The 70,565-nt window shown below is 47.6% G+C and overlaps 2 protein-coding genes across 2 annotated transcripts; both read right to left on the reverse strand.

Moving 5' to 3' along the window:
- Positions 1 to 840: 840 nt before the first annotated feature.
- On the reverse strand, positions 841 to 11,556 carry PTGER3 (prostaglandin E receptor 3). Its single transcript, XM_051625734.1, has 2 exons — positions 10,709 to 11,556; positions 841 to 3,907 (listed from the first exon to the last, which is right to left on the reverse strand). The coding sequence occupies exons 1-2, from the start codon at positions 11,534 to 11,536 to the stop codon at positions 3,623 to 3,625; spliced, it is 1,113 nt and encodes a 370-aa protein (XP_051481694.1). The 5' UTR covers positions 11,537 to 11,556; the 3' UTR covers positions 841 to 3,622.
- Positions 11,557 to 13,246: 1,690 nt separating this feature from the next.
- Positions 13,247 to 23,939, reverse strand: ZRANB2 (zinc finger RANBP2-type containing 2). Its single transcript, XM_051625740.1, has 10 exons — positions 23,850 to 23,939; positions 23,383 to 23,435; positions 23,143 to 23,251; positions 22,409 to 22,491; positions 21,341 to 21,417; positions 20,311 to 20,448; positions 19,323 to 19,495; positions 17,423 to 17,509; positions 15,584 to 15,748; positions 13,247 to 15,068 (listed from the first exon to the last, which is right to left on the reverse strand). Exons 1-10 carry the CDS (start codon positions 23,903 to 23,905, stop codon positions 15,005 to 15,007), a joined length of 1,005 nt encoding a protein of 334 aa, XP_051481700.1. The 5' UTR covers positions 23,906 to 23,939; the 3' UTR covers positions 13,247 to 15,004.
- Between the last annotated feature and the right edge of the window lie 46,626 nt (positions 23,940 to 70,565).

The raw sequence follows: 70,565 nt of genomic DNA on the forward strand, positions 1-70,565 counted from the left end.
CCAATGGCACCACAAAAAGTTGATCTTTTATCTTGAAGAGCAGCAGGAAGAACCAGCTGATAGGTCTGGTTGCCCAGAGACAGCAGCAGAGCCCCCCCAGCAGCTCTGCCAGGACCATCAGCTGCCTGGAGGTGCAGCAGCCTCTGCCCAAGCTGCAGGAGAGGGTGTTTCACAGCTCTAATCCTTCCTGGGCCCCCAAGACAAGGTTTTCACCCAGGGCAAGGGTTGAGCACAGACCTCCCTGCCCATCAGGGCCAAGTGAGCCCTGGGGAGGCCAGTGGAGGTTTCCCAGGTGCTTCCTCCATCCATGGGGTCAGACAGGAATTCTGTGCAGTCAGAGCTGAGTTGGGTTCTGTGAAGAGCATGTCCTGGCACTGCCTCCGTTTTCTTCAACAGATCACCCAATGTAAGTAAAAAAGCAAATGCAGAAGCTGTATTTTCATGATGTGTTTTGATAAATTATAACCACAGTGACAAAGGCAGAAAATAACTTTCAAATGAAGGTTACCAGAGGCATCACCAGAGGCATCACCAGAACACCCTTAGGGGTGAGCTGAGCAGCTCCTGCGGCAGCGAAGCCAAGCTCCCTCCTCAGGGTGCAGCAGGGCTCCCACGCCAAGGTCACCAGCTGGAAGTGTGTGCAGATAAGACGTGGTCTGCGTCAACCTGCCAAGACCTGCTGGGTTGTAGCAGCAGGTGGTGCCTCTGCAAAACTCACTTAACCCTTTGCTGGAAGGCCAGTCCCTGACCTCTCTATCCGCGTGCTGGTGCCAGCAGGGAGGAAGGTCCCCAGCGCTAGGGCACTGTTCCAGGCAAGAGCAGTCACAGCATGGAGACCAGTCATTCTGCCAAACTTTTATTCTGACTGATACAACACACACCGATTTGGGACACAAACAAGCGAGTTTTTCTGGCAAACAATGATCTCCAAATTGTTTTTCCACAACATCTCTGACTGAAGCACGACATACTGAAACCAGCATTAGAGATACTTCTGTAGTGGAATTTAAATACATCACATAGAAGGCATCTTTAAAGGACTGCAACAAAAACACACCTTCCCCCTCAAACAAGTAGATGGGAAAGAAAAGCTTTCATTTATGCTTCAGCTCTTTGAGTTCCCTGTTGGAAGCATGTTCCTCCAGCCACGTCCTGCCTCAGCACGGCCGGCAGGTAGTGCTGCCCTCCTGGCTGTAAACAAACGAGCAGCAGAGATTCTGCCCCATTTTCTGAGAGGTCATGTAGCTTCTTCACCTTACTGCACCCAAAGATGGGCACAGCCACCTCTCCTGAAGAGCAGAGTGCGTGTCCTGGCTCGCTAGAAAAGACATGGGGCAACAGAAGGGTTTTGAAGGAAGGGAAACCACCGTGGCACCAAAACAAGCAGCAGTTCCTCCAGAACTGAACCGGGTCCCTTCCCACAGACAACCCAGGGCAGTGTCACACCTGAGCTGTTCTGTCCTTGCGCATTGTTGGACTGGCTGTGCACAGAAGCCGGTGCTCTCCTCCTGGGCCCTGGAGGAGCTGATGGAAGGGGGACAGAGCCCCTCTCCCTCCCTGTCTCCCCCCAGCTTCCTGGGGAAGCTGGTGCTCTGCAAGTGCTCAGAAATGCCTCGACACAGAACGATCCAGCCCAGTTGTTAAGGTCATCTCGACATATTTTACAAGCAACTGGCTTTGTTTATTTGTTTTAAGAACCTGATGTACATAAACTGAACTGTACGAATCCTCTGGGCAGGCTTTTTATATCCCAATATATGTATCTTTTTGAAGTATGAATCCTGCAAGGCACTTTTTCAAGGAGAATGAGTAAAATTTTTATTTCACTGTGTTCCCCCAAGTGCTGATTAGTGGGTGATCCAAGCGCTGAGTCCTGCAGCCTGAAGGATTCCTGAAAATTCCTGGAAAAGGAATTAATTTCATTAAACTGAAGAAGATGCTGGGGACTGATAAGGGAAAGGCAGCACCTTACAAAATGTGCCTCTGTGGCTTTAGGCTGGTTCTTGAATTAAAGGCAGACATTAGCTTTTAGGTTGCCACCCAGATAAAATGAGCTTTATGCAGTGGCTTCTGCTGTCAGGTTAATTGATTTTGTTTGATCTGAAGATAAGCAATTAGACAAAGTGGTAGCAAAAGGAGAAAAGTGAGTAGCCAGTTTCTCTTTTGAAGAGTTACTTTTCTAAACAAAGGGAGAGCAGTAAAAATAAAGGTTCTGTGCAAGAAATGGCCAGCAGGATCACATTTGCCTTTACTGCCCCTGAATTCGATACTCCATGGCTCATAGTATGTGGTACACAGATTGTGCTTTACTGTATTTGCATCTAATGTCACTCAAGAGGCCATGACACAGGAGACATCAGAGGCTACCATCTGCAGAAGGGTGAAGAAAGTGAGGAAAAAAATGTAGCCCTTGTAAAAACAAACTTCAGATGTGACACAATGGATCAGAACTCAGTTTTTTGAGAAAATCTGAAAGTTACCTGGGGGAAAGATCTGACTGATGCACACACTGCTACCCACCTCTTCCAGTCTGCTTTAGTTCAGAAATTCCCAGAGCTGCCATATCTCTCAAATTAGCCTTTTTGGAGGAAAGAAGAAAGTAACACTTTTGGGGTACTATTTTGGCCACTCTGTAGGACATTTTGGTAAGGAAGAAACATCCCCATGGCTTAAAAACAATCTGATGTTCATTTTATCCCTGGACATGTGCATCTCCAAATAAAACAACTCCTATGAAAATAGTATGTTTGGCTTTGCAAACCTCTGCCATTAATCTACAGGAAGAAGAGCATTTACTATCTCTTACAACCTGTTTATCACTCTTTCCATCTGCTCAGAGTAGTTTTATAGTGTGCTTTGCAAACAGCAATTCTTGGTATGCCTGACTGTTTCACAGGCTGCTATTTAAAAAATAAATCATGGGTTTCTCACTTGTGCTCTTTGTCCCAACACTACATCTTCCCCAGCAGCTGAGCTCACTTCAGCATCCACGCAGAACAAGTTTTTATCAGGACAAATCCATGAGCCCTGAGACTTGTGCTGCCTTCAGTTTGAGAAGGAAAACGAGGTACCACCACTGGTACAGCACAACCACTTCACATTTGAACCCCTGAAATCCCAGTGAACTCCCCTAATTTTGTCTTCTTTTCATTCTTGTATTTTTGCCTCTTTCTCCCCTTGTCCCTCTGGAAAAAATAAAAGGAGGAGGAAGGACTCTGAAGCTGATGTCTCGGTATGAAAACAGATACAGGATTTGGTCTCTTCTGTAATTTAATCTGTTGAATCTGTTCCAAGTGTCCCCCGATAGGAAAACCATTTTTTCTACCTTAATGGAAGACAGTTCCCTCCAAGCCCTGTTCTGGGCACACAAAACGTCATGTTCTGCAGCTCAGTTATGAAAGGCAGTAACAACAGAGCGTAGAAACAAAACCAATTCCTTCTCCAGTGTTTGAGGATTCTGGGCATGCTGGATCAATAAAGCTTTGGTGCTGTAAGCCCACCTGGTAACAGAGTTTTCAGCTGGTCATGCAGACATGACATGTCTCAGACACCCCCAGTCACAGTGAGGGTTAGAGTGACGGGTTGGCACAAGCAGTTTCCATGGAGATGGATGGATGTTCCCTCACGCTGCCGTCCGTCGGGTCTCCTCCGACAAGGTGATGGACCTCTCTTTCCACTCGTTAGAGCACTTGGACACAGCGTTGGCTGCCTGGCAGAACTTCTGGAGGAGTATCTTCCTGAGGAGCAGGTAGACCCAGGGATCCAGGATCTGGTTGAGCGAGGCCAGGCGCACGGCGGTCAAGAAGAAGTTGCATTCCTTGTGCAGTTCTGAGCTCTGGGCTTCGCTGGAGAATCCCTTGCAGTGCTCGAACGACGTGTGGCTGAAGATCATCTTCAGCATTGTTATCTAAGGAAAGTCGGGAGGAAAAAGTCAGGTCTGTTAAGACACTGTTACCTCTCTATCTCTACAGGCAAATATCCCTGGAGACAAAATCTTCTCAAGAAATCTTTTTCCTCCTTCATCCAATTCAAATTGTGACCAGAGCAAACATGGCCCGAGAGAGCAGCTCAGTGTGTGTGTAAAATGAGTGATAAACATCAAAGTGAGTGATCCCTGCCAGCTGTCCCCCAGCTCCACATACACATCTCATGCTGACACAAGGCTGCTGCCCTGCTCGAGACACAGCAGCAAGCTGTGTGCTACGTGCTGGAGGCTCAGGGTGGCCTTGGAGAGAACGGGAAATTACTGACCTTGCAAACCTGGACTTAAAGGGACTCTTTTATCATTATCATATTATCACAATTACAGGGAAGAGCTGAATAACTCACAATGAGCAGAGCTCTTCAGAATTAGGTTAGGAACGGTAAATGTCAGGAAAAAAGAATTTAAAATTAAAAAATGTCTTCATTTCTTTAAAGATAAGATGTTGTATTTTATGACTTCTGAATTTTAGAATTTGATTTTAAGGTAGGCTATTCTGCTTATGAACTGAGCCAAATTAAAAGAAAAGGGTTAACAAAGGTGCTTTGGGCTAGGAGTCAAGAACACATACGTCAACAGAAAATACTTTTCCTTTGTCAAAAGCCACAGACTGCATTTGGTGTTAACCTGACCTGCCTTTCCTCCCTCCCCCCTCAGCTCAGCTCCTCCAGTGAACACAGAGGTATCCATAGGACTCTGCTTCCCACAGCATCCAAACTGGCATGGCCAGGAGACACTGTTAACGCTGTGAGATGTTCCCCTAACTGATGTCTCCCAAACCTCACAGCACAGATCAGCAAGCTCTGGCCTGGCAGCCAAAGCTACATGCAGGTTGATTTGGGGGGATTAAACGCCCTCAGTCCTGGCAGCACCTGGGGCTGTCGGGGTCCTGCCCTGGGTGGCACATGTCAGGACATTAAGCCCTGGTCAACGATAGTCATTGATCAGAAAAGTCAAAGAAGAGGAGCTTTGATTAATACTTTCACCCCACAATCTGTACTTTGAGGTAATTTTATCACTCATTTCAGTGTCAGTGGAGATACGTGCTGTTGGTCCAGTACAGGCAGCAGGGAGGATCCTTTTTTTTTTATGGGTTGCTACAAGGCTTACAACCTTTAAAAGCTTAGAAACCAAGGACTGAACGCCTAAGTCTTAGCCACAGGAGCACTGGTGCAGCCACAGGAACACTGGTTTTGTTACCAAGCTGCTACTTCTTCAGGTAAAACAGTGAGCAGCTTTCTTGGTTTGGTTTCTTCTGAAGCTGGCGAGAGCTCACGAATGGTGGGTTGTGATGCTCTCATGTACCACTATATAACTGGGGGAAACATGAATCACATTTTGAAAGATGTCAGATAGATACAATGTCCTGTGTTTTAGGCAGTATCTGTTATCTAAAGTTTTCTCCTGAGCTTTGTGCCCCAACTACAGCTGCTTAAAAATACAGACTTCAGAGGCTTTTCATCGCTTCTCTGCAGATAAGCTACATTAGATTTTGCACTGCAATGTTTTTTCTAGGAGCTGATAAACATGGGGAGCAAGAGTGACCAGGAGCAGAGGCTGGGGGGAGGATTTCTCCATTGAAAGGGATGTTCTGGGTGCCAGATCAATAACTATATGTTGACCTTGGAAAGACTTAGATGAGTCCCACAGGCAGGGCGGCTCGGATGGCAAAGTGCGATTGTTTTTGTTTCCTTAAATAGAAGCAGTTGAAGAGTCCATCTTCCACATTTAATTTAAATCAAAATGAAAGCCATTACCCGTCGGTAGAGCTTTTTAAAAACACAGACAGATACAACCCAGACCACATCCAACAGCCACTTGTGCATCAGACCCACACAACCACAACCCCACCACTTCCTCTGCCACCTCCGCCTGTTGAGGATACTGCCCCTGTCCCAGCTCAGCCCACACTGCCAGCACCACTGCCTGCTGTGCCCAGCACAGCCCACCCCAACCTGGAGGGCACCATTGCCTGGGGCTCTGAGCAACCTGGTCTGCTGGGAGGTGTCCCTGCCCATACAGGGGGGATGGATCTAGGTGATCTTATGCGTCCCTTCCAAACCGTTCTATGATTCTGTGAAACCTGCTGTGCCCGCGTCACAGCCCGTGGAAACCACCCCACACTTGTCCTTCCTAGTACTGGGATTGCTTTCTCCCAGATCAGCTCCTCCAGCTCTTCCTTTGGGAGCTCTGCAGTGATCCTTCTTTTGCAGACTTTGTTGTCTTGGTCTTCTGTTAATGAACCCATGGAGCTGCAAAAACATCAGGCTAATAACATGCCTTTCCCAAGCAGACAACTGCTGCTTATCTGGGGGTTTATTACATAATATTCCTTTACTGGAATATTAGTTGGCCCAGAAAATGCTTTACTGGAAACTCTTATTTGATATCCTTAGAGGTCGTTTATCATGGCCTGTGCTGCTCTTCTACATGAATTAAAAGAAATACTGCAAAGGGTAAAGGAACAGCATCAGGTGGAATAAAGCCAATGGAACTACACAGTCTATGCCAATTAAAAAATGAGGTTCAAAATGCACATAGCAACATAGTTGATAAATGTATGTATTCAATTTATCAAAAGAGATAAAACTTTACTGTTATCACTGAATGCAGCTTTAGCATTAAGCCTTCACTGCTCTGGTTTTCCAACATCGAACCCAAGACGGGGTTTGTCAGATATCCTTCCAGTGTTTGGAATACAGTTGGATTGCAGGACACAAGAACTTTTCAGGGTTGTTTCACAGGCTGCCCACCTGGCAGCCAGCACTGGGACACCCCGATACCACCTCAAGTGGACACAGGCAGCCTGTGTCACCTCAGGGGCTCCCCAGCAGCTTTCTGTTAGAATGCCAGGAGTCCAGAATGAACTCCCATTGTACATAGGGGAAGGGGGGTCAAAAAAGACAAAAACTTCATCCCGAAGATCTTTTTCCAGTTTAACAAACTATTTTGGTAACTGCTGCTATCTGCAGTAAAAGATGGAGAGTAAAACAGCTGATGTGCTTAAAGGTGCATATTTTTCAGCCAAGCAAGTGCTGAGTAGTTGGTCTGGAACGTGGGGTGGGAATCTGACGGGAAATTGCTGGTCCCAGACTGAAAAAATCTTTTCTTGAGAAGGTTTCCAAAAAAACCAAATGTGTTTTCTATGCATCGTGAAGATAAGAGGAGTCATCCTCTCACACTGCCATCTCCTCTCACATTGCATCTCCTCTCCCATTAGCCCTAATCTGTTGCTTAAATAGTTCTCTCACACATAAAGCTGCATGCCATGGAAGGAGCAGAGGCTTCTCACTGGCAGAACAACCACAAGCAAATCACTTCTCTGTTTCTGAGAAATACAAGAGAGCAAAACCATTTGCAGTCCTTTTGAAGAATGACTGGAGAAGGCTGAGGATTTCCCTAAGAACCTGTTTACAGAAAGATAATGATGCAGGGAATCATGACAAGGTCTCATTCCAACAAACGTTGTCTCATTTTTACCACTTAGTTGTGACCTTATCTAGGCAAATCCAGCCCAGCAAAATCCAGCCTTGTGGCCAAGCTGCAGTGGTCAGTACAGTGGGGCAGTCTGAAGAGAAGTGGCTATTTCAGCCCTGGTAGAAACACAGCACTCCTGGGAAGAGTTACTGGTTCAGAGAAGAGGGGCCATCTGTTTTCCTTGCAGCTCAGTCACTTCACTGTCTTTTTCTCCCCAAAGTGAAGGTGCTTTCCATAACTATACTTTGCACATCTGAAATACCAGAAAATTATATCTTTTTAATAAAAATATCTGTAAGGAGAAGGTATTTCATTTCTGTCTGACAGGTTAAAAAGTATTTTAACAGGAAAAACAGCAGGACACATGAGCATTTTGGCTTTAGGTATCCTGGAAACAACTCTGTGAGTAATTTTGCAGCCTGAAGCTCTAAAAGAATTATGAGAACTGCAGTCTGTGCTGCCCCAGTGCTTCTGTGCAAGCAAGAACAGCTTCCTCTGTTCCACCTCAGACTTTTTTCAGTCTCCTGCCACTTCAGTTCTATGGTCATGCTCCACAGCTGAGCATCAAAATAAATAAAAGACCAGAGTGAACTAGAAAGCACTTATGATACAGCAATATTTTACTAAAGTGGAGCACTTTCCCAGGTTCTCCAGGCTGAATGCAAGGAAGAACCTGAGTCCACCCCAAGACAAACAATGCCTGCGTGGTGTGTGCACTGCCTCTCCTCCAGCATAAATCAAGAAAAGGCAGGACACTCCATTGAGCTGTCAGAGCTCAGCCACTAGCGTCAGAAGTTTCACTTGTCTGTTGAATCACATTTGGTTTTGTAATCTTCATCAACAGATCAAGTCTAAAAATACTGCCTGTGTAAAAGGGCATTGTTTACCTAACAGTAATTGTAATAGTGGTCAGGATCCATTCCTTCTCAGTTACAAAACTCATTATTTATTTATTTTAAACACAAACATCTCCTCTGAAAAATCCCCGCAGTCTGGTTTTGACTGAATTTCTTACACCTGCTAAATGGTGCAGCTATAGATAAATGGGCTCAGCACTCTGGCTTTCACTGAAACTGCCCTTGGGTCAACACCACGGTCACTCTGCCAAAGAACTGGCCTCTCACTCCTAATTGGTACTTTGCAGTTGTACAAGAAAAGCTGAAGTGTGTGTGTCCTTGTGCTGCTGGAGTCATGACTCGTGGTTCCAAGAACGCGAACGCTGGAGGATGTGCTGACAAGGCAGAGCAGCTCTGCAGACCCCACAGAACAAGTGCCCAGCTGTCCAAGCTCTGCTGCCGTGCAGGAAGGTGACCAGTTCCCGGCTCACTCTGGGTCATGTCCATGTCCCCCCGGGGGCAGCAGCCCCCCACGGCCACCCTCAGACACAGGCAGAGCGCTGCCACCCGAAGCAGCCCCTCTGGAAGCAGCCCCTCTGGAAGCAGCCCCTCTGGAAGCAGCCCTGCCTGCCCCGGAGCCAGCTCACCTCCCACGGCCGAACCTCGCAGCCCTGCTCGCTTCTCACCAGCTCCCCAGGCGTGCTCTGGAGGTGCCAGCCATGTTCACACGGGCTCTGTGCCCCGGGCTCTGCTCCATGAACTCGGCTCATTAACGCTTCCCACTCATCCGTTCAGGAGAGCGGGGGCAGCTGCATCCGTTTGACTGGTCACCTGCAGAAACGCCACGGGAAGCAACCCCCAGAGGAGTCCTTCCATCCTCACCGATTCTTCTGAGTACTCAGGTCCCGAAGGAAGGGAAGAAGTGTCCCTCACCTCAAGGATTTTCTCCCTACGCTCCCAGGCTGGTTGAATCCTCCAGTGTGACAGCTCCACGGCCCGGGGCTGGTGGAGGGAGCAGCACGGGTCCGGCTGCCCAGGCTGAGGAGGGCAGGGGAGAACCTGTGTCCCAGCAAAGGCTGGGGAGTCAAGGGCTGGGAGGAAACATTTAATAAATGCCTCCTCACTTTTCATCTGTCTGATGATGGACAAACATGCGACAGCTAACCTCTGTGAAATAAAGAAATCCTGGGGACTTCACCAGGCAGGCTGGCAGGACAGCAGGAGGTGCCACAGCAATGGTGACAGCCCAGGAGCCTGAGGCTGCAGGGATCTCTGCACAGACACAGGAACGGGGCAGGTCCTTCCTTGGGGTCTGAGGAGCAGAACGTTGCTCCCAGGTTCTCACCAAACGTGCCGTGTGGCTTCATGGCTTACTTTCGTCACAAGCTGTTAATGATCTCTAGAAAGCTACCGAGCGGCCTCTGACTTACTTTGGGGCAGGGCTAATTGGGAGATTTGATGGAATTTTAATTAATTTACAAGGATAACATCGCTCAACCACATTTGTTTTCTATTTCTGCCTCATCCCCATCAGCCCCTAGCTTTGCCAGCCGTCCCTCTCGTCACAGCCCCACTTCAGGAAGAGTTCAAGTTCTCTGTGCCCAAGAAGGAAGAAAAATCCTCTGGCCATAAAGCACCTTTCACATAACATGAAGATCACCACCGCGAGCTTCAGCCCTGCCCTGCTTTTGGATCCTGAGCATAGACTTCCCAAAAATCGTGCTTCCCTCTGACAGCAGAACAAACTGTCCTTTTTAGACGGGGTACCCGGCTCCCGGCTGTGCCCTTGTCCCACATGGCAGAAAGAGACACGGATTCAGCCTCCACATAAATCATGAGGATTTATGTTTACCACAGTTTGGTAGGAAAGGAAGGGCGTAAGTGAGGAGTGAGAAAACAGTGGCAAGAAATGCAACAGCCCTTCACAAAAAGCAGAAAGAAAAAGCCCAGAATGCTGCCACAGGTGAGACAGGGTGAGCAATCTGCTGAAGCCCAGAAGGCACTGGCAAAGTCACAAGCTGTACCTTTTCCCTTTAAAGCACTGAAGGAAGCGTTGGGACAAAGTAAAAAATTGTAAATGGCTGTTTTCCGTGAGCGCGGGGCTCCATCACGGCAAGGTCTTGATAAAACCTCCTCGCAGGTTCCCCCCAGATGAGGCATCCGCATGGTCTGGCTCCCCTTGTCCCGTCCCCCAGCGCGCTGGGGCAGGCAGCGCTGGCAGGAGCACCACCTGCCCTCCTCCCCTGCCCTCTCCCAGCTTCTCTCCTACCAGCCCTCCAGGCCCAGCGACCCCCAGGTTCTGTCCCCGTTCCCTCTCCTCAGATGCCACCCACCCCACCAGCGAGGAGCCTGAGCTCGGGCTGCTCCCCACCCTGCCCGGGCTCGGCCCCCGGCGGGGGGCAAGGCGACCTACCAGCAGCGGTGACCAGCAGGCTGAGAGGACACACATGATCCCCAAGAGCTGGATCAGGGTCTCCGTGGTGATCCGCCCCCACTGCTTGCTGGAGCGCGAGGCAGTCGCTTTGGTCCGGCAGCGAGACACCAAGGCCTCGATGGTGGCCAGGTTGCAGGCCACCGTCACCACGAGGGACAGGAGCCCCAGGGCGGCGAAGCTGGAGGCGAAGAAGAGGCTGTGGCCGGTGCTGATGAAGCACCAGGTGCCGGGCCACTGCAGCGTGTAGCGGCCCAGGCCGGCCACGGGCAGGAGGGCGAAGGCCAGCACGGCCAGCCAGATGCCCAGCAGCACCGTCTTGGTGACCCGCGTCTTCATGTGGCTGGCGTACCAGTGCGGGGCGCGGATGGCCAGCGTCCTCTCCACGGCCATGGCGCTGGCGATCAGCAGCGGGCAGAGGCCGAAGACCGTCATGCTGAAGCCGAAGAAGACACAGAGGTGGCCCGAGGGGTCGACGGCGTCCCAGGAGCGGTCCGACAGGTAGACGGAGATGACGATGGGGCTGGTGAGCAGCTGCCCCAGCAGGTCGGTGAGCGCCAGGGAGCCGATGCACAGCAGGAAGGATCGCTTCCGACGGCTGCCCTTGGCGCGGTAGCTGCGGGCGACCAGCAGCATGGCCAGGGCATTGCCCACGATGCCGGTGATCATCATGCTCAGCGGGAAGGCCACCGAGACGGCCCCGCAGCCCTCGGCCCCGCAGCCCTCGGCCCCCCGCGCCGTGCCGTTGCCCCGCATGGCGCCGGGCTGGCTGCCGTTCTGCGGGCCGGGGCACTGCGGCCGCCGGCTCATCCCGGCGGGGCCGGCGGGGCTGGCGGGGCCGGCGCTGCGGGCAGCGCCGGGCGGGCGGCTTTATGGGCGGGGGCGGGCGGAGGGGCCGGGCCCTCCCGCCCCTCGGAGGGAGCGGCGGTTCGGCACGGCCCGCCCGGCAGCGCCCGCAGCGCGGAGCGGGACGGGCCCGGGGCCGGCCCTGCCCCTCGGGGCGGCCCGCGCAGGGACGGGACCCGGCGCCAGGGCCGCGGGCGCCGCTCGGACGGGTCGGGCAGCGCTGCTGCCTCCGTCCCTCCCGGGCACGGGGCTGGCTCGTCCCGCCGGCCCTCGGCTGCCTGTCGCCGCCCCTGCCTGTGGCTCTGGGGCTGAAGGGGCACCGAACGCCAGCTCTCCTTTCTATCCCTTTGTTGCGTCAGCCAGGAGCAGGGCAGGGATCGTAGAATCATAGAATCATAGAATCCTGGGGTTGGAAGGGACCTCGAAAGATCATCTAGTCCAACCCCCCTGCCAGAACAGGGTCACCTAGAGTACATCACATAGGAACGCATCCAGGTGGGTTTTGAATGTCTCCAGCGAAGGAGACTCCACAACCTCCCTGGGCAGCCTGTTCCAGGGCTCTGTCACTCTTACAGTAAAAAAATGTTTTCGGATATTCACCTTGAACCTCCTATTATCGTGCCCCCGTGCTGGGCACTGCTGAGGCTGCACCTCGAGTCCTGGGGGCAGGGCAGGGCCCCTCAGGACAAGCGGGACATGGAGGGGCTGGAGCGTGTCCAGAGAAGGGCAAGGGAGCTGGGGAAGGGGCTGGAGCACAAGTCCTAGAGGAGCAGCTGAGGGAGCTGGGGGTGTCCAGCCTGGAGACCAGGAGGTGAGGGGAGACCTGCTGGCTCTGCAGCTGCCTGAGAGGAGGTTGGAGCCAGGGGGGTCAGGCTCTGCTCCCCAGGAACAAGGGATGGGACAAGAGGAAATGGCCTCAAGTTGTGCCAGGGGAGGTTGAGATTGGATCTTGGGAACAATTTATTCCCCCCGAGGCTGCCCAGGGCAGTGGTGGATTCCACATTCCTGCAGGGATCTCAAAGCCCTGTAGATGTGGTGCTGAGGGACACGGGGCAGTGGTGGCCTTGGCAGGGCTGGGGGAACAGTTGGACTGGATGGTCTTAAAGGTCCTTTCCAACCAAAATGAGTCTATGATTCTATTTAACTCTCAAGACTGTTTTAGCACAGTTCAAGCTCAACCAAGTAGTTTCTCTGTTCTCAGGCTGTAAGTGGCTTGATTAACCACAAATAAATAAAAGATCAGCCCCAGCTCTGAGGCAAGAGAGTGCCTGACCAGCCTCAGCAGGCCTGCTCTGAACCACCTGTAGCTTTATGCCCTTTCTGTGTCCTCATGATCTCAGGAGCTTGGTGGGACCTGGTTTGGCTCCTGACACAGCTAACAACCGGTCAGACAACCAACACAAAACTTCCTGAAAAGAAGATATGGGACTCACAGAGAACAAACACCTGGGAGTTTTGTAAAAGCTCATTTTAAACATGCTGCGTTTGAATCCAGACACATTTTCAGTTGGGGACCAATGTGGAGGTTTATGGTACCTCTGGCCAGCCGAGTGCACACACTGCCCCTCCTGCACTGCAGGGCCAGACAACAACCACCACAAACTCATCTGTTGGTGCTGGTTAAAAAGACAATTGGCTGCTGTTTGTTTCCCAGAGAAAACACTCACTGCACAGTTGACTCACAGGTTTTATTTACACTTGTCTACAGAATCTGTTTGCCTTACATTTTATCTAAGCCAAATGAAACCATAATTTTCCTTTGTCTGTAGCCTATCGTTTGCTAAATTTAAAAACTTCCATCTGTTAAGTACAGCAACAGTTTAATACAAAGCACAAGGGAAAAACCAAAGGCTAACAACAGAGCATCTATTAGATCTGGTTTTTACAAGTTAGTAGTTGGGAGGCTGGAGTCGTCAGAGGCACAGTTACAAAACTAACCTGCTCTTGTGCAACCTACACACATTTAGCATTGAAATCAGAGAGAAAAAAAAAGCATTAAAGAAGAAAACTGCAGAGCATTTTTCTTCTGCAAAAAGATTAATCAAAATATCCCTACACCAAAAACGTTTTGCTTATATACCAGTCCCAAGGAAGTGTCTTAAAAAAAAAAGAAAAAAAAAGAAAAAAGAAAAGAAAGAAAAGAGAATGTAGGTTTTGAACTTTGCTCCGTTTGTTTTGGTGCAGTTCACTTGAAAAAGCAGTGGTCAAATATGGGTTTGGAAGTTCTGCTGCTCAAATCAGTACACACATTGCTGTTTGCTTGCTTGAAACCAAGAATTCTCCTGAACATACTTACCTTGTGATGGGCTGACGATACTTAAACCTTAACCAAACGGAGCTCAAGAGAGACCGAGTTTTAATGGGGTATTGCTAGTAAAATAGATTCAATGAAGCATTTTAAGCCATAAATTATGTTTAGGGGAATAAGAATGATTGATGAAGAACACATTTAAGATGTCAGAACTTTCTACGTAGTTTATTCATATTAAAATATAAATTAAATTCCGATACCTTGAAAATTTTAGTCAGCCCAAAATGAATTTTAGACAGCCTGCAGAAGCTTCACTTCATTCCAAGAAGCTAGTTCCAGAATCCTCCATCTCAAGAGTAGTTCCTAAATGATCCTCTTACAAGAAAGGATGGCCGAGTCCAGGGTCCATGCACCTTGCTGACTGCAGCAAATCAGTTCTACAGGGTCAGGCACCAGCGGCCATTAGACTGGAGCAACCCAGAGGTGCCCCAGGTCTCAGTCACCCTGGCTGCCAAGGGATGAAGTCTGATGTACTCTAGAGAATCACTTGATGCTCTGGGTATTTAACAGCTACTTTGCACTGAGCAGAGCTAAAGAGAAAAAGGGGCATCCAGCTGCACTTTAAACTCAACACAGAGAAATAAAGAAACAATCAGACCTAAGTACTCACTACTGTCATCTGAGGGGTGACACCTGCCCTACAGCTACACTAGTCTCCTCTGGTCCCATCCCAGCTACACCAGAGCAGCTCAGGAGCTGGATGCAGAAAGCTCATGGGTTCTTCCATATTCCTCAAGTACTTTTTTTTTTCATTGTCACATGAAGAGCAGAGTTGTGTTAGAACACATCCGAGCTGTGCCTGCTCGTACATGTAAGACAGCCAGGAACTGAGTAACTGAGTCTTTAAAAGTAATAAAAAACCCCTTTACTCCAGTAATAAATCTGCACAGCTCCTCTGGGGAGTTTATGGCTTAAAATGCTACCTCACTTTTTGTTTCATGAACGAACAAAGCGGCAGTTTTCCAGAAAGCAAGGACAGACATGCACCTCTACTAGCAGATTTAGCACTTCTGACCAAGTAAGACACCAACTTAAAAATGTCTCATGCACTGACTGGAATTTGTTTTGTTTTGTTTTTGTTTTTGTTTGATTCCCCCCCCCGCAATGTGACCTTTAATACATTATTTCTTTTTAGAACTTGTGCGGGAACCAGAATGGGATGATCCAGATGAAGATCTGCGGCGTCTGCAAGATACAAATGGAGAAAGCATGCAAAGAAGTAAGTTGGAATTAATTCTAGCATCCACTGTGAGTAGTCTGCATCCTACAATAGCTGGAAGCCAAGTATATCTGATAGGGGCCTTATAAGAGTATAAAGATAGCTTTAAACCACTTTAAGCTCATGAATGTGAATTTAATACTAAAAATGTAAGTTTAATATTGAAAATAGAATACAATTTCTAAATGCAGTATTTACTTATGAAAATAAATCAGTAATGTACAGGTTAACACTTTCAGACAGTCTCTCTATGGAACATGCTCCCAGCAGGAGGAAGTTTCACTGGATGGGGGGAGGGAAGCAATTACAGAGGATTTAATAGGAAGCAGTAAGGGGAAGGGAGAAAACTACTTTTAGTATCAGAGTAACTGATCAAATTCTTTCCCAGTCCTTCCAGTAAGAAAAAAAAAATAATAAAAAAATAATTAAAAAAAACCACACATGGAAAAGACACCCATTCTTATTCTACATAAACCCAAACCTTTCGGGTGACCGTGATCTCGATCGTCTTTTTTTGCGATCACCAGATGAAGAGGATCTAGAACGACTTCTCTTCTTGCCTCTCTCGGGGGAAGATGATGAACGAGAGCTTGAGTAAGATCTTTTCCTTGGGGTGGAAGACCCCCTGTAGGACCTGGAGCTGGATCTTTATTGATTGAGAAATAAATCAGATTTAATTCTGGTATAACATCAAAAGAACAAAAAGAGACAAGTCTTCATGAACACTCACTACTCTATTCACGTCAAGAGTTTTATCCAATTAATCTGTGGATGCTTTAATACTTACTCCATAGTTATCTGTCAATAAAGACTTCAACTGCCAGGGTAGTTTTCTCAATACATCTTGCTAAACGGGGTTTCTTGATCTAGAGACCACCAGTGCTTTGGAAACCTCTTTGCAGCCTTCACCAGAACGACGCCTTTTGGCAACAGGATGGTGGGAAAACTGGGGCAGGATGCAGCCTATGTAAGGACTTTCCTCAGTGGGTAATTCCCAGAGCAAAATGGCTGGAAAACCACAGGTGTAATGCTGATCAACCACCCTTTGCTGCAAATTAATGGATATTTCACTAGCCATTTCACTCTTCACTAGAATAGTAAATAAAACCCCTCAGAAGGTGTATTTGCAAACCCCAACATCAGCTGAAGTGGGGAGGAAGACCTTCCACAGCAAAGTATTTCAGAAGACAGTCATTTTGGCAGCTTCAAAAAAATGAACCAGCTTCACTTACATGCATTCAAAAAACCACTTTGGTCATTGAAAAGAAAAATGGAAAAAGCCACTTATGGAAAAGGTAGTAGAGTTACAAAGTCCTAAACTGTAATTCCAAAATTATATAAAAACACCTCACGGGATTTTTTTTTTCGGTAAGCTGGATAAAACACTAAGAAAATCCAAACCAACAGAGTGTATGTTGTTGGCAAGATATTTTCAGGGTTCTTACTGTAATTGGCCATCAGCCCTGCCTCACTCAAGCTGATCCACCGTGGACACCCAGGGGGTGCTGTGTCCAGAAGTTAATAACCCAGCTCAGTGATGAGTGGGGCACAGGTTCCCTTCTTTTCCTAAAAGCAGGGATCCCATCTCGTGCTGACCCTCATGGGATAATCCACAGCATGTTTCTGTCACCAAAGGGTGGTGGCACCATTTGGGGTGGGTCTTCCCAGCTCAAACTTCCTTATTTACAGCTTTAAGATTCTCTACATGCCTGGAGATGGGGCAGGTCCTCATTGCCACCAGGATGCCCGTGCCAGGACACCTCAAGGAACTTACACACTTGTTACTTCTCCTCCACAGTTCAGTCCCTGCTACACAGAAAACAGCAGCTGGCTCAAGCTCCTCTCAGCTTCTCACATTGTTCCCTATCAATGTTTTTTCACATTCAAGAAGATACTGGCAGCACTACCTCGTGGAATTCAGATACATTCAAAGTTACCACTAACACAAACCCAGAAGCACAGTGTGTTTTCTAATGCTCTTCCACATCTAGGAGCCAAAGTGGGAACAGTAAAACCAGCAAAAAATTCCTGAAGGAAATAACCATGCATTCAAATTCTTCTTCCTTCCCAGTGCAGATCTGTGGCGTCCACTTGTCTAGCTTAGGTCAGACTTACACTCTTCAACCAACACCTGGCATTCCCAAGAAATACCTCTGGACTGGAAACAACCTGGTGCAGGGACCCCGGGAATTCTGACTTCCAAGATAAAAATGAGTTAATGTTTTTTTAACCAGCATAACTTAATGATGAACTCAACAAGTGGCTGGTTCCTCTGCCCTTTCCTCTCTCTGGCAGGAGAGAGTGGTGCTACCTCATTCACCTGGATTTCGACCCACGAGATCTAGACTGTTCTCTGGAACTGGAACGAGATCTTGATCTGGAACTGGAAGAACTTCTTGAATGGGACCTGAAACAACAGGGAAGATTTTTTTTTTTTCCCAGTGTCTGACTGGCATTTAGCAGAGTAACTGCTGCTGTCAGCAGCAGAGACAACAACAACACACCAGGACAATTTGGCCTGCAGCCACTAGAGAAGGGACAGTTTCCTCCTACCCCCCAGCATCACCAACAGTACATTTTAGAACAGAAACTTTAACATATAGTAAGATGGTGCATCAAAACATTTATAAAGTCAACTTTTTCTCACATTTCCTAAAACAAAGCACAAAATGTAAACAGGATGGCAGTTATCTGCCAAAATGAAACAACTGCACGTTTATTAACCATTTCATTACATCAATGCCTTAACTTTTAGTTTGTGCTTCAACTTGAAACCCATCAGTTCCTCCACAGGGAGTAGGTAAGAGCATTAGGAGCAGCTGGCTCAAATCTTCCCCCAGTCAGCTCTCACAAGCAGTTTGTAAGCACTTTCAAGTTTTCCTCAAAATTTTCCCCTGCATTAAAAATTAATTAGTAATTAACTCTTGGCTAAAATCCATACCTAACACCACCTGTTAGGTGTGTTAGCCAAAATGACTTTCACATTTTTCACGCTGATGGATTTTCTTTAAAGCACAAACCAGAAAAGATATGTAAAGATGGTAGCAGACTTGCAGCAACCATTGTAAAAAGAAGGCATTGCCATCAAATCCTATTCATCTTTTCAGGAAAAATGTATTATACATGTTGTTTATATTGCTCCCATTTCTTTTTCATTTCACTGTGCAAAACAGCAGCAGTATGAACACCTGCTAACTAGAAAATACATTGAAACCTTTTTAAAAAAAACAAAGAAGTTATCTACAAATGGCAGCTGGTATTTCCAATTGATTCTGTAGCTAGAAGCAAAAAGTTCAAAGTTGGCAGATCCCTGCAAATGTCAGTTATGACAAGCTAGCTTTTACTTCAGTGTTAACATCTGTGTATGAGCAAACAAGGGTGTAGCCAGATGAGTGGCTGAAGAACCTGGGCAGTGACCACAGCAGTGGGAGCAGAGAGGTGCAGTTACACAGCTGGGGAGATCAGAAGAAACTTGAACTTTATGTGAATGAACTTTAGGTATAACCCTATGAACTGGTAGGGATTTGAGGTCTTAAACCCATCACTATCATCTGTGTGACAGCTGTAAGGCAGCTGAAAAGCTACAAAATTATTTACACCACGATTACAAAGCATTTATTGTATGTTACTGAATTGAAATAATAATAAATCCACCCAGCAGACAGGATCAATGTAAACTTTTACTTTTAATCTGACAATATTGCTACTGTGCTTAAAGTTTTGTCAGTTACCATCAAGCTCAGTTCAAGTTTCTTTATTTCCACGGCTTTTTTCCATCTGGAATCTGCCTGGACTGCATCATCACTGCCCTCTCCTGCTCCTCCTCCCACTTCAGCAGCACCACCCCCTTCTGCTTCCCCCTCCAGCAACTCCATAGTGTTAAGAAAGGTTCACCCATTGAATCCCAGGTGGCCAACAAGCCTAAAATACTATCAAAAATAACACGTTCTTAAATGTATTGGAAGGATTCAAATGAAATATCAACTTAGGTCTACAGAAACAACCAACCAGACACAGGAAGCCTCCTTGCTGAGGACCCACAGGAGGTCAGAACAAAACATTATCTACCAGGGTAAATTCTCGACACGAAACCATTATCATGATTAAACTGAAACTGTAAGGCAATCAAGGAGAAAAAAAAACGAAAAAGAAAAAAAGTAAATAGAGAAGTCAGATACTGACATTTTGCCTGGCGTTACCCTTGACCTGTACCCGTTTACCTGGACCTAGACCTTGAGCTCGAGTGAGAGGATGAGTGCGACGAGGAGCGAGAGTGGGAGGAGCGAGACTTGGAGCGGCTGCGCCTGCCGGGCTGCGCGTTCTTGGCGCCGTCCTCTTCCTCACTGGCATCCAGGTTGTACTTTGACAGGTCAGCATCATCTTCATCCTCATCCTGGAAACCAGCAGGTTCACTACAAGTGCTTACAGAATATTTGTCGTCCCCCAGCTGGTGCTTTTTTATTTATTCTGTGGTTTGTGCTTTTCTCCCCCCTCAGCCTTTGTTGGTGCATTTAATGAGATCCAAACGTTTTAAGAGTGACTGAAAATTTGTGTTTCAAAGCAAACTGTTAAAAAGCCTGCAGAAAACCCATCTGAAGTCTCATCTTAACTAACATTAACTAACACTAATGAAAACACAGAGGTTGATTTATCCCAGTGCCTGGAAGAATTTTCAGGCCCCAAATCTACCCTCAAAGCACAATCCTGCAGAGATGCTGTGTGACTGCTGTGTTAAAAATTACCATATATGCATATCTCTGCAAGATGCTGTCCAAAGATGTGGACAGCCCAGTGTGAGATGATCATGTATTTCAGGAAAGATAAGAGACAAAAATTCTCTGAATATTTAATTCCATTTTGTAAGAGAAATCTGATGTGGCTTTAAAAGGCTAAGAACAGAATTCAAGACCGTGCCCTCTACAGGGTAACTATATACATGAAGGTTCCAAAGAAAGGTCTTGACATTTTTGATTCTGATCTCAGATAAACTACTTTGAAAAATGATGCATCTTTGAATTAGAACAAAGCAGAGCATGTGCAGATGCTTTCCAGCAGCTGTGGGGACCCTGACTCTGACAGCTGCCCCTCCAAACTGCTCTAGAGGCAGCTGCAAACACAGACCGACCTCACCTCCCACTGCTCAACTGCAATGCACAAGTAATTAAAAACTAATTGCTAGAAATAAACCACCAAAACAAAGCATGCTACCTCATCCAATTTATATTTGGAGAGATCTTCATCCTCATCCTCCTCATCTTCCCCTTCAGATTCCTTGTCTTCTACTTCCTTCAGGATGGATGCAGGACCCACTGGCTTCCCTCTGTACTTCTTCTTTTTGCGCCCAAACTAAGACATTTCATCCCATTAGAACATGATTCAATCAAAAGTAATTTCCAACTTGGATTTTTTTTTTTTTTTACTACATTTCTATGAAAAAATAAAAACACATCAATTTCAAACAAGGTACTGCCTCAAAGGGAAGGAGGAGTGTCATGAAACATCAACTGGCAACAGGAACCTTTCTGAAAAGAAGCCTGTGTTAGATACAAGCACCCACAGACAAGGTTAATGAAGATCTGAATTTACAAGAGGTTTTGTGTCTGTGCCCATGGGATATCTTTGTCAAACCATGTTGAACATCTGGCTGAAAACAACACACAAGTTGACAAGGGTTTGCAGTGACTGGGACAAGGGGGAACAGATTAAAACTGGGAGAGGGAGATTTAGGTTAGATATTAGGGAGAAATTCTGTGCTGTGAGGGGGGTGAGACCCTGGCTCGGGTTGCCCAGGGAAGCTGTGGCTGCCCCATCCCTGGCAGTGTTGAAGGGCAGGTTGGATGGGGCTTGGAGCAGCCTGGGCTGCTGGGAGGTGTCCCTGCCCACGCAGGGGTGGGACTGGATGATCTTTAAGGTCCCTTCCAACCCAAACCAGCCTCTGATTCTACAACTCTCTGACCTTAAAGCCATTTCCCTAACAAGTTAAATGAACATAACTTGTACCAGTTAAATTTGAACTAATTCTTTAGTTTCTAACCCCCCAAAAGACCAAGCAGATGCACTTTCAGTTCAAAACCCTCCCACTTCAGCACGTGCCAGAGACACATCAGTGTCCTCCCGAGCTGTGCTCCTGCCCGTAAGGAAACCAAAAGCAAAGGCAAGTGCCCCATGCCCTCCCCAGGTGCCCCATGCCCTCCCCAGGTGCCCCATGCCTCCCCGGGTGCCCCATGGCCCCACTCACCTCATCATACTCCCCGTCCGACTCCTCCCGCTCGATGTACTCCACGTTCTCCCGCTCATTGAACCCTCCTCCGTAGCCTTGAGAAAGGGGCAGAACAGACAATCTCTTCAGCTGCACCAGGTCAGCCCCATCAAGCACCAAGCCCAGCATAAACCTCCTCAGGTTCTAGGAGCCTTCAGCAGACTGGTGGGCATCACCTGTCAGAGCGTGACGTGATCCCCAGGGGAACAGGAACTGTTCCCACACACCTTTCTTGAACAAGAGTTCCCCAGAAACCCAACTTGAGAACATGGGTTAAGAGACATCACCAACCCAGAAGCAACAGCAATGGAAACAGGGTCAGGCTGACAGCCTGCTGAGCACCCAGCTCCCCAGAAGGGCACCAGAACTTTGAAAAAGTAACCAAACCTTAAAAAAAATTAGTACGTTTAAAAAATATTTAGTGCTATGAAATCTTATCTGAAATAAACTGAACATGATTCATTAATATTCTTACAATAATAAGTAAGAATATTAAAAATATTCCTTTTCCTTTTGGATAACAAGCTCTGTGCTCTTCCCCAGGCTTCTTTTCCAGTGTGTCACACTGCATTAAATTCTCCACCTGATCCTGCTGGCAGTGTGACAGCAGCTGTGCCCACACTGTAAGGAATCCTCTGTTCCAGGCACCGCTGGCTCATGGTTAATGCAGGAGCTCAAAAGGCACCTCAAGCCTCACGAAGAGATCACAGCCCAAGCACCAGAGCCCCCAGGCACTGCTCCTGGGGCTGCACAGCCCTCTGTACATGGACACCAGTGGTTAATGAATTACTGGATCACCCCTTCCAGCTGCCCTGGGATCAAGATCAGACACGAAGGCAGTTTAACCTGAACATGCATGGACCTCCTCAAAGAAGCCCTCAGACACTTCACACAGCACTACAGGCAAGCAAGCCTGAGAACCAGCAGACTCATTCAGGTGTGGGAGATCATCCAGCTTTGCCAGTTCTGCTGAGTACAACCCCTGCCATCAAGCTCCACTGAGATCTGTAGGAAGAAGTGCTCCTGCAGTGCCTGGAGAGCCCTCACCTGTCCTCTCCTCCAGCTTGGCGTACTTTGGGGTGTTGCACATGTTGCACTCTGACCTCCTGGCCCAGTTCACGTTTCCACAGCTTCAGGGGCAAGAACAACAGGACAGAAATGGGAAACATTGCCTTTCAAATCAAAAAGCTCACGTGTTGTGCTGCACTGCTAGGATCAGGATGCTGAGCACAGCCACCTCCTGGCAGAGAGAATAAACCAATCCAGCTTTCACTGGGCAGGCAGCTTGGTCAGCAGAACGTGAAATACCTCAACGTGCTCCTGAGAACCTCAAAGCACCTCTCAAAAAGCAAACGTTCTGCTGAAACAGTTCTTTCATAACTTGGACCTCTATGTTCTCCTCTGACAGCCTGGAGGAACACCCAAGAATTTAACTCCGTGCTGAGCTTTCCTCACAAAACACTTGGTGAGTTTTTACCATAAACCACCACAGTGCAATGCAGGTGTCACTCCCAGCTTCACGTTTCTTCTGAGCTTGAGAAATCTCTCAGCTTATCAAAGCAGAACAGGCACCTTTACCTGTCTACTCTGGATTTTTTTAAAACCCCTTTTCCAGTGCTGTCAATTTCCAGCCATGCCAAGAGGTGGCTGCTGCCCAGCACGGGCTGCCTGCACAGCCAGCAGAGGAGCTGCTCTGCTCAGCACCTCTGCACTTCTGCTGCCACGGGGAGCCCCCTGCAGCTCTGCAGCCCCAGGGGAGCAGCCCCAGGAGCAGCTCATACGTTTTGCACTGCCAGTCGTTGGCGCTGAAGAGGCCACGACTCTTCTCTGCCAGTGTCTTTCCTATCTCAGTCCCTCCAGCTTTCATCATTTTGGCTTCTGTCGTTTTTTCTGGAAAACAAAAAGAAAGACCAAAAAGTGACTCTCAAACAACTCGGCTGACGGGTCATTAAAAAAGACTCAATAGTTTCTTTCTAGAGGGGCAGAAACAGGCAAGGGGACTCGTCCCCTCAGGCACTCACCTCTCCCACATCTGTTACAGCTGGTTCTTCTGGCAAAGTTAACGTTCCCACACCTGAGAACGAAAACAGGAGGAGAATGGAGACGCGGGCTGGCTGAACGCTAGAAAACACACACGGACCAGGCTGCCGGAAAAACACCTTTCCTTTCCCGAGGGAATGACTTCCAAGTCGTACCACCAGGTTTCTCAGGCCGCGCTTGACCCGGGGGCGGGAGGGTGCGGGTCCCGCTGCCCGGCCAGGGGCCGTGAGACCCCGCCGGGCAGCCCGCCCCGGCTCGGCGGGAGGGGAGGAGGCTGGGAGGGAGGGAAGGAGGGAGAGAAGGAGAGAAGGAGGAAGGCGGGGAGAGAGGAGGGAGGGAGGGAGGGGGGGGAGGGCAGGCGGGCGGCCGCCCCCAGACCCGGCGCTGCCCCGCGGCCCGGCCCCGCAGCCCCCGCAGCCCCGCAGCCCCGCGGCCCGGCCCCGCTCACTTCTTGTCGGGGCAGATCCAGTCCCCGTCGCTCACGCGGAAATTCTTGGTCGACATCTTGGCCCCCCCGAGCCCAGCCGAGCCCAGCGCCGCCGCCGAAGGACCCCGGGTCCTGCGGGAGCCGCCGGGCTGCCCGCCGCGCCTGAGCCCTGCTGCCGCGAGCCAGCGGCGCCCGCCGCCGGGCTGGATTTTGGTCAGGCAGCGCCTCGGACGCCTCAAGGCAGCGCGGGGGGGGGGGGGAGGGCGGCGGGAGCGGAGGAGGCGCGCCCCCTAGCGGGGCGGCGGGCCGCGCGCAGGGCGGGGCGGGGCCGGAGCCCTCCCGCACCCGCACCGCACCCCACCGCACCCGCACCGCACCGCACCCGCACCGCACCGCACCCGCACCGCACCGCACCGCACCGCACCGCACCCGCACCCGCACCGCACCCGCACCGCACCCGCACCCGCACCGCACCGCACCCGCACCGCACCCGCACCGCACCGCACCCGCACCGCACCGCACCCGCACCGCACCCCCGCACCGCACCCGCACCGCACCCGCTCCCGCACCGCACCGCACCCGCACCGCACCCCTTCCTCCGCCCTCCCCGACCCGCTGCCTCCTCCCCGCTGGGCGGGCGGCGGTCTGGCGGGGCCCGCAGCGCTCCGGCTGGCCCGCACTGCCCGCTTAACCACACGCAACCGGCCGCTCCGCAGCCCGCGCTGCTCTCCCGGCCCCGTCTCAGCCGCGTCCTGCGGGGAAAAAAACCCCAACACATCTGGTGACGGGGCTGTTTTTTTTTTTGCCAGGTCCGCTCCGCGCTGGGCGAGGCAGGCGGGCCCCGCTCCTGCGCTGCGTTTGTCCCAGCGCGGAGGAGCCGCGGCGCGCTGGAACACGCACCCGGGGCGTCGGGGCTGCGCGCCCCGAGGGCTGCGCGCCCCTTCCCGGCCCGCAGACCCCGCCACCGCCGGGAAGGGCTGAGCCCGCATTCCCCATGAGGCAGGGAAGGCCCCAGGGAGCTGCTGGGGTTTTGAGCAAGAGCTGTGAAAACGGTGCCTTTTTGGGTTTTTTCCTCCTTCGCTCTGGAATGGGAAGAGCGAGGGGCAGGGACCCGATGGGAAGGTCACCCCCGGCGGCAGAGCCCGCTCCTGTGCTCCGCTGGAGCTTTTCTGGAGCCTGCAACGCGTTGCTCCCCAGGGAAGCCCTTTTCCTTCTCCGGGTGACGTTCCCCCGTGGCGCTGAGCAGCCCGTCCGGGCGGCAGGAGAGATCAGGCTCTGGGTGCTGCAGCGAGCCTGCCCTGCTCGCTCTGTCCGTGTCAACCTTCGACAGCAAGTAAATAAAAAGAGCTTGAAAAAAGCAGGAGGGCCCGGTTGCCTCCCGGAGTGCCTGGAAGGATTCCCTCCTGCCCCCCGTGCTGTTTAGTCAGGACAGCAGGTGGCACTTCGGTTACACACATTTTCCTAGCTTTTCTAGATTAAAACCCTGCTTTTTTTACAGAATTCAGGGGAGGTATTTTAAATATCAACCTATTGATAACTCCATTGAAAAAAAAAACCAAAACAAAACAAGAAAGAAGAAAGGCATCCCTGTTGCCATGCCTGGAAATTGGATGCAGGGTGATTTTCGAGGTGCACATGAGAGAGAACACAGAGCTGGCTGGGTGCATCGAGGTCCTGTAGCACGTGTCTCCCTTCAGCCCGCCCGTACCAGGACTTTTCCAGGGTTTTCCCAGCACAACAGGCGCTGCCCAGCGGCCCCCCTGTTCCTCCGTGGGTCGGCAGCGTTACAGGGGGGAAACCAAAGCCAGAGCTGCCCCTGGAGGCTGATCCCGTCCTGTGCGCCCTGGGGAAAGAGCCTTTTACGGTATCAATCGTGAGGTGGAGTATCAGGGAGACAAAAGCCATCTGGGCCTAGAGGATGAATTAATGTGTGATGGCAGGTTTTCTTCAACTGTGGAGATCCTTCTGCTTGTTAAAAACGCTGTCCAAAGCCAGTATGTTAGGGGAAAATGGGTGTCTGTTTGCTTTAGTGAGAACTGAAGTCCAGCTTGCTTGGGAGAGGCGTCGGTCTGGAATCCTGGAATTCCTGTCGAAACAGTGGTTTGTGAATTCACCCCTAAACTCCCAGGGTTTGGGTCCCTCTCCTGCTGGTGTCTGCAGAGCCACCATGGAAGGGACAGGGTCTGTGCCCAAGATGTCACAGCCTTCATCTGGCTCCTGGGCAGCTACAAGAGTTGCCTTCTACAGAGCAAACCTAAAAGGAGCTGGAAGGGCATCTCTCTTTACCTGGAGTGATAACATCCTCATGCTGTTCAGAAAAAAAAAAACCCAGATAAACAAACCACACTGCTATTGATGATTTCAAGAGCAGGAATTTGTTCATAATCCCTGGATTTCTCTTCAGGGAAATCAAGCCATGCACAACGTCCTTCCTACATGAGGAACTGGAAGAGAACATGCAGTGTCTGAAGCATAAGCTCAGGCAAAACTGCAGCTCACCTGATAATAATTTCAGGCTTACATATTGTAAAGGTTGCTAAAATATAATGAGAAGAATATGTAAGTGGTGCCTGTTTTTCTGCTGATGGAGCTTCCCAGGGGAGCCTCTGGCCCCACACCCGCAGCCCCGGGCTGGAAGTGATCAGTGGCGTTTTGCAAACGGGAGCTTTCCCTGTGTGTGCAGAGGCAGCATTTCTGTGACTCCCATTTGCTCAATTTACTTCAAAAATGGACACGTTAAAAGGTAAAAGCCACCTGTGGACTGGGAAAAAAAAAAAGAAAAAGGCCCAAGTGGACAAGATCTTCTACAGCCTGGGAGGACGCTGGGACCAGGCACAGCCTGGCGTTAAACTCAGTGGCTCTACAGGATGTTCCCTTTATTTAATCAACCTTACTTCAAGTTTTTTGATATGCTGATCTTCTTTTCCTGTGCTTCTTACACCAAGTTTCATTTAAATATCTACTCCCCATTTCGTGAGAGCTTATGAACAATTTTATTAGATTCCTGTTTCTATCACAACGCGTTTTGGCTTCAAATGTGGGTGAGGAATTGATAATAACCAAGTAAATGAGAAATACATCACCCATCATTTTAAGATAATGAAACTGAACAGTCGAGGATGAAAAAATGTGTAGAAAACTATTTAATTGGCCTGTCTCAAGACAGCCAATTCCTGCCAACAAGCCCTGAAAATGAGCTTTCCTGAAGAAAAAAGGAGTGGTACGAAGGCCAGGCAGGATCAAGGCCAGGACTGGAGTCAGGCTGCTGTGCTTCATCAAGCTTCCCTCCCGCGGCTCACGTCCCCCCTGCTGCCACCTCTGCTCTTTGTGAAGCAGCCTGGGGACCTGGGGCATTTCAGCATCCCTTAATACATGGTCGATGCTTCCCAAGACATCACAGCCATAATAATTCCAGATCTAGGAGTTAAGAGCACAGTGTGCTTCCGTCAGGTGAAATCTGACTGTTACTTGTGTTGGTGTAATTGAACACACACTGAATTATACAGCAAAACAGTGTTTGACTGTTTGCTCTTCAAAGCTTATCACAGCTTGACAGGTACTTGGTTAAACAAGACACAGCGACAATTCCGTGTCTCTCTTAGAAGTGCAACTGCTATAAAGCCATTCAGGACTCTCCCAGGTTGGTGATTGACTCTGACATGCACGGGCTGCTGTGCTGGAAAACAGGTGCAGGAGGTACCCTGGCCCTTGGAGAGCTGGCCTTCCAGAGATTGTGTCAGTTTCCAGGTGGGACAGATGTTTGGTGGCAGAGTTTCTCACGGGGGCGATGGGCACTGACACCACCCAGGCTGACATGCCTGTGGAGGAAAGACCTTCAACGTGTGACCTCTACAGCAGGTTAGACACTGCTTGTCACTTTATAGTTTAACAGTTAGCAAATGGTTCAAGCCTGCTGCGAGCGCATAAAACCACACAAGAAGTGTTTTATTGGTTTAATGCTTTAAATGTGTTTGGTTTAGTACATGTAGAGCTGGCAGGTATTCCCCAGCTGATGTGAGGCCCCTGTGGGTGGCTCGGGGCTGCTGGGGCTCAGAGGGGCACTCAGCCTGAGCAGCTGCTGGACGAAGGCAGGGTGGATCCCAGGGATCCCAGGGCAGGTGCTCCTGGCTCTGCTCCAGAGCCACTGGCAGAGCCAAGAGGCCACCAGGAGCACAGCTGGCCTCAAGCTTCCCCTCTGCAGGTTTTTGCCTTCCCACCAGCTTGTGCAACACAGGCCTGATGCCCTTCTCTTTCATTAACCCCCTCTGGCACATGGGAAGGGGCTTCTGCTCTTCTCTGTACTTAAAACATGGATTTAAAAAACCTTTCCTCCTGGGCCTGGTTTTCTGGCTCTCTGATCCTGGTTGCTGCTCAGCCCTTGGCTGTCCCCACCAGCAGAGCCCTTGGTCTGTGGGCCCTGAGGGCTGTGCTGGGTGCAGCAGGGGGGCTGGTTCCTTTTGCATCCGTGCAGTGCTGCTGTCTGTGCATCTTGGAATTGCACTGAATCCCTTCCCAAGACCATCATGCCATGAATCCATGCTCAGTTTGGGACTCACCATGGGCTTTTTGCAGCTCTGCTGCTCTCCCAGTTGTTCACTATTTAAGACTTGGATATTTGATTTCTCTCTTCCAAGTCTGATACTTTGCAGGTGATCCAAGTCAAATTTCATTTTGATTAATTTCAGATCAATTCTCTAAACACCAGGGTAATTCTGAATTGATCTGGATTGCATTTCCTTAACCTGTGCAGGGGGGTGTCACACAGCCCAGGCCACAGGGATTTCTCCAGTGAAGGTAGATCATACCTGGACATTTCCCTCCTGCTTGGTGGAGATGCTGAATGGGCTGAAAGCAGGTTTGACACAACACAGGCAAGTTTTGTTTTCTCAGGAGCCTCATAGTTTTTTTAGTACTAGGTATGTTCTTTAGGAAATGGGAAATTCTTTGCCTGAAGAGTGAGTGACCTCTCCTGAGCTCTAAAAGGCAAAGTATATGTGTCAATTGCCTGGACACCTTGTCCACGTGCTTTGCAAATGACCCTTCCCACCCACCATCCACTTGTCATTCAGAAATAACACGGAGTTTCTGCAGCCAGATGTGCAGGGACGATGAAAATGGGTCCTAGTTCATCACTACATTTTTACTCCAAAACAATACCAATGCATTCTCCAGCCAAGCTCACTGTTGTTGATGACAGCCTTTCTGCAATCAATTGTAATATAGAAGCATTATTTTCTCCAGCAAATTTTGCCTGTCAGACAGTTGTTTTAGGTCTAGTGCTCCTTCTCAGGAATAAATGAGGACTCATGATAGTCTTCACTCCTTTGACAGGAAAATCCAAACATGCATTCACCCACAACTCAGTTGACATTTGCAGGACAGGTTTAGATTTTCTTTCAGAGCCACAGGAGATCTGGTTTAGATTTTTAAGCTTATTCTCCAAAGCAGATGTAAACTAATGTTTTGCTCAACATTTAGGAGGAGTAACCTGTCCAGCAAAGCTGTATTTCTGGGTGCGTGGAAAGGTGCAGTTAGAAGTGACACAGTCCCAGACCTGACACTGTCTCCAGAACACTGGAAGAATTGCTTCTGAGTGCAGCAACTAAATGTTCTGTGGCTGGCTAGGAGATGTCCAGGGATATCGAGGGGGTTTCTAAGAGCAACCAAGGAAAATGTTCTTTCAATTTAAAATGGATCTATTTCCCTCTAGATTTTCTTTTAAAAAGGAGGCAGGGTGGAAGAACACCAGCTGCCATGTCCTGGGTAAGTAGAGGTTGAGAGGAGAGGTGATAGTTCCTTGTAAATACATTCAGAGGTGGTGAATGTCCATGAAGGATCAGGGGGCTCTGACTTGGGGGATAAAGGACAGGATTGAGAAGTTATTGATTGTGAAAACACTTGAGATAGGAATTAGAAAAGGGAATCTAGCCACCCAGGAGTGAAGGTCTGTAATGGTTTCCCAAATAAAGGTGGGGGAGAAGGAGTCTAAGTAAGTCCAGATGGAGCTTGGTGAGCATATGGAGAGGGTTGTTTGATTTATCTGAAGACTTACTGGAGACGTGAAGCTGTCTCTGTGGTATGAGAGTTTCTCAGCATCACATACACTGGCTTATCCTGGGGATTTGAAAGGTGACTGGACTGTGGTTTCCACTACATTGTCCTCCATAAGCACGATGCTCAGCATCCCCATGAGTCAGCTGTGGAGGTCCTGGAGTGTTATTGTCCTCTTGGCAGGAGGATTCAAGGCTGCCCCTTCTCCCAGCTTTCTTTGAAGAACTAATGATGCTGAGATGGGGAGTCAGGAGGAAAAGTTGCTGGATTCACTTTTGGCTTCCGAGGGTTGCTTTGCTTGGTGTGCAGTGGAGCAGTCTGAGGCCACCAGACATGGTCAGATAGCCAACTTGTCTATATTCCACCCTGTGGGTTCTGGGTTTGGATCAATTGCAAAAGTTCTCGCAACTTCCATAACTTTGTCTTTCATAGCACGTATTTTGCACATATTTTGCACATATACTTACAAATGTAGAGGAATGAGGAAATCTTTCATCAAAGCACCTGGAAGCCCACCATCCAGTCCATCCTGCTGGGCTTCCCTGTTTCCAGGGGGAGGGACAGCTTCTTGTGAGGGTGGTTACCCTGTGGGTACCCAAGAAGCTGCTCTGTGATTGCTGGATTTCTCTCACTTTCTATTCTGTTCCCCTCCTCTGTATTTTTCCTGGCACACTTCACCATCTTTCAGGAAAGGTCGGAAGGATTCCTCTCTGGAATCAGAGGAGTCTGTCAGACAAGAAAAACCCCCACGACTTGTCATTTGTTCCTCTGGCAAACTGCTGGTGCACCACCATCTGTGCAGATTGTTGTGTGAGGACGCTGAGGCCCCCTTCCTCTGGTACCTCCCTGTCCCTGGGAAGCACGAGGGGCATTCCCAGAGTTGAACCTGCGGGTGTGGGTGAGCGGGGAAGGATGATGAGGATGAGAGGTGTGTGATGTTGGGGCAGGATCACGTCAAGTGGGTTCTGTGCTGGTAGAGCTCAGTGCTCCCATCTCACTGAAGGAATAAAAAGGCTCCAAGCAGGAAAAAGCAGAAGACATGCTCTAAACCTGCTGCTTAAAGGGAAGTGACGTGTTTAAGAAAAAAAATGTACGTAAATAAGCCAATATTTATCATTTTTCAAAAGGTAGCTTTAAGCACCGTGTAGGTGAGATGCAGACTGAATAACAGCCCCGTGGGCAGGTGGAATCACTGTGGCTCCAAAAAGCTGATTTTAAATACAAATTTGTTTGAGCAAAAGCGTTTAATGGGCAAGTGCAGTGGAAATAAAGGTGAGGCGTGTAAAAAAGGTGATCTAATATATACACTTTTAAAAGCCAGGTTGGAAAAGCTTCATCTTTTAAGGAGTCATTGCCAAGTCAAACAAGATGTGATTAACCTTTCCCGCGCTCGTCCTGCCCTGCTCCCCACTAATGAGCGTGCGAAGCGGAGCGACAGGAGCTGTTCAGCCTCCTCTGCCCCCCCTCTGGAGGAGCAGCCATCTCCGCGGCACCTGAGCCCCTGGCTCAGGCATCTTCTGCCCAGACCCACCCGCGGGGGCTTCAGGGGTTCCCAGCTCTTTGTGGGGAGGCGTCTTTGCTTCGCCAGAATCTCCCGTTCCTTCCCAGATTCTGCCCCAGCTGGAATCAGCAGCACGGCAGAGAAAACGCTGCAGGTCAGCGGTTGCTCCCAGGACTTGGGTGTTAAGTGGACAAAACTGCCACTTGGTCACAGAAATAATTAACCCCTTCAAACCCAATCATTTTAAATCATTCATTTCTACCGTGTGCATCCACACAGAAGGTGTTTGGCATTGTCTCTAGCAAGGGACACAGCCCGTTCATGCCTGTCCCAGTGAGTGGAAACATGCCAGTAGTATGTTTAAAGGGTAAGGAGCAATTCCAAAAAAAAACCAAACCTGGAAGTTTTTGCTGTGCTGGGTTTGCTGTGTCATTTCCTAGAGGTGACCTGATCCTCGTGATGTCCCAGGACAACCACGAGTGTTCCCTCACTGCCAGAGAATTTGTGGTTTCTCATACACTGCTGCTTGCCAGCCAGAATGCAAAATCAGTTCCATGTCCTCATTTCTACAGCCAATTCTGCTACAAATTTGCACATCTCAGTGAAGACAGTCTCTCTTTTTCCAGAGCACTCAGTTACAGTAACATCAAGTGCAGAAAGTCATTTGGACAAGTGTCCCATTTACAGAGAAACAAGTGCCCACGAAGGAGAAGAATTCTGTTTTTCCACTCTTAAGTCTTTTATTGTAGAAGAAAACTCTTGAGTAAAGTTTGTTTTTCCTTAAACTGCAATTACAACTAGAATAAGGAATTCAAAGTGTAGTTTCAGTTCACGTGCTTCAAACCAGCATCCCGTGCCAAACCAAGCCAAGTGAATCCGGACTCAGAGCCCACTCCAGAGAGGAGCTGGAGCTCCTGGTCGGAGCTAAGGAGATTTCAGTGGGGCTGACATCTCAACAGAGAAGTGCTCTGCATCTCCACAAGACAGAACTTGTTTTCCCCAGAAGCTTTCTGAGATGCATTAACCACACTTTTCCAGGAGGCTGGATCAGAACCTGAATTCAGTGGGATGCGGGATGTGACCTCGCAGAGGGGATCTCTGGGGGTCTCCCAGCTGAACCAGCTCCATCAGCAGGATGGGACCAGGCCAGCCATGGCTTGGTCTGACTTCAGCCCCAACCCTGCAGCAGACCCCAGCAGAGGTGACACCCCACCAGTCCCTCTGGGGCCCTTGGCAAGGTGGAATCCTCCACCAGACCAGCCCTACTGGTGCTGCCAAAGCCTGGAGGTGTTTGGGCAGCAGGGAGTCCTGGCCGTGTGCCTCCCACCCATCCCACCCAGCCTGCTCTCCTGCCTCCTGCACCTCCAAACCCTGCCGTGGCCAAGAGAAGAACAGTGGTGGTTCAGCATGCTTGGTTCCCTTTAATGCAAGAGAAAAAAACTGTTGTCCTTATTGTGCCGGCAACTGTGCTTTTTTGTTAATAACAGGAGTTCTCAGTGCTGTGCAAGATCCCAGCGTTGCTATGGTTATAGTCCAGCCATTCCCCCAGTCTCCCTGGAGTAGCCAGAAATGAGAAGAATCCAAAGGACACTATGAAAGTAATTCCCAGTAGCACGAGGTTTTTGGGTGTTTTCCCTGCTGTCAGTAGGAATGGAGGTGGCAAACTAGGTTAGTGCCATTGTCTTAGTTCTAAGTAATATGAAGTTCATTTACAGCTGGAGCTTTTCCATATAACTCACCTCCCAGGAGGTATCCAACTTAGAACTTTGGGGTTAATTTCTACCTGCATGCATGTTTCCTCCCCACAAAAGGTGAAGCCATCTGTGTGTTCCCTCCCCTCTTTCCTTCCATTTTTGCCCTGCGTGTTCATAGTCTTCTCTGGCTCTTTCTCCTCTGTGAGCTCCGCAGAGAGAATGATCCCTGGAATCATGGTTCCCGCCAAAGCTGTGGGGTCCCTCTGCACCAGGTGGTGAGGTTGTTCCTGTGGTCCCTCAGGAGAGGGGATCCTGCACCCTTGGGCTCCCACCCTCCCTCTCCCTCTGCAGCACCAGTGGGGCTTTGGCCCAGCACTCCAGCCCACTGCTCCGGGTAATTGCTGGTGCCAGGTAATAGTGAGTGACAATTCCATCTTTAAGCTATTTATCCCTTGTTGCTCTGCACATCAGGTGTCACAGGAACATGACAACTCTTGTCAGGGAAACAAGAGAGTCCTGTGACAGGCTTTCAATTGAATTTCTTCACCCAGCACTCCCAACATTAACACTGCTTTAAAACAACTTCATTCATTGCTCAAAAAAGGAAACACCCCCCGTGAGATCCTGACATAATATATAACTTTTTTTTAAAATCCTAAAAGTGCACCTGGTTTTGCTTCTTGGGTGCCTTCAGAATAACCTGTCTGGCTTCATTAAGAGCTGCTTTATTTGTTGCCAGTGGATAAGCTAACCATGGGTCATCCTGCCAGTGTGTGGGAGTCTTTTGCTATGAATGATTCATGACTCAGGCTGCCTTTTAATAAAATGCTCATGTTAAAATTCTACATATGCTCAGAATGAAGAAATAAAAATTCCTCTCTGTGTTTTCATTAGAATTTACAATAAATGACAGCCTGGAGATTTATTCTTGTGTCTGCATGTCCTTTCTGCAGATGCAGCACACTTGTGTACAGGCTCCACTTGGCTGCCCACCATCCCTGAAACCACCCTCTGATGCTGCTCCCGTACAAACATTTTACAGAGATAGTTAAGTCTGGCTTTTGCCCCATATTAAAAAAAAAATGGTGAAATAGAAGAAGAGAAGGTGAAGGCTTCAGGAGATGGCTTTGTTTGTGTGCCTTCATCCCTAGAAAAAGACAACAGTGTTGGTGGGGCAATGGGAGGGGAGATTGGGAGGTGCTGGAGCTTTCCCTGCTGCCCCTTAGCACAGGGAAAACGTGTTGGCTGTACCTGTTCCCAGAGTTTGGCTTAATGCAGAAGAATTAGTGTCCTGCATGGGATCACAGAACATAAACTGTGATAGCAGGTCCTCAATTAATCCTTTACAAAACAAAACATACTGGGCTTGAACCTGTCCCTTTAAAGCCCCAGTTAACAGATTGGTACCTGCTCGTGTTTTCTCCTCACGTTGCTGAATGATGTGATAGAGATGCTGTTCAGGAGCATAACAAACAGCAGGGCTTAATGCACTGCAGGTTGCCCTTTGATCCCAGATCATCACAGAAAGGGGTTACCAGAGAATTAGCTCCCCTTTTCGCCTTTATTTTTTACTTTTAAGACATTTTTTTCCCTGCAAAGATTGTTCGCATGTGAACTGAAATAGTTGGTTTTTGCCTGGGTGCTGCATATAATTTGATTTTAATAATCACTCTTCACCCCTCTTGCTGTCCCACTGTTCTCCAGTCTGGCCCCAAGGGTCCAAACAGATGTCCACAGATTTCTGCATCTCCTCTCAACACTTCCTTCAGGGGTGCAGTTGTTGGTAAAAAGATACCCAGTTTTGACTCACAGGCCTCTGAGGATAGAGAACAAGACATCTCCTGCTGATCTGTTTCAATGGTTGTCTTTTCTGAAGAAGTGCATACTGTCCTCTCTCTCTCTCTATATATATATGTTAGTTATTGAGTCTTTAGTCTTTGTTTATTGGATCCAAATATCTCAGAAAACCCATTTTTACCCCCAAAGCCCTCTTGTTTTATGTGGAAGGGTGCTGTAGTGTCAATAAAATAAGAATCAGGAGAACTCTTGAGATGTAATAGCCACCCTAAGTACTAGTCCAATTCCACTGTCCTCAATAGCACTGCTGAGGAGAAGTGACTGTGAAAGAAATATCAAGATGTTGTTGTTTGCTTGTTCAGAAGTAGAGAACTAAGTAGGATATAGGTAGATGGAAATGGGGTCATCCAAACCTCATAGCAGGCAGCACAGGAAGGGAGCTGGATGGAAGTTTCATGGCGATCACTGCGAGGGAGCTGGTGCCTCTCGAGGTTGCATGGCAACGTGCTCAGGACAGAAATAAACCATCCATATGGCTTGGAAAACTCAGATTTATTTCTGAGGTAAAATAGGGTGGATTTTCGCTTTGTTTAAGGTTAAAGCCTCCTGAGTAACATGAGTAAGTCCAGTGAAAAAGTGACTAAGTTTTGAATTTTTCAGAGATTCCTGTGTATAGGTCATGCACTCCCTTTGCTGCTGCCTCTCTGACCAGCTCCTTCTCAGCTTTCACTCCTCTCAACAGCTTCTTTTTTTAAGCTGTGCTTCCAAATCTTGGTGTTTTTTGAAGGTTCCTCCCCAGCTTTTCTGTAGCTCCTTCAGGTACTGGAAGCCCAGCCCCCTGTGCCGTTGTCAGGGACATCTTCAACTAGATCAGGTTGCCCAGAGTCCTGTCCAACCTGATCAGGAATGTTTCCAGGGATGGGGCATCTACCACCTCTCTGGGTGACCTGGGCCAGTGTCTCACCACCCTCATCATAAAGTGTCTTCCCTCTGTCTGCCATCCCTTGTGCTGGTGGGGATGTGGTTGAGGCCAGGTGCTGGTGGCCACTTCCATGCTGTGATGGTTCCCTCAGCCCTGCCTGCACTTCCTTGGGGATGGACCCTCAGTATTCAGCACTGGATACACTGGGGTGTAGAACAGCAGGTGCAGCAAAGCTGGGGTGAGGAGACGTTTCTGGGCAAGGGATTTAATATTCTGTCTGCTGAGCAAACAACTGTATAAAAACTCCATCTGTAGCTTTTGATGAGTTGTTTTTTTTTTGGTTTTTTTTTAAATTTAAAACCACAAATTATTTTAAAAAATACAGCCACTCTTGTTGTGGAAGATGGCTCTGGATAATTAAATGCCAAAATGGATTAAGCCATTGATAAAAATGTAAATATTTGAGTAATTTTAGGTTTCATCTGAGTACATTCAGAACAAAAAACTTCTCCTGTGCTGTTCTTCATGTCCATTGCCTGTGATAAAACACTTGCTGGCAATTAGGCTTTTTGTTTTGGCCAGTTCTTCCTTTTTGCCCATTTCCCCCTCTCTTTTTTTCTCCTAGCTCCTGTAGCTCCTCATGCTCCGTCAGCAGCTCTTCACCCCAAAGGGAGAAGCTCTCCCATCTTGCCAGGAGCCAAGCACCTCACCAGCTTCCATCCCTGCAGTTTACTGGAAAGCAATGCCTAATATTGCTGTTCTTTTTCCCCAGAAAGCCTTTGCAACAACCCCCAGTGCTTGTCTTACCTTGCCTTGGCTACCATTTGTAGCAATCTTGACAGTAAAATTCCAATATTTAGATCAAGTGACACTTCACAGATCTAATTCCCTTACCAATGAAATCAATGGATGTCTTGACTTCTACTGGGAAGTTTCACGCTGCCCAGGTTTTCCTCTCCTTCCCATTTTTAATGGCTGAATTTTATAAACAAACATATTTAGATCGAAAGCTACTTTGGGAAGAGAATTGATTTCTGCTGCTTTCTGAAATGACTGTGTCTTAAGCTTTTGCAGAAGTCCCACCCAGTTCAAAGGCAGAACTCAGAGGCAAAACTTCCTGAAGAAGGAGGGTGGTGGGCTCCACGTGAGGAGCTCCAAGGACTGGGAGCTTTGGAGGAGCACCCAGGCAGGAGGTGACTCCTGCTGAACAGGGCAGGGATTCATGGAGAAGGTCTGTGAAATGACTGAGGAACGACAGAATTTCTGGCTCGAGTGAGGCAAAGAATTGGGAATGACAGAGAAATATTTTAGTATTCACTTTTGGGAGGAACTTCAGACCTGACCCTGACCTATCTTTGGTAAAAGCTGTTGTGTCATCTGCTTCTTAAGATCAAACCCTGTATACTTGATCTCCAACAACAGTACCTGACATTTTAAAAGTCAAATTGTCAGTTTTTTCTACAAACTTTAGACACAAATGAATTCAATGCCATTGAAATTCAAGGATAAGTTTGTAAATACTTTCAGAACCTCTAGTTTAAGTAAAGCATTTGCAGCCAGAAACCTCCTACCTACTGAGCCTTTCCACCATGTCCATTTTTTTAAAAATTTTGGATATTTTGCTGTGTGAGGTTATTTTATCCCATCCAGGTTCTTGTGAGGTAAACCTGGGGTAGAGCAGCTCAGTGTACTCATGTGGGCAAAGAGCACAGCCACGATTTATGGATAAGCTTCCCTATCACTGAGGTACTTCTTTGCAGGCTGACTTACATGCCCATGGTATTAGGGCCACTTTTCATCAGTAATGAAAATATGTTCCTCTTCCCACCCACAAAAGCTTGGCATTTCCTGGCCCTCTCTGAGGAGCTGCTCGGTGTGTCTCAATAAAGGCAGCAGTGGGGGCCAGGGACTGGTTGTTGTTTGTGCAGAAGAAATTCCTGTTATTCCTCGTGGGCCAAGGAGTTTGCATGTGAGACACCATGCAAATGGAGTGGGTCTCAGAAAAGATGCTGCTATGGCTAAAGCACAACCCCCAGAAATATTTCTCTTACTAAGAAGAAAATACAGGAGGTGATGCAGTAGCTGCTGCAGAAGCAATAAATCCATAGCAGAGGATCAGCTGCAGGAGTTACAAAGATGGCTGGATTGCAACAACAAAGTGCTGCGTGGTGAGAGGGAACTGGCTGGAGGCAACAGGAGTGCTACAGATATATATCCACCCCAATTAACCATCATTATGTATACTGGTGCCTCCTGATAATTAATCCTTCTTTCTTTCCAGATACCAACCAAAGCCCTGGTTTCAAGGCACATCTATTTCTCTGCCTTTTCTTTGTGACCTCTGATATTTCAAAGCATGAAAATATTGATGTCCCAGTAATTGGCTGTTAGAGCATTGCAAACCCATTAGCTACTTGCTGATGGTCAAGAGGGTGAGGGGCTGAGCCACGACTGAGGACAGGAAAATATATTCCATGTGCTACAACCAGATGGGCTGAGCTCTGACTATGCATCATCGTTTGCAGTTGCTGCTGCTGGTGTTAACTCTGGGGAACATTCCGTTGCCTAGAAATTAGTGAGAAATGGAAATAAATGTTGTTTCCAGAAGATCTTAAGCAGAACTGGAAAGGTGGAAACTGATAAACAAATTGTCAAGTTTATGAATCGTTTGTCTGAAGAAGAGGGTGTAGAGTGAGTTTTATTAGGGTGTGTGTGGGTGTGCAGACCTGCTCTGCTGCCTTCACAGCCTTCTGAGCTTCTTAAAACTTTGCACTTTTATTGTTCTCAGCCCTACCTCAAACACAACAGTGGAAAAGCCATTTTCTCTGTATAAGCTGCTTGCAAACATTCTGCTGTAGGTTGATTGTATTATGGGGGAGCTTCAAACACAAGTAAATTTCAGTTGTACAGGGAGAGTGTTTTAGTCATTCATTAAAACAAAAATCCCAGGATGTGTTGAAAGGAATTAAAACAAATAATGAATTTATCTTTAAATAATGCATAGAAATTTAGCATGACCTGAGGGCATTCAAATACAGGAATGAGAAATACACGGAGCAAATCTGTATTTTCATCCTCTAAAGCCTGATTCTGTTGTGTGGCACCGTGTGTGTGTGTGGCTCAAATGTGAGTCTTTAACTTTAGGAAAGCCTAAACCCACTGCTTTGGACTTCTGAAAAGATGCCTCAGAATGTCTATTATTTTTCTTTGCTATGTGTGATGTTTTTGCTGCTTCATTTTATCTGTATTTTTCCGTTCAAGTGAAAGTCATCTGCCTATCCTTTATTCCAGGATTAGATCTTTTTCTTTTATTTCCCCAGCAGACTGATTGTCAGTTGTGTTTCAGCAGCTCCAGCCACTGATGGGTTTCTGCACAGCTGCCTGGGCATCTGTGGCAATGAAATATGAATGTGTTTCCACAAAATCCGAAGGCTCCTGCTAGGGCTGGCAGTTATCCCTAGGAATAGTTTACTGGAAAATGTTTGCGTGTTCTTCAAATGTAGCCTGACAAATTATTTAAGCTAAAGATCATTTATCCCCAAGAAACTGCAGATATTGTTCTTTGGGGTTTAGTTAAAAAAAAAAACAGATATCTATATAAATCCTTCCTTGAAGAAATCTTTATATTTCGAGCTTCATTCTCACACAAGCCAGAAGATACAAATCTGAAAATTGGAGACCTATAAGAAACAAAAAAGGCCTCCTGAAAGGCGTGACACATAATGCCTGACAAAGTTCTGAGCTTGGGGAGAAAAGGGATGGATGAGAGGGGGACAAAGGATTATTTCCAGTGTGTTTTGATTTGAGCTGCTTATGATTCTGTGCTCTGTGTGTTAGCGGTAGATACCTGGAGGTGATAGACTCTCCGTGACTACATCTAGAGATTAATGTCCACTTCAGACTAATATGGGTAAAGTGAAGCTATTTCTTTTTACCCAGAAGAGACAGAGGTTGAGCATCAATCTTGTGGGAAACCAGCACGTGATCCTTCCCTAAAGCACCTGCTAAGGAGCTTAGTCCAAGGTGAGCCCAGTGGCAAAGGGTGCCCAGGGCTGCTGCCAGGAGGCTGGTCCTGCACCCAGCTGTCCCTGTGCCTGGCCAGGGCCCAGGGGAGCTTCGGAATAGAGGTAGGGAAGAATTTATTTACTGAAAGAGTGGTCAGGCACTGGCACAGGCTGCCCGGGGAGGTGGTGGAGTCACCATCCCTGCAGGGATTCCAGAAACGTGTAGATGTGGCACTTCAGGGCATGCTCTAGTGGGCATGGTGGGTTTTGTGTGGGTTTTGTGGTGTTGGTTTTGTGGGGTGTGTGGTTGTGGGTTTTTTTGTTGTTGTCTGTTCAGGTGGGTTGTTTTCTTCCTCCCCCCGGGTGGACAGTTAGACTGGGTAATGTCAGAGGTCTTTTCCAACTGTGACAGTTCTGTGATTCTGTGTGATTCTGTGTTCCTCTAAGTGACCATTTCTTAATGTCCTGGGCATCTAAAAGTAACAGCCCAGCATAGACCTCTGCTCTAGATGAGCAGGTCTAGTGGATGAAGACAGCTTGTGAGGGCCCAAGTTCCACAGCATGTTCTTCCAAAGGTCTCACAGCAGTATGCAGAGAAAGGTGAACCTGAGCACCTCTGATCACTCTTGCTCTCCAGTCTGTAGCTGCCAGCTCTGTTGGTTCCTGCTGCCAGGCTGTGAAGAAACCAAAGGTAGTGCCCAGCAGCTTCAGCTTTGTATTGTGCAGTCACTGAGACACTGGGTAGAACTGCACGGAGCAGAAATTACAATAGAATTTGAATGTGTGTAACCACAGCTGCCCAGGATGGACAGTACAAGGTGCTCTAGTGAGGCATGTCCCTGCCCATGCAGGGGGGTTTGACTAGATGATCTTTAAAGGTCCCTTGCAGCCCAAGCCATTCTGATTTGGTGATTATAAGGCTAATGTAGGATGAGAAAAGAGTTTTTCTGCAGAAAACCCACACTCCTGTGCTTTCTGGAATGCCTAGAAAGGGCCTCAGAAGGTGCCTACATAGCCACAAACTAACTCAATGGTGAATTCATCATCCAGCTCACTTCATAATAATGTTGTCATGAAAGGGCTGGTTTTAATGTTTAATAAAGGGTATTTATAAATTGCTGTACCAGCATTGTTTACTCCTTGCATTACTTCTCCCAGCCTGGATCATCAGCTGCCAGAACCAGCTTACAGCACGTGAGCTGCATACAGAGGTGCTGAGCAATGAGCTGCAGTCAGTCCCAGCTCAGCTTCTGCTCCTCCTTTCCACCTTCCCCTTCTCTCCTCCCAAACTCTCAGAATTCTATAAAGTGAGCACAGGAGGCCTGTCAGTAAATGCCTCATTCCCTTCCAGTTGTAGTTCCTGTAGCTTTTAGAAACTCCTACAAAAACCAATGAAAAGCTAAAAAATACATGGCATTTGCCAGCAAACACCCTCCTGCATTTCACCTTCTAGTAGGAGACGACTGGCTTTCTCTAATGAGGTTATCATGTTCCACTGCAGCAAATGCTCTACAGCAGCACCTTGTAATTTTACACATGTTGTGACCTTCTGTGCCAAATGGGGAACAACTCCTAACCCTCCTCTTACCTGGCAGGGTGGAACATGTCACATTGCCTTTGGCAGCCTGGAAAGGACAGTCCACACTTTACCCAAAGCTCACAGTCAATAGGAATTGTTCAACAGTTCCACAGTGCAGTGCCCCTAATGTCCCACCCCTTTCTACCCAACCACTAAGAGCATCTTTCAACCTATCTGAGTCTATCTACAATTTCTCTAGTCAAGCTGTGGAGCTCTCTATGAACAATGTAAGTCTACTGACAACTTAGAAGCTATCTGGGGTGACATGCCAGAGGCAGAACAGCAAGGATGATGTCCTGGGAGATGTGCAGTAGGCTGTAGACAGCAAGGCATGGAGCTGGCTGGCCTCACTCCTGCAAGGAAACCATCTGATGTGAGAGACACCAGAAGACCTGGCACAGGAGGTTTAGCATGTTGGGTGGTGGAGATCTATGGCTGGGAAAAGTATGGGGCAATTAGGGAACTAATCTAATGACCTTATGGGACTGATTCATGGGTCCAGATCCATTGGAACTAGTGTAATTAGTAGGATTTATCTCACCTAACTCTAGCCATATGAAAGTTGGCTGTCTAGTCTACACTGGCATTGTTGGAAGAGCATCTGAGTCTTACCCGTTTCTGCTCCCTGTTTGCCTCGTGCTCCCCCAGCATGTGGGGAAGCTGTTCTAGGGGTGTTAGATGTGAAACCCCTTCCAAATGTCTTTAGTAGCCATTGACCTGCTGTCCATGAGTTTGTCCAATCCTTTTCAGAGTCAGCTGATCCTGTTTGCCTCCAGAGTCTCCTGTGGCACTGGGCTCCAGAGGTTCATGATCTGCCACATACAGAAAAATGGTTGGATTTGATGATCTTCAAGGTCCTTTCCAACCAGGATGATTCTATGTTCATAGAATGGCATCATCCAGTTCCAACCCCCCTGCCATCAGCAGGGAACCACCAGACCAGGTTGCACAAAACCTTATCCAACCTGGCCTTAAAAACCTCCAGGGATGGGGCATCAACAGCATCCCTGGGCAACCCATCCCAGTTCCTCACCACTCTTCCAGTGAAGAGCCTCTTCCTAATATCTCACCTAAATCTCCTCTCTCTCAGTTTAAAACCATCACCCCTTGTCCTAACACTATCTTCTCTGATGAAAAGCCCCTCCCCAGCTTTCCTGGAGCCCCTTCAGGCACTGGAAGGTGCTCTCAGGTCTCCCTGGAGCCTTCTCTTCTCCAGGCTGAACACCCCAGCTCTCCCAGCCTGTCCTTGATCTTGGATGTTCTTTGATCTGTGTCAAGCCAACCTCCCACCAGTCCCACTGGCCAAGTGGGACTGAGCAGCAGCTCCATGTTCAGTTCATCCCCATCCCTCCAGGCCCTGTGGATAGGCAGTGACTCCAGAGAACTGCCAGAGATGTCTGTAGAGTTTGTTCCTAATTGTCGCTGCCAGTTTGGAGCTCAGCACCATCCTGTCACTAGGTCCATGGTTTGTTTTCCTCTTTCCCTCCCTTACCTCACACTTTCCTACACCACGGCTTCCTCCCACCCTTTTGCCCCCCTCAGTTTTGTGAGCTCTTGCCAGTGTTCCCCACCAGCAGCACCACATTGGATCCTCTCCTGCTTTTTTCCCCCTCTCATGAGCCACCAAGAGCAGAAGTGTCTGAGTCCAAACAGGAATATAATTCAATGTGGTGATTTATAACAGAGAAAAATGGAAAACATGTTTTACAATATTTTACTTCACCACCCTACAACTCACCCAGACTTCTCTAAAATCCTTCTGCCTTGTTCTGGGTACGTGATGACAGAGCTGCCGCCACCTCCAAGGCTGGATTCCCAGCAGGAAATGTGTGAGGATTCCAGGCAAAGGATTTGAAGGATGGAGGGATGGGGCTTCCTGCAGAAAGCCTGCAGCCCCGTGCAGCACAGCCCTGCTCCCTCTGCTCCTGCAGGGACCCTGCTGAGCCCTGGGATCTCAGGTGGCAGCATCACAGGATGAGCTGGGTCACAACGAGCAGCGAGCTGGCAGCTCAAGTAGTTCCTCTTGTCATCTGTGGAACATATTTTCAGCCAGGCAAGATCTGCAGAAAAGACCTTGAAAAACTGCAGCGTTTGTGTGTTGCCAAGGCTTGGAGCCTGAGCAAGGAAAGGAGAAACGTTTTGGGCTCGGCAGCTCCCAAAATACTTGCAGCAAAATGACAAGGCAGGCATTTCTCATCTGTGCTTCAGCTGGCCAGGGACAAGTATCTCAGCACAGTAAGTGTTACTAGCACAGGAAGGGCAAAGCCACCCCTGCTCTGTGCCTGGCACTGCAGGGACAGCCACCCGCCTGCCCAGGGAGGCAGCTCCTGGGCTTCCCATCCCCAGCCCTCCTGCCTCTTGGCCGTGCTGCCAGCGTGTGCCAGACCTTTGAGCACAAGACTTGGCAGTTAAAAACTCTTTTTAAAAATATATATATGGTTTTGTTTTTTTTTTTTGAGGAAAGCCTCTGCTCCATCACAGCAGCAGCCGTCAATGTGGTCGCCTTCAGGATTTAATTGATCCCATTTAAACCAGTATGATACAGCTTGCTCAGGTGGCAGGGTGAAGGATGTAACCAGTGTATTCAGAGATTCCTGATGGAGAGAGAAGGCAGAAGGCAGCATTTCATGGACTTGTCCCTCATGATGTGGCCGCTGCCCACTCCCTTTTCCATCATGTGCTCCCTGCCGGAAGAAGACCTGAAGGTTCCAGTGGAGCTTGGGCTTGCTCTGGCTTCACAGTGAGACCCAGAGAGTCCCGGTACTGCAGGCAGATGCTGACCTGGCCCAGTGGAAGCTGGCCTGCATGCGGCTGGAGAAGTTGTGCAGGGGAAGGCTCTAATCCCAAGTCAGGTCCCAGCAGAGAGGAGCTCGGAACAGGCTCTGTCCTCAGCAGAGCTGGGCAGTGCCCGTCCCAGGGCCACCGCTGCCAGCTCCTGCCCACACAGGCAGCCCTGACCTGGGCAGTCTCTGCCTGCAGAGCTGGTTCTTTACATGGAAATATCGACTCTCAAGCACCTCTCCAGTGCCAGCTCCAGGGCTGGTGTTTATTTATTAATTCTCATGGTTAAAATACACTCAGCCCCCTGCCGGTGCCCGCTGCCTCCGCTCCCTGCCCGCTGCATCCCGACTTTGGGCATGGAAGAGCGTGCCTGGGGGCAGCCCCAGCACCACGGGCACTGCCTGCTCCCGCTGCACGCTGAGGTGATGGGTGCTCCTGGCACAGCCCCTGCCAGGGCTGCGGCTCCAGGAGAGAAGGGAGCTCGAGGCTCGGGAGCGCTTTGGTGCTGGTCACAGAGGCCAAGGCAGCCCCGCAAGGGCTCCATCCCTAAAGCTGAGGGCTTCTGTTCTGTCTTGAGATATTTGGACTACATTGTTATTCTTAAATCATTTCCATTTATAACACGGGGAGTGGGTCTAAACTGAAGACAATCTTACGGTGTTTTTTTCCTTCTGCTCTAGTTCCAACTATTCAAGACCATTTCCAAACACGCAATTAATTAATTTAGTCTGAATAGTTGGTATTTTTCAGCAACCAAATCCAATCTTCTAGTGGATTTCAGTAAATCATCCCTGAAAGCTTTTTTTTTTTTTTTTTTTTTTTTTTTTTTTACTTAGATACTGGTTTTGCACAGCATCAATCATTCTGCTCTTTGACAGGAAAAAATGTTTTCTAAATCTGGCTTTCTTTACTGTTCTCTGTTACATAAATAAAATGATTAATGGAGCAAGAACAGGAAAGAAAAGCAGGAGGAATTGTCTGATCTTTTCAGAATTATTTTTTTCTTCATCCTGAGATTTATGTGGGGTTTGTTGGTTTTTTTTGTTTGTTTGTTTGGTTTTTTCTCCTGGACTTGTGTTTGCAGTGAAGAAGAATCTCAACTTTCTGCTGACCTCTGCTCTGTCCCTCTTGGGCCCCGAGGAGTGCAGTGTCTGCTTTGGGGGGAGGGAAGGGGGAGATGTGGTTGCCCCCCTGCAGCGCGGGGGCTTCGGCACGGCCGGGGGGCTGCCCAGGGGGCCAGAGCTCCAGACACACGCAGGGATGCTGGATGCAGGTCTGGGGTGCCAGCAGAGGCTGCTGCTGGCACTGCTGCAGCCCCTCAGCTCACACACCTGTGGCAGCACCCGCGGACACCCCTTCTGCATCGTGCTCCGGTGGTGAAGGACCTTCAAAGCAGGCACTGCCACAGTGTCCTTCCCTTGCAGGTTCAGCAGCCTGCAGAGAAACACCACCGGTGGTGTCTTCATGCAGCTCTGGCTTAGAGCAAAGGGTTGGATGAGAATAATCTTAAAAGTAACTTAGCTGGCTTTGATACACCATTTTTCTGGGCAAACAGCACTGGGGAAGGATAATTTATCATAGGTATATTCTTGTAATATTCAGAGAAACAGTTTTTCAGCTCTCTGTTATCTATTGCTGCTCCTTTTATGTTTTTATTGCTTACTATGATTTTCTGCTCAAGAGAAGAAAAAATAGTGTCTTGCAGTGTCTGGAGTGCTGTACTCAGTTTTGTGCAATACACTGCAATGTTTTATGAGTCCTTTTTTCTTAAGTATTTCTAAATATCACTACCTTGCAGGCTGACCAGGAGAAACCTGATTTGATTTTATTGAACATAAGTATATATACACTATAAAAGGAGAGGGAATCATATAGGTGTGGGGGGAAACTTACAGCTTCAACTCGAAAAGCTTCAACCGCAGTCTGCTGGCAGGGAGAGCTGCGTCTTTTGGCCCTTGTGTCATCACTGGTTGGGAACAGAATCCAGGGTTAGAAGTCAGAGCTAGATTTCCTTGGTTCAGAGCCTGTGGTTTAGCCTGAGGTGATGTGCATTTTCCTGGCAGCAGCAGCTGACCCCTGTTCCCCTCCCAGCACAGCAGCAGGGCTGGTCCCGCTGCCCAGGGCACTGAGGGACTGAACCCTGGTGGCCAAGGAGGGTCCTCACTTCAGTGTGGGAGGTGTCCTGGGATTCACAGGCATGTTGAAGCACATCCCTAATACCTACTCCACTGTGCTACGAAGGGAAAGATGCCTAAAGAACTACCCTGTATCCTTCATGTACATGGCCATAGCAGACTATAGTCTGCCAACAGGTTAAAAACTTTGTGAAGGAAAATAAGAAATTCAGCAACAAAAAAGCTCTGCAACCAGAGATGGAAATTACTGAGTTTTCCTCAGGAGGATACAGATGATTATCAAAACCTCAAACTTCAGAATAACAAGAAATAAAGGCTATGACTGTATGTGTTTATACTCATGCTATGATTTTTATTAGAATTTTCAGGCTGCCCGGGCCAGGCTGCGTTTCACTGCGCACAGCCAGGCAGTGCAGGGATACCCCAGCTGCAGGAGGCTGGGGAAATGTAACCTGCATGGAGCTTTGGCCTCCTCAGCCAGATTAGTACCTGAATTTGCTTGTTCAAGGAGACTCTGAATATTGGCAGAGTGAGTATTGGCTGCCAGGATGCTGAAGAAGGCCCAGCAACAAGTTAACACTCTCACTTGTCCATGGAGTGAGGAGCAACCGCTGCTGTGCACGGCCACACCTGGGGCTGCTCTGTGGTTTCCCAAGCAGACCAGGCTGGCAGATCAGAGTCAACTCTCACTATGTCTTCTGGGATGCCTTACATAATTCCCTGTTTACAGAAGTGGAAATAAAATACTGGAAGTTAATTTTGTGGACCATCCTGATCGGTGGTGCACTAAGCACTGAGCCCGTTCACTCAAATAAAAATCCGGAGCTTGTTCAGACGAGAAGATGTTCTGAGTTGACTTATGCCCCTGGGGCAGGGAGGCTGCACCAGGGTCTGGGAACCAGCCTTCTCTGGTGGCTGAGGAGGGCAGCAGGGAAGGGAGGCTGGGAGCAGAGGGTGAGCAGATGTGGAGCCAGTGTTTGTGGCTGAGGCCTGGGATCTGCAGGTCTGCCTTCTTGCTGCCCTTTCCAAATCCTTAGCAAAAAGAATGCTGAACACAAAGCAAAGTCATTTAAGGAGAAGGGAATTCTTTCTACTTTCTCAGCTGTGGCTTTTTAGAGCAACTCTGTTTAACACAAAATCATGTTCAAGGGCCAGTCCATCTAAAGGAAAAAGTGAATATTGGGCCAGTATGAGGAGGAGGATGACAACCTCTGAGGGACAGCCCACTGCTGCTCCCAGTAATGTTCTGGTAGCAAATGTATTTTGCTCATCTATGAGTCTGAAAAAACAATAATTCAATTTCTAGTTGTTGTCAAGATAGAGAGAAAATCCTTTTCTGGAACAAATGAACAAAAGGAAACAAAATTCAAGGTCACAGCTATATATAACACAGGGGAAAAAAAATAAAAAAAGTGCAATAGGCATCAAGTAGCTGTTCAGACACAGTCATGTAATGAAACCAATTGTCCCTGACCTCTCCTATTAGCATTCTGAAAATGCAAACACACACAGCTGGGGGGATTGCAAACCCCCCCAGACAAGAGTGCCCTTGGGGCAGCACAAACACTGGAGAGGAAAAAGGCAGAAGCAAGGCTGAAGGACATTGACCTGCTGCCCCACGTGGCAGCAGTAGCTGGCCCAAAGGCCCCAGTGACACACAGAGCAGGCACAGCTCCTGCCCCGGGGCAGCAGCAGCAGCTTTCTGGCCCACTGCTGCAAGCTGGGGCTGATGTGAGAGGGAGAAGGGCAGGCAACAGCAGGGACTGGGATCGTAGAGAAAAACCAAGGGATTGTCAGAGCAGGCTCAGTGAGGTCATAGCTTCGAGTGACCCTTGGCCATGCTCAAGATTGTCACAGTATTAGGACATGTCCCTTAGGAGACGGACAAAATGATCCTGCACTCTGCAGTCCCCACTCTGCAAGGTGAGACCTGGAGCAGCAGGCACCGTCCTTAGCAAGCTCCTGAACTCTCCCCTCTGCCTCACACTTGGATTCAGCAAATTGTTTGGAGAAATCAGCAACGGACAAAAATAATTTTGAAGTGCTTCTCTGAAGAAAACTCTTCCAAGTTTTGGCATGAGATCAACATCAACCTTTCCCAACAGTCTGCCCCAAGAGGCAGACACTGCACAGCAGCCAATGCCCCTCACCTCTCCTGAAGCAGTGGCTGTGGCTTGAAAAGCAAGGTGATGGCCTTCATCTCACCTTGAACCTTTTGCCATCTGGAATCTGGAAAAAAAACCCCAACTCACTACTGGAAATTCCTAGGCTGGTGGCTGAAAGAAAACCAGATGCATAATATGGAAAACATCAGGAATTTTATTAATGCTGAATGTAGAAAATAATAAGGGGGAGAAAGTGGCAGTTTAGCAACTGGGCACTTTAGATAAATGTCACACTGGTTACGTGCATTCCTCTGCTGCCCGGGTTGTTCTGACCAGTCATATTCTGGAAAAAAATTACAAAAAATGGGTCTTGTACAGCATGTCAGAGCTCACGATGCCCAGACTGAGCCTGAGACTCCTTGGAGTGTGTTTGGTCTCTTCTGAGATTTTTTACTTGAAGCTGCATTTGTTTCTCTTTAAGCTCTACACTCTGCAGCTTCTTGTCATTTGCATTTCAAGCTCGGCAGAGGGAGAAGAATAAAAATACATAAGGCAAATTTTACCGTTATCTCTGAATTTCTGGGGTTTTATCAGTTTCACTCAGAAGCCAGAGTGTCTCCATAAGGCTGTTTATAAAAGATAAAGATAGGAATTTCAGATTGCTGAAGAAAAATAGATTGATAAAAAAAGAGGGAAAAAAAAATAACGGGAGGCAAAGCACATACCTGTGCATTAAACACTCCTCCAAAATGCTGAGCGTCAAACGTGCATTCTTAATTGTGGGAGACGTTTCCTGACCAGAGCCAGCCACAGTCTTTATCAGTCTGGGAGTGCTCGTGCTGCCCTCATCTGGGGCTGCAAGCAGACATTGCCCTGCTCACCTTCATCTCTGCCAAGAAACAGCCTTGAAGTGGTTCCTAATCAACAGCAGAGGGGTTACAGATGGTTGTCTCCTTCTAAAATTCTTTCTAGTGGCAGTCAACTTTCTCGTAGACTCCACTGCCAACCTTTAGCCATGGAAATGGGCATTTAAATTCCTTTAGTAGGAAAGCAAAGTTTACTCTGCACTTTCAGTAGGATTCTAGAGGTTGTGGGGTCCTAAATGATGTGGAACCCCACCTGAAACCCTCTGATGAAGCCTGAGAATCAGTTATGAAGTCAAACATCTGTCATATTCCTCCACCTTTGAAATTCCACTCCTTAGAAAACATCTCATGGTGAGTGTTACTAATAATTATTGAAACATTTCCATTACTTTAGGTTGTGAAAGACAGATCCTGATCCCACAGATACAGACCAGCATTTTGGGAGTACTAAACTGGAATGAGCAAACGGAACTGATTACAATTACCAAGGAAAAAGGGGGTATTTTTAATCAGGGTGGGTTCTCCAGGTTAATTCCCAAGATAGCCAGGGAAGTGGTTATATCAGCACAAGTAGGAAACAGCAGGAGTCCACAGCTGGAGCTGGAAGAAAGGAATATAAAACTCAGCCCACAGTGGCAGAGAGAAGGAACAAAATTTCAGTTATTCTCCTTGAAGCTCTCAAAGCTTTTTGGAAACAATACACTATCATTGGCTAAGAGAGCTGTAACCTTTTTAGATGAAACCTGCTCTCTTTGTGTTTCTCCTGCAGCAGAGGGGCTGTGCTCCATACTGGGAGCTGCCTGGTAAAGCTAGGGGAAGGCACAGGACCCAGCAAGCACAACATGGAGAGGAAATGTGGGAAAAAGCACAAGGATCTGATCTAAATGAAGCCTTCTCAGCAGGGGGAATCCTCTATTTAGTCCACAGCTTGCAATGGGGTCCTTTCCACCTACTTGTTCTAGCTTCTTAAAATCAAATTAATATCCTGCTATGGGTGCCAAGATGTCCCAGGATAGCTCTAAGCCCTGCTCTCTTATGTTCCTTGCACAGCATAGTTATTTGAGGGCATGCCTCAAGACCCCTCCAGCTGAAGAGGCAGGCTGCTATCAAGGGGGGTTGAGGAGCTGGTTACTTCTTCCAGCTGTGGGCAATTAGGAGCTCCAGGCAGGTGCAAATGATTCAGATAAATGGCAAAATGCTGCTAAAAGCAAGGGTTGGGTTTGTCTCTGGGAGCTGTGGAGGTCAGGAGGAAGGAGAGCTTGAGAGAGCAACAGGCACGTTTCTGAAGCTTCTGGTAAGTGCCTGATTATTTTACTAACAAAGGTTGGTGGATATTTGGGCTTATGTGCTGCTGGTTCATGAGGAGTTTTGCTTTCTGAGCAGTTCAGATTGGTGGGTTATTTGCAAAAATTGCCTTTATTACTCTGTGGAGCTTTATCAGGGTGGTTAAAGCAAATCCTGGTCATGAAGCATGTAATTACAGTGGCCCTGAGAATGCAAACAAAAGTGATATGATTTACTAAGAAAAATTGTCGTGAGCAAGGTCCTTCTGTAGCCTTACTGTTTAAAGAGGAGATGCAAAGCAATTCTGAACGCAAACAGCTCTTTGTTTTCTCTCACTGCAAATGTTAACTGCTCCAGCAGAACGGGGTGCCCAGGCTGCACATTTGTGTCAAATGGTGTTGTTGCTTATATACCTGCCTCAGATCTCCACTGAATTTGTGCTCAGATGCTACACTGACTGCACGAGCCCACCCCAAACACTTCTTCTTGGTGCTTTGTCTCTGTGAGGGAATATAAGTGAGAGATGTGGGAAATGGGGGAGGAATGGCAGAAGAGTCAACAAAGCATTAGAAGAGCATGAAAAGTAGCAGGAGGTGAGGCAAGTCCACTTTTATTTCCTCATTTCCCTCTGTGGTGCTGTTGCACAGAAACCTGGATGTCGATTGTCCAGTCTGAATCTGCCCTGGTGCAGCTTGAAGCCCTTCCCTCTTGTTCTGTCACTAGCTACCTGTGAGAAGAAACCAGCACCAGCCTCTCCACAATGACCTTTCAGGTAGTTGTAGAGACTGATGAGGTCTCCCCTAAGCCTCCTCTTCCTCAAACTAAACATTCCCAGCTCCCTCAAGCGTTCTGGGCTTGCTGTGGCCCAAGTGCAGGACCCAGCACTTGGTCTTGGTGAAGCCCAGGCCATTGACATTGGCCCAATGATCTAATCCATCTGAGTCTCGATGTTTTGAACCAACCAGGTGCCCAGTACTAGAAGCAGTTGTGTGAATATTCTGAGCTTGAAAACTGAGGCTCTGGAAACTTTGGAAAATGTTCCCACTTTTGGGTTCCTAAATTGGTTTCAGTTTGAGGCAGACACTGCAGAACCTGACCAGAACAGCTGCAGCCACCTCTTTTCATGTTGCTCAGCTCACCTGTTGGTGCGAGGACAGAAGCTGCTTCTACAGATTCTAAATGTAGTGTTCACTGACTGGATTCCTGAAACATGGGGGCATATTTAAAAATGTGCTGGTTTCCTGGCAAGACGTGCTGAATGCCAGCATGCTGGGTGTTGTCTTCTAGATCGTGTTTGGCAGTGCAGGACTGAAGGAAATGGGTGCAAGGAAAGTACCTGAATGTCAGGAGATGCTGTGTATCTTCAGAGCAGAGAGCCATGGGTCAATGCAGGGAGGTTCCCAGCCTGGTGCTGCTGCTGGAGAGCTGAGTAACCAAGAGTGTGTTTGGAGGGGACATGAGCACAGTTCAGTGCAGCAGGGGGAACTGTTCACTTGCAGATTGCGGATCCTGGGAAGGTAATTAGCACATGGAGCATGATGTTTCCAGGGTACTGGTAATCCAAAACCTGCCTGCACATCATCATCTAGCCCTAAATTAGGGAAAATAGCCTGGATCCTACAGAAATGACAAGAGCTGGAAAAAGGTAGAAGACCTGGTCTAGTTATGCCTGAGCCCAAAAATTATAAAAAAGAGTATTTAGAGAGTTTCCTCTCCCATTCAGGAAAATGCCTGTAGCTGCAGGGGAGAGCAAGCAGCAGGCACTTGGGTTGGTTTTTGTTTGTTTGTTGTTGGTTTTTGAATTTGTAATACCAGTTTTGTCACTCCTGATTTATGCCTGTGCTATGTAAAAGTCAGGTACTGGGGACTCTGCTTTCCATGCAGTGCTGAGAAGTGGTGTCCCTGGGCTCAGGCTGCCAGGGTGGGGTGCTGAGATGGGGGTTAAGGCCAAGAAAACTGCAGGAGAGTTTGGAGCAGTTGGTGCTGGCCGAGCTGTGGTCCTGGGTTAAACTGAAACATCTTGCTAGTGTCATGGTGGGGCTACTGGAGAGTTATAATCCCATTGTCTTGAACTAGCAAGGGGCAGCTTTGCTCCTATGATAAACAGCAGACTGGAATCTGCCCCAAATTATTGCTAAATGAGTGGAGACTTAATGCTCTGGAAACTGAAGCTGTGAAGGCTGCAGTTAGGGGATTGCTGCAGTTGAGTAATGGCAGAATTGTTCCAGTTCTCTATTGCTCCTGTGGATTATTAACTGATGTGATATTATTTCCCTGTGATACAGAATGTATTATTTATTGCTGTAATCAGTAAGATTCCAGTGCCATAAATAACTTTGCTTGCACAATGTGCAACTTTGTTTTATGGATCCACATTAAACACATTAAATTAGATTTTGCTGGCGATTGCTTTTGTTACAGCACATCCAAGAACTTGTGTGTAGAGAGAGAGCTGCTTGGATGACCTTGTGTTTGAACTTTGCTTTTTTGCAGAAAAGATTTCACAGAAAGCAAGAAAGAGCATAAAATAGGTTCATGGGGGATACAAGACAAGTGAAGGCAATATGAGGCTGTGTTTCTTTCTTCTGGGTCTTACTTTCTGTAAGGTACATGTGATGAACATCTAAGGCTTTTGTAGTCCTGCTGGCTTCAGCTGAGCAGTTGTTGTGAATAATTACTAAGGTGGGACAGGCAGGTGATTAAAACCTCCCTTCTGGGGGGGTTCAGGTGAGGTGCTGAGAGGCTGCTGGAGCCTGACCTACCTTGATTTCTCCCGGAGGTGCTGAGCAGCCAAGGCGTGGGTTTGCCTCGGCTCGCCAGATCAGAAACATGGTCTGTTCCTTTAGCTTCCTCAATCTGGCAAGTGAAAGAGATTTCTCAAAGGCTATCAACAATGAGTAACAGTCAGATGACTCAGTAGTGCTCTGGTTTTAATCTTAAAAGGAATGATCATGAATTAAGATCTGTTACAAAACTATTTGTTGCATGAATCATGATAGTCACATTCTTGTGCCTTGCAGCTGATTGCAGCCCTGTTGGATGTGTTACTGTCCTCGTTTGAGCCAGGATGAAGCCAATTTCCCTTTTACTGAGTTTGTTTCCTTCAGTAAGCTCTCTTTTAATAGTAGCAAGTGTTCCAAGCTAGGACTGTTGTCTCTGGTTTAATTGTGCCAATCCTGAGTCTCTGCAAGCATCGATCCCAGGAGATGCCAAAGCTCCTGGAGAAGATGAGGGGCAGGGCTGTGTGGCACAGTGTAGGGTTGTGCAGCTGTGAATGAGATGCAGATGTTAGTTGGCATGGCAAGTGAACCTTCTCCTCCTCTGGGTGTATTTATGGGCTTGGCAGGACATGGGGCTGTGCACCATTGCCTGATGCTCCTCATCCCCAAAGTTGCTGTGGACACCTGGCAGTGCCTGTACCAAGCACAATCTGTTGATGCTTCAGGTACAAAAGCTTGCTCTTTTGTAATGTTATATTCCTTAGATATTCCCAGAAAACAATCATTTGTGTTTGTTTGGTCAGTGTTAACCCATAAGGTGAAGAACCTGTAGAATCAGAGACTGGTTTGAGTGTGAAGGGACCTTAAAGATCATCTATTTCCCACCTGCTGCCATGAGCAGGGACACCTCCCACCATTCCAGGCTGCTCCAAGCCCCATCCAACCTGCCCTTCAGCACTGCCAGGGATGGGGCAGCCACAGCTTCCCTGGGCAGCCTGGGCCAGGGTCTCACCCCCCTCAAAGTGAAGAATTTCTTTCTAATGCCTAATAGATGTGGTGGTTGTTTGTGTGGGTGCATTCCCAAGGTGCTGGTGGGTGTTGCGACTCCTGAGTCAGCTCCAACAGACCAGCCCAGCCCCCCTGGGGCTATGGGTCGTGCCACAGGGACCTGGGTGTGGGTGTTGGTGCCACCATGGGACTGCAGGCAGTGCTGGAGCCTCCTGCCACTACCCCAGCAGATGTCAACTCAAATGCTGAGTGGTGATCACTTAGATCATAGCAAGGGCCATCCTTGTAGAGTCTCATTTGATAACTGCTTCATTTTAGCACCACCAGTAAGAGCCATTTGGAGATAGGCTGTTCTGCTTCTCCTCCCAACCAAGGAAAAGCTGAACTTGTGAGCCTTGAGCTACCTTTGGGGATACCCGAGTGCCACTGAAAAGCAAAAGCACAAGGGCCAGGGAAGGGTAAGGAACTTGCCCAGTTCATTGTCTCACTAATGCTGCAACAGAGACAGGATTTGCTGCTTTTCTCCAAGGTTTTATTTCTGTCTTGTGTACTGAGGGGTGGGGATGACGCAAACGTACCAAAAAGCCCTGTGTTCTTTGCAAAACAGACCCAGAAGACTATTTGCAGTAAATAAGAACTTTCATCCCTTCTCATCCTTGTCTTATAAAGCTGCTCTGGAGAGCTCACATTTCAAAAGTGAGTTCCCAAACCCTTCTGTAGCAGGAAGGGGAAAAAGGTGCCTTTCTCTTCTGTTGTGAAGTGGTTCAGTGCTGCAGATCTGCCCTCTGGAGCTTTCCTGGTGTCTATCTGTTCATAAAAGTATAGAGCACCAGAGACAGAAGTATGCTTTCAAGAGGTGATCTCTGCCACTAGGAGGTGGACAGGAACCTTCACTAACTTCCTTCCTGCAGCACCTGAGCAGGTGTAATGACCCCCAGGCACTGCAGAGCAGTGTTTGGTGCCTGTTGTTGATAGCAGGGTCTCTGGGCTGCACCAGCAGTACCAACAGTTACTGTCACTGCGGGGTCTTAAGAACCGAGTCGGCTCATAAAGTTTGTTTTGTGCTTTTTGGGTTCCTTTTCTTGAAGCATAGAAAATGATATCCTTTCTGCTCAGGTGTCTTAGAAAAACGAGCCTTTCTACCAACAATGGAAAGATGAGGGGAAGCATAAGACATCATCAGATACTTTTTTTTAAACAAAGAACAAGAAAACAGCGTAGCAGCAAGATTTGTGCTTATTAAAAGCTAGTGCTAGGGCTCTAGGCTACGTTTATCAGGCAGGGTGACACAAGTTTAGTGTGGGATTTGCCACTGCCTGTCCCTGTGAAAAAATAACTAATGAAGCCTGCATTTGTTCAAGCAAGTCAAATATGCCATTCAAAGTCTTAGCTGGCATTTCCAGGTAGGAAAAGCAAGAAAATACACTTTTCAGGAGGGTTGTTTGTTAGGAACAAATCCAAAGGGGGGCTTTCCCTGGTGGGCTGATCAGCAGGCTCTTGATGCTGATTGCCTTGTGTGCCTTGGCCACCCAAGGGGGCTGTGGATTAGTGTGGGCCTTTGCACCCTTTCCATCCAGACAATCGTATTTTCTTGCTGAAGAGGCAAAGCAAAAAACAAATGCTACCTTCCCCAAAGCTCCTGGGAGCTATTGTGTCCAGTTCTGGGCCCCTCAGTTCAAGGACAGGGAACTGCTGGAAAGAGTCCAGCGCAGAGCCACAAAGATGATGGAGTGGAACATCTCCCTTATGAGGAAAGGCTGAGGGAGCTGGGTCTCTTTAGTTTGGAGAAAAGGAGACTGAGGGGTGACCTCATCAATGTTTACAAATACGTAAGGGGTGAGTGTCAAGAAGATGGAGTTAAGCTTTATTCAGTGATGACCAGTGATAGGACAAGGAGTAATGGATACAAATTGGAGCATAGGAGGTTTAAGGTGAATATCAGAAAAAAATTTTTTACTGTGAGAGTGACAGAGCCCTGGGACAGGCTGCCTAGAGAGGCTGTGGAGTCTTCTTCACTGGAGACATTCAAGACCTGCCTGGACACCTTTCTGTGTGATGTACTCTAGGTGACCCTGCTCTGGCAGGGGGTTTGGACTAGATGATCTTTCGAGGTCCCTTCCAACCCCTAGGATTCTATGATTCTATTCCAGGCGGGCTCCTCTGCTGCTCATGGTTTGGGAATACCAGGAGTCAGTTCCTGCCTGTTCACATGTGCTCCCCTCCTGCTCAGCACCAGTTAGAGTGCTGGGAACCTGCCCAGGCACAGCCCTGTTTCTGACTGCAGAGCACATACCCAGACCAAAAGTCCTGGTGTGTGGAGAAGCAGCAGGATGAGCTGCTGACTCCAGCCAGATGCTCCTTTGAACCACAACTTGCAAGAAGCAAAAAATACCTAAAAGTATCCTGCAACCAAGTCCTCTATTTTTTGGTGGCATGTTATCTATGTTTAACTCACTGTTGACCAATGTATTGAAACTACCATATTGCCTCTAAAAATCCATGGAACATCAAATCCCATACTGCCACACTTTTCTCCATTTGCAAGTATCTTTGGTGGGAGAACTTGAACAACAAATTTTACTTTAGTAAGGATACAGTAAGGAACATTCAGTGAAAGATGATGAAGTGTTTTTGTACGTTTTTCACTCCTACAGAACTTAAGGTACAAGTTGTTGTCTTTTTCTCACAATGTGCAAGCTCAGAGGTAAAGAATCTACAAGGGACAGTAATTGTGTGTGGGATTAAAAAAAAAAGATTGCAAGCTACTCTTTAATCTGATGGTAATCTCTGTTTTTAAGGCGACGTTCTTTACTTTCCATGTATTAATTAGAGCATAAACTGGCTGCTAAGCTTATCTTTACAAAGTAAGAACTATTAATATTCTTTTTTTGTGTTTCTTTTTATTGGCTTTTCAACTAAGGCACAGAAACACCAGCTGAGCCAATTAGCTACCTAAAGTTTAAGGCTTATTACACATGCTAAGAAATGAAATTCTTGAATGTACAGTAATGAGATACCTTAAAATGCAAGAGAGTGGGCAGATGCAATCAATCAAAATAAATCCATTGGTGCTACTCTCTTTAGCGTTTTATTGGGAACTATAACGTGAAAGGAGACCAGCAGTGATCAGAATAGAAACCCTCTGATTAAAACTCAATTTGTTTTCCCTTCCTGTAGTCAAGAAGGCTCCATTCAGCAGGTAAGGGGGAATGCACTCTGGGAAAAGCAAACAGAACTAGATGAAGACATCACCCTGGGAAAAGAAGCCTTGTGCTTCTCCCTGAAGCAAGCAGCCTGACACTGCACTGTAAAAAGAGTAAAATCCAACAGTTGGGAAGATTGGGAGTTTTGGGTAAATATTTTTGGTGGTGGTGTTGCCTGAGACCATACAGCTTTTCTTTTTAGACTCATTAACCTGAGGAGAGAAAGAAATTAATTCTTGGGAATTCTGTAATGCCATTAGCAGGGGTACTAATGGGATTCCTCTCCCCAGCACCTGGCAGCGAGGCTCGCACACACTTGTGTGCCTAACATGGGAATACGAGCTGGTGCTGCAGTGGCACGGGAGCTTCTGGGCTGGGAGGAAGCTGAGCTGTCTTCCCCAGGGTGATTCCACCTCAAGGTCTCTTCCCAAGGTGACTTTGTCCAGGCAGAAACCATGTGATTTGATAATGGAACACTCTTCCTAGCAAATCAAGAAGATTTTAAAGAAACACCCACTGGCATCACCATGATTAATGTCTCACTCAGCTTTTGATGCATCTTTTTAAAGAGAGGCATTGTATTCCGAGCTGCTCTGCTGCCAGACTCTGTGCAGGAATCCCACAGCCTTCCCTGGGAAGACTGAAGGTGCTGCAGGAAGGAATGCTCATGACTTGTGTGGAGCGTTTTCCAGAAATAATTAATGCTGTGATGTATTGTGTCTATCAAAGGTAGAACTGCTTGGAAAAGTGTAACACCAGCATCTTCAGATCCTGTGCTAATTCCTGTGAGTCTTTATATTCAGTTTGCCTCAGTTCCCTCTGAACTATCAATTTATCAAGTCAGACTCATTTGGGACGCAGCTGCTCCACATCTCCTGGGGTCTTACAGATCTCAGCATGCAACCTCATTCCCACATCCCTGCCATAAGCTCCTACCAAAGCATCATGCAGTTATTGTGACATTCTTCATCTCGTCTTCTGAACTGCCACTGGGTGCTCTGTTCTTCCCCAGTCAGTGTCTTTTACCCCCCAGGCAGCTGCAGTTCACTGTCAGGTGAAACAGTTCTTGAGTATGCAAATGTTTCTAAAATGGCTTCAGATCCTTTTGAAACGAAAGTGGCTTGATAAGACCTATCATTATATTATTATTCTACTTCCACAGAAACATTGAAAGCCTGAGCATTCTCTGCAGAGTTGGCTAGGAAACAGGGTTGATGTAGCTGATGCATAAGAAAAAGTATCTTTGTGTTGGATGGTGCAGGTCCCTGGTTGGTTGGTAACAGAGGAGACACTCCATCAGCTCAGGTTCATTTGGAAGGCAGCTGCTTTCTTATGGGGTCCTGTCTTCCTTGGCTTGCCTCCATCTCCCCACTGCCTCCCAGAACTGTCTTGTTAGGATTTATGGATAACCAGGCAGCCCTAGGTTAATTTGCTTTCTTCTGAACTTTTGTGCCACTCTGTCTCCTGGCTGACCCAGCTGCCAGTGCCAGCCAGCTGGTTGGCCCAGAACCAGCAAGTCTTTACACCCTTCATACTCTGCCTGCTCTCTTTCAAGACAGTGCCAGCACTACTGTGCATTGCCCTGCACCTTTGCTGGGTACCTGTATCCTCACCCAGGGCCATTTCACAGTTCCAGCTCACAGGGTGCTTTCCCAAGGGTGCTGAAAAATGTAGAAGAGTTTTGTAGCCACATATCCCAGCATCCAGGAGCATTTGATTGATACAGCTCGTCTTGCTCCTTACCCTGATGCTACCCAAGTCTGCAAAGAGACAGGCAGGCAAATGAAACCTCAGCATTAAACTGGTACCCAAATAGACACACCAGGTAGGTGATGCAGCAGATTTAGTTCTGGACTTGAAGGGGGCTTAGTTTTCATACATGTTCATAAAATATTGGTACCTCTTTTCTTTTTTTGTGGCCATGTTTGGTTTTAGGTTTGGATACAGCTGACTTGTGCTGCCTGGACTTCTACTTGAATCTTTTTAGTTTATATCTTTCTTTGAAGGAGAAAAAAAGTAAGGGAAGAAGGCAATGATGGCTTAAATGCCACCATCACCAGATACATCTCAAGTTCTGCCTCTGCAGGGGTCCTGTCAGAGTCCCCTGAGGACTACCAACAGCTCTCTGATGAAAGCCTGTGCTCTTCAGCACATTATTTTTCTTTCCATTAAATAGCAATGTGCAGAAAACCACAGTCATTCCTTTTTTTTTTCTGGAATAAAGTACGTTATTGAGAAATAGATATGATTTCCCCCTTTAAAAAAAAAGAGTAACAGTTAGGAACAATACAGCCAAAATGTTTTATTTGGGCAATACAAATACAATCAAATCAAAAATATCACAGATTTTCATACATTAGTAAGAAGTTACTGTACACTTGAACAGTTGCCATTTTTACAGCTAACAAAGCTTTACCTTTATTAAAATGTATTTTCCTCTCACATAAAATATACACTTTTCACTGACGTATTTTACATCATACACCTCTCTGGGATAAGAAACAGTTCACAGACAATGCACAACAGAGTCCATCTTCTCTAACCCATACAAAATATGACATAGAAGCGAGAAACACTGGTATATCCTACTAGGCTGCAGCCCTCAAATGCCATAGTCTGGTGCTACTAAAAGTACTACATGCATCATAAAATGCTGTACAGCGTTTGGAGTTTGGAGGTGTCAGTTTTGATCCTGATTCCACACGGGACTCTGTGGGGAGTGTTAAACATCCACTCTGTGTTATCCCACACTGACTCTTCCTTGTGTTCACACCTGCAATTAAAACCCCCTCAAATGATGTTCCTGAAGCCAGAGCAAACACAAATGGGTTTGCAATATAACACCACAGCTGATGGTTTGATGGCCCCTGTGCCTCGCAGACACGCAGTCTGCTCTGTCTTCTGACAGCATCATAAACATCCCAAATGAAATCCTGGATCCATTGGAATAAATGGGAGTCTTGCCATTCACTCCAGTGGCACCAGATTTTAGCCCTGCAGTGGTGTTATATTTCCCTTACAATTAATACTATATAAAAGGAGGGGGGGGGAAAAGCTGGGTGCAGGCAGAGGCCAGGCAGGCTGCGGTGCAGGGAGCAGTGGCACAAGCAGGGCTGCCAGACAAGGGTTCCCAAACAGCTTCCCTGGGGACTGCCTGAAACCCTTCCTTCATAATCATTTTCAGATCCAATTTGGAGAACAGATGCAGGAAATAAATACACTCATCCCTACAGGCTGTTGCTGAGATTTGGAAAGAATTAGGGACTCTTAACTTCAGGTTAAACCAATTAAAAAAACACAGACAAAGAAAATGTGGCTAGATTTTAATCCTGGGAAAAGTTCTGTTATTAACCTAAGGAATGAGTGATGGAAAAGCACTTTTCTCCCTGCCCCTTGTACAGCAGTAAGGTTATAAGGAAGTTACTGAGTGGTTTTGGGAAAAAAATTTCTGCATGGTTTGAAGAGGCTTTTTCTTTAATTGCAAATGGGAAGATCTGCCCAGTTAGTGAGACAGAGTCTCTCTGCACTGTAGCATTGTCCTTGCCATGTTCTTTCTGGGCTCAAGTCCCTCCTGAAAGGCACTGGCCAAGCCCCATGGCTCCCATGGGACGTGGAAGTGCTGGGCCACCCTGGCATGACCCCAGCTGCTGTGCCTGAAGTTCTGGAGGAGCCAGGCCAGTGCCAGGGTCCTGGGAATGTCCACCCAAGCCTGGTCTCGAGGTGCCTTTCAGACATCAGCTTCTCTCTTTGCATGGGTTGTCCCTTCCTGCTGCCAGGCTGGCTTTACACAGAAACACCCTTCCTGCCTGGGCTCGTTGCTGGGGAGAGCATCCCCTGCCAGCATTTCTTCAGGTACCTTTGGATAGGGGATTGTTTCTCTTCAAAAAAAATCCTTCAATCCTCAGAAATAAGGCATCCATTTAATGCAGTTGCTGTAAACCACTTTTTAAAAACTAAAATCCTCACCGTATCCTGTCGTCTTGAGATGATTTATTTAGAAATGAATAAAAAAGTTTTTTATATATATATAAGAATCCTTTCCTAATCGTAACACAATGTACAATCTGCAACCTGATTCTGGAATAAAATACAATCCTTAACAGAAGCAACGTGAGTGTAGGGAAAAGCAATTCAATCATCTCCCGTTCTTTGTGCATTGACCGTCTCAAGATGGCTTTGTCTTCTCTTGTGGCTCGTGGTCACCTGGAGAGGAGAGGCCACCATGTGCCTCCCCACAGCCTGGCACCTGCCACGCTGCTGGAGCATGGAATCCTCCCGGGATCCCCGAGGTGCTCGTGTCAGGTTTAGGGATGGATGATGGATGTGGCAGGGAGGGGCTGGTGGCGCGAGGGTCGGGGTGAGGAGCGCCCTGCCCTGCCTGCTGCCTCAGCCCGTGGAGGCACTTTGCTTCCCTCCAGCAGCCCTGGGAAAGGGTGCTCTGTGCTGCTGATGGATGATGGTTAAGCAGAATTTGATGCAGTTGGATTCACACTCGTCACGGGAATATATTTCTGTGGCAGTGCAAGGGTGACCAGTGTACTGTGATGAATTATATTTCCTTGGACTCGCTTGGCTTATGCTGTTATCAGCTATAAGCAAGCTAGAAAACAAACAAATACAATAGCTGATCTTTTGACACAGATACTGTACACTGGGCTGAAAGCAGAAATTTCATCAGCAGAAGACAGATAAGGGTGCGATGGGTGTCATCCATAATGTGAAATCTGGCTCTGAAAGTATGTGAATGGCACATTGTACAGAAGCACTTCTGAGTTCTCAGATTCACTGTGTAATTTAGGCAACAATTCATTTGTGAGAAAGCTGCCCATGCACAAATAAGGGCAGAAGTTGGCTTTTCTTTTATCTATATGATACTTTATTTGGCATACAATGCAGCATGTTTTGCTGACGTTAGCTAACACCTCAGCTAAAGGTTCACAGTTCTGAAGTTCATTAAGAGCAGGTTGTTGTGGCTGATTTTGGAGCAGTCTGGTCACTGGTAAAATCACAACAAATTCACTTAATCTAGACTAAACTGAGGTTTGGGGCACTATGTAAAAGTGGTGATTTCTTTTACAGTGAAAGTGTGTGTTTGGGATGTCCTTTGTACACATAATCACATCTGTAGGGTTCCTATTCCTGTCTGGTGTCTGAGGACACGAGCAGGCAGCGCGTGCTGCTCGCTGTGGGTCCCTGGTGTGCCTTCCCTCCCATCAGGTCTGCTCTCAGGAACAGTCTATAACTGCTTTGTGGTGCCTTTTCTGCTGTGCTGAGCCCCTGCACGAGAGTCAGACACTTCTGCTTGCAGGCTGACTTTTGTTCCTTTACATCTTTTAATGCAATGGTTCTACCTCCCTTTGTGTGCAGTGGAAATGAGAAGGGCTGTCCAATATTTACGCATTATGGAGGTTGATAAGGGAATACCCAGGCCAACTTCTGCTTTCTGCTACACTCAGCATGGTTTACTTCATTGAACCCACTGAGGTGACTTGACCGCAGAGCTGAAGCCTGAGCAGAACGTGGCAAGTGTGGTAGGTCCAGAGGACAGAGGTCCTCTGCCCAGGAGGGGCTGGTGGAGCAGCCCCCCAGCAGGGTCCGGGGGCACCAAGAACCTTGCTGCCAGGTGAAAAGGCCCCCTGTGCAATAAATAACACATACTGAGCTCCAGGGTGACAAACTTTGTCATGGGAAAGTCAGTATGGACATGATGATAAAGGCAAAATGTGCTTTCTCATGGAAAATCCAGGGACTATCTACATTATATACAGATCTACAGAGAAAGAGCTGTACTAAGAAAATAACGCGATGATGAACCCCTCTGCCCTATGGGTCATGATTTCACATGTAAGCTTCCAAAAGTTGGTTCTTCCTTCCTTTTGGTCTTAGCATCAAGGGATTTGTACTTTCATTAAACTTTTTTGATCTTGTATTTGTTTTAACAAGAGCATTTGTTATTGTGGGTCATTATTTCTTGCATCGTGTGTCAAACCTGGCAAGTTCCATTTAAAATATTTTGTTTGAAAGAATAGTTTTATACTTGCTAAATAACACTGAGGAGTCACCTCAGTAATTTATTTTATGATGAGAAGAATGCCTGTCTTTTCTAAAAAGTCAGGTTGGTTTTTTGGTGTTTTGTTTTTGTTTTTTTTTTTTTGTTTTTTTTAGCACTCAAGATATTAAAATGAATGGAAAAAACTTTGTTTTCATTCATCAATTTTATGTAAAATGGACCCACCCCAACCCAGATTTTCAAAGGTAGCAGTGATGTGAGGGGGTTCCATGGAGAAACAGAGGGGTCAGACTCTAACTGTCCCCTTGCTGAATTCTTTCCATGTGTGTTTTCTTTTTACATATTTTTTTCTAAGGCCCCTTTTAATAAACACTACTTGAGTTCCCACTTACTCAGACTCTCCCGCCTGGGAATCCCACAGCTCTGCTGCATTATTAGGAAAGATCAAGACTCCCCCTGTCAGTGTGCAGGGACTGTCACTATGGTCTGTCACGGAGGAGCACCAGGGATCTGCCTGCAAGGGATTAGATGGTGGGAACTGGGAACAGGATCTTCAGCCCATCTGTCCCTGCCCGGGTTAAACAGCAATACTGGTCCCGTGGCCCACACAGGGACAGTGTCACCCTGCATCTCCCTGTCCCCTCCCCTGTCCCTGCTCACAGAGAAGCCATGGCATTCCCCACCAGCCCTTCCCTAGCCCTGCTTAGATTTACACGGGTGAAGGACTGTACAAATGTTTACTTGAGATGCCAGCAGCTGACGTGGGAGCTTTATGTTCTGAACCAGGGAATAATGCCAGGTGTTCCCTTCATGCTCCTTAATACTTTTTTGACCTTATTTGTCTGTAAGTAGCTTTGCCATCAAAGGCTGTGATTCTGTGGAGTGATTTCCCTGAGGCAGGAGCAGCCCTGCCGTGTGACGCTCCGGCTCTCCCAGCGAGCAGCACCGTGTTGCTCACAGGGCTGGTCCCCCACCACCCAGCTCTGCAGCCCAGCCAGGACACCCAGTTACTCACCAGCAACCGAGCACATCAAACCTGCCAAGACCCAGGCCCCCGTGTGCGTGGGAGGCTGAACACCACGGTCAGCATGTGTCCGATATCCAGTCATTAATGCAGGAGTGAGGGCTGTGGTGAGCACCTGCCTTCCTCTAGCTGTGCTGCACTGGTGGGGCTGGTGCCCGTGGCTTCAAATGAGCTTTAGCTGCGTAACCTGCGTCAGTCCTGCTAGGGGCTGTGTCAATGTTTTGGAAGAGAGGCATTAGCAACGCTGTGACTTTGCTTATACGTTTGCTTTGATCTTGTTTTTTGAGCCGTGTAATCGAGAGCTGGAGCCTGATAGCTAAGATTGGGCTTTATCTGTCAAGCTTTTTTTAAGCTCTTAGAAGCTAACAGGGAGATTAGGTTTTGAATATGGGCTTCATATCCTGGCCCTCATGCAAATAAGTTTAACACATACGACAAGACTCTGCTCCCTGAGTATGATCCAATATTATTATGTTATGTAAATTATTATATATTAGACCTGCTCTGTAAGGAAAAAGACCAAGTTACAGAAGCTTTGCTGTGTCTGTAAGTGTTCATCATTCATTCTTCTTGTCCTAGAAATGGGCTTTAGTCTGTCTCTTATAGAACTCATCCTATCTGCTGTTTGTCCCACAGAGGTATAAACAATTTGGACCCTTTTTAATAATTTGCTACTCCACTTTTTACTGGAAATATCTGGGCTGGTTCTTGCTTCATTCCCTTCTCATACAGTTTGACCCTGGTCCAAAGAGGTCACATCAAGCTCCAAATAGCACAGCTGGATTGGCATTGCATTTACATCTGGTGTTTCACTGCAATTGAGTTTGCACTGCACGCAGGAAGTAAATTAAGTACAGTGTAAGTGTTAGATGGATATACCTGAGGCTTCTGCTAATACAGCTTTTGTCTTTCAACTCTGTCCTTACAGACTGAAGCTGAGCTGTAGCCAGCCCTGCTCAGCCTTGGGCATGGTTACAGTGTTCTGGGGAGGGGCAGACACACTGGGGGCCCATCTACATCAGGTCCTCAACATGCTGGGTTTTGTTGTTAAAGAAAACTTGAGATACAGCTACTTAGCACAGCCTTGTGTGATGGTGCTTAAGGACAGTTTTTTCGTGAGGAGGGTATGGGATTGACTGAGACAAGTTACCCTGCCTAGGAACTTCTGCAGGGGCTGATTTGGTGCTGCATCAGTATCTGTATTTATCAAAGGAAAGACACGAGTGGAGCAACATTATTTGAATTGCTATGGTTATGAAGAAATACAAAAGTGATAACTGCTGAGTAAATGTTAATAGATGACATTGTCTGCTGTGCTGGTGAAAGAGTGTAGTACCCATTAGGAAGAAAAAAAAGAAATCAAATCCCTAGGAAAGCTGTTTTCTCTCTTGTCATAATGACCAGTGCTGTTAACAGGATTTCTAATGGATGTTTTATACTCTCCCCTGAAAGTATGTTACTAATAAAAGTCTTACTTTGTCATATTTTATGTATTTATTTTCATCCCATAAAAATGTGGCAGGCATCCTGTTGCTGAAACATGCTTGTAATGGAGCTGTAAAAGCTCGGGCAAGCTGCTGCTCAAAAGACACTGATGATAACGGGCAGACTAGCCTGTCAGAGTTCAGACACCAAGTATTGGCAGTAGGTTGAAAGGAGAGCAGTTTCCCAGAGGAGTGGGGACACTGGGGACACCTCCATCACCTGCCACCCTGCACTGCCAGGGACCAGCCCCTTGGCCAGGGGCAGACCTGCTCTGCAGCTGCTCTCTGCTGCTGAGCTCCCCTGGTGAAGCACTGACTGACTGTGAGGGACAGCAGAGTAGCATGAACTGAATTTCTCTGACCAAGAGATATTAGAAAGACACATCATTAATACTTTGCAAGTAAAGCAAAGGCTTATCATTAAGACTAAGCTCCTTTGGAATGCTCCAAAGTGTCATAACTTGGGCATCAGCCATCTGATCTGTGGAAATCCATCAGCACTTTAAAACTGATCTTGGGCAAAGAGGAAGAGAAGGGTTTATTATTTTTATTTTATTTTATACCAATGAGCAGCTCCATGGACAGCTGCTGAAGCTACAGGTTGCTCATACCCAGTTTGGGTCCCTGTGGTGTGTCAGGCAAGGACCTACTGGAAAAGAGAAGGATGAGAAATGGAGCTTTATTCCCTCAGTTGTGCAAATATAATCTGTTTCACGTGGTAAAAAGTTCTGATTTATAATGTCACACTCCAGAACCATCTTCCCTGACACTGCCATTGTGCCCCCAGTAACACCATCCCCTGTGTCCCCCTCCCTGGGGCAGGACAGCCAGCTCCTGCCTGGCAAGGGGACAGTGCCTCTTGGAGCACCATGCCTGGAGCCCCAAGCAGCTTCCCTCCTCTCCCTTCCTATTCACAGAGTCACATTCTGAATCTTGACTCATTTATTTTGTTAGGTAGATGAAGATTTTAAACAAAATCTGTCCTGTAAATCATGGACTTCACTTGGCAACCAGTGAGCATATTATATATACGTGTGGGTTTAGAGCAAGTTATTAATGCAGCAATATTATTTTATTTATTCCAATTTCACTGTTCATAGCCCTGCACAAAGCCAGGACTGCTGCATAGCTCCTAATAAATCACCTTAAAAACATGCTTTCATTACTTGTCTGGATGTACTTTTGTTTTTCTGATCTATTTTTAGCTCTAATGTATGCAGTATCATTCAGGTGTTATTGCCATCTTGGCTTTTTTAATACTGAGCTTTATGTTGCAGGACTTATTTATTCTTTTAAATTGTCTTATCATATGATAATGTACTAAGCCTTTTGCTCTGGATCACCAAGGAAAATATAATTGTGGAGTGAAGAACAGATGGTGCCGAACCAAGGCGTTATTCAGGGTGCTGCTGTTTACTGCTCTGTAAAATCCTTCCTGTATTAGCAGAGTAACTAAAATTTAAGCTAGATGCACTAGTACCCAGGGCATTCCTGCTCAGGGCTCAATATGATGCTGTGTCCCTAGGCTTTCCAAACACGGCAATGTAGAGCAGGAGAGAAAAATCCGAAGTCATCAGGGAAGAGTAACCATCAATAGTTACAAGCTGTCAAAGACAAGGCACTTACTAAAGCCAAGGGACATGCTCAGCCTGTCCTGTGCTGCTGGAGCACAAGGACCACTTGGCTGAACCAAACTACCCCCTTACTGCCTGGGGAACATGGGCTGCATGGAATGCATGTGCTCCACATCCAACGCTTTATACACGTGAATTGAAAATCCCAGATCTATAGTGAGATACAACCTGTCTTGCCACCCCTGATCTGAAAGAACCAAGCCTGTCAGTCCCACGCCCGGCGTTCTTCTGGCTGGAGAGAAAACAAGAATGCCATACGAAGTACATTAGCTCTGCTGAGGCTTTCCCTGCACCCTTGTGGAAGTAGGAATGGCAATCCCTTTGCCTTTGGGGTGGTTTTGCACTCTGCCTTAATTGTTTTTCTTTTCTGTTTGCCTCTCAAACATTGGCCCATGTCTCAGGGGGATGGGAAACCCATCCCAAGGAGTCACAAGGATCTGGGCAGCCCAGATTCCTGGTGTCTGGCTGTGCTGGGGACTGAGGAGGAGCGACCTGCTCCACTGTCCCTGCCCTGCCCCCCTGCTCTGACACAAGGGTTGTCCTTCATGGGGGAAAGTGCTGTCAAAGCAGTTGGCTGCTGCATATCGTTTGTGGAGACCACCACATCTCTGCTGCATCGCTTGGGCAAGCAGAAGCATGGCTGGAAGCAGAAGGCACTGGCTGCTCCGTGCCCACAGATGCCTGCTGCTGCTGCAGCCAAGAGAAGGTTCAAATCCTAAGTCTTTACAGCTGCTGTGGCTTTTGGCTGCTGAATGAACCAGGTTATTGCAGGCCCTTCTGTGTTCCCGTGCTCTGACACTGAACACCAGCATAGCACCCACCACCCAAACTGCAGGGGGGCTGCTACAGGCTTTAAGGCTGTTTTGGAGACAGAAGTGCTGCAGAACTCTGAGCTGCTGTAAATAAATGCAAAGGGATGGTTTAAATCCTACCCGTTTTGTACTTTGCTAATTTTTCACCCAAGTCCAAATGTGATGTGTTCCGTGACCCTGGCTCCACCGGGGCAGCCAGCTGTGGCCAGCTCCATTTACAAGGGACATACTGTTTACAAGAGGGGTCTGATGCTACTTCCATCCCCACAAACGTGCCATGTTTAGGGTGGCAGTGATACTATCCTGCATATTTTTTTGTGCAGATCATTTCAGTACTGACATCAAGCAAGAGGCTACAGAAAAGCACTGGTTCTTAAGCACTCGCCTATTGGATTATTTCAATATATTACTCATATTGCCTTTTTATTCTACTACATTTTAAAACTCTGTTTATGGAAAAGTGCTCATAGAATGTATTAGCATTTGACCAGAATAGGGTATTTAATTCAGCATGCAAGCATTGACAATGAAGCACATATTATGCCTCCTACGTGGCATTTACTGTCATTAGAGTCGCCTACAGATATTAAGTTATTTTGTTGATGAAGATTAGTGACAGAGCTGTGTGCAAAATAAACCCATAGTTGCCCACCACCCGAGAGCGGAGGGGAAAAGGGCATAAACAAACGGCTTGGCTCGCGATGATAAAGTCTTTGTTTTGAAGCTATTTGAGGAAAAGCAAGGATTATACTCTGTCATCTGTTACGTGTTGCAGCGCGGCATAAACCTGATACCTTCAAGGTTTATTTCTGCTCTGATTTCTACCCCTTTCTGAAGGGATCAGCAGGGTGTTGGGGGAGGGAAGGGACTCGGGGACCGGGAGCTTTTCCCACCCTCTGTCAGTCTCTTGGGGGAGTCAGAAGGGCAAAAGATTGTGTCACTTTTTAGTGGTGCTGCCTTCACCAGACAACAGATTTATTGCTGCTGTGGCTCAGGCCTGCACGGGCAATGAATTAATCCCCCCAGTATGTAAACAGCAGATTGGAGATGACAGTCACTCCTGTTCCTGTGCAATGTTGTGTGTTTCATGGTGCTGCACAGACTGGTTTTTTGGCATTCATGAAATTTCTGTTACTACATTAGAGCCCAGGCTCTGTGGTGATGGTCCTGGTGACAGACTGGGAATGGACTAGAAGATTCACCAGTCTGCAGGGTCCCTGGTTTGCCTTGATCTGTGGTGCTCTGCAGCAGTTACTCTTCAAATAACTGACTGGGTGATAGTGTCTGTAGGTTATGCAAACCTCCTCGTCTGCCACAGGCTGGTCCAGGTGTTTTACCCTGGTGCTTGCTTGGGTTGTAGTTGGATGTTGCCAGGAGACTCGTGCGTGAGTTTGCTACAGGTCTGCTCTTGAAACCTGCCTTTGAGATCTTTTAAGAGATATTGGGGAAAAAAACCCATCTGCATCATGTTTTCTCCTGGCTGACTCTGTACTGGTCTTTGCAGATCTCACTGTTACTTCTGATCTTGTTGACTTTTGCTTGGAGAACAAGCCTTATGAGGAGCAGCTGGGGGAACTGGGGATGTTCAGCCTGGAGAAAAGGAGGCTGAGGGGAGACCTCATCACTCTCTGCATTTCCCTGAAAGGAGGTTTGAGCAAGGTGGGGGTTGGTCTCTTCTCTGTAGTAACAAGGAACAGGACAAGAGGAAATGGTCTCAAGAAGCCTCAGGGGAGGTTTAGATTGGATATTAGAAGAAGCTTCTTAATTGAAAGAGTTATTAAACACTGGCACAGGCTGCCCAGGGAGGTGGTTGAATCACCATCCCTGGAGGTGTTTAAGAGACTTGTAGATGTGGTGCTGAGGGACATGGTTTAAGCACCAGACTTGGTAGAGTTGGGTTAATGATTGGTAGAGTTATGTTATGGTTGAACTTGGAGATCTTAAAGGTCTTTTCCACCCAGAATAATTCTGTGATTCTGTGAAAAGATGAGTGTTTCACTGAGTGGCATGACAATGTCAACAAAGAGCAGCTATAAAGAGGAGCTGGGTGGGGTGGGCAGAGGTGGCCTGGCAGGTGTGGTTGGGCTGTAATGCCAATGTGTGACTGAGGAGATGAAGCAAGC

This window comes from Apus apus, chromosome 7 (assembly GCF_020740795.1).
Source record: "Apus apus isolate bApuApu2 chromosome 7, bApuApu2.pri.cur, whole genome shotgun sequence".
Taxonomy (NCBI): Eukaryota; Metazoa; Chordata; class Aves; order Apodiformes; family Apodidae; genus Apus; species Apus apus.

Excerpts from the sequence above, each read along its gene's own strand:
- PTGER3 (XM_051625734.1), bottom strand. The coding sequence starts at position 11,536 with ATGAGCCGGCGGCCGCAGTGCCCCGGCCCGCAGAACGGCAGCCAGCCC. Across the intron at positions 3,908-10,708 it reads CCTGCTGGTCACCGCTGCTG|ATAACAATGCTGAAGATGAT; the intron begins GTAGGTCGCCTT and ends GACTTTCCTTAG.
- ZRANB2 (XM_051625740.1), bottom strand. The coding sequence starts at position 23,905 with ATGTCGACCAAGAATTTCCGCGTGAGCGACGGGGACTGGATCTGCCCC. Across the intron at positions 22,492-23,142 it reads AACGACTGGCAGTGCAAAAC|CTGTGGAAACGTGAACTGGG; the intron begins GTATGAGCTGCT and ends TTGCCCCTGAAG. Across the intron at positions 19,496-20,310 it reads CCAAATATAAATTGGATGAG|GATGAGGATGAAGATGATGC; the intron begins GTAGCATGCTTT and ends GCTGGTTTCCAG.